We start from the raw sequence: 72,089 nt of genomic DNA on the forward strand, positions 1-72,089 counted from the left end.
AGAGGAGCAATAATATGAGCAAAGGGGTCAAGATCATGATGGCGATACCCAAACAAACAGCTGACCTGAGCTAGTGAGAGCTCACTGACTCTGGACCAATAGTAGGGAACCTGCATAGGATCAAACTAGGCCCACAGAATGTGGGGGACAGTTGTGAAGCTTGGGAAGTCTGTGGGACCACTGACAGTGAGACTAGGATTTATCCTTAGTGCTTGAACTGGCATATTGATGCAAACCGCCTCGAACCTGCAATGACGACGCGACCACGGAACTCTTCTTGTGCGCAGTTTATTCAGGACCTTTGCTTCTCTCTCGCTTCTCTCCTGTTTCTCTCTGTTTCGGGGCAGACCTCTCCCAGCCCTTATATAGGCTATGGTCGCCTATCCCGGAGTGCCACGTGGACATTGCCCATAGTCTCAAGCATACGCAAGCAACACACGATCATAGCAGGTCACGGGCCATCACCATAAAAGGAGTTGTTTATCACAGAGAGCGCTCGCTTTGGGGCTCGCGGAGGGCGGCAGCAGGTGCCATCTTAAAAGCACAGCTCCACGCAGCTCTCTACAGCATATAGGGGTGCATTCTCTTTTTTCAGACCGGACATATGGGGGAGGGTCTTGGTCTTGTCTGGAAGTGAACCTACAGCCTTTGTTGGCTCCCTATGGGAAGTCTTACTCTTTCTGAGGAATAGAAGGAGAGGTAGAGACAAGGGTGGAGTGGGAGGAGTGGGGAGTAGAAATGGAAATAGGTATGCAAAATGAGAAAAAAAATGTATTAAAAATTCTTAATAAAAACAATAGGTGAAAAAAAGATACTTAAGATTAAATTTACAACCCTGGGAAGATTGCCCACTGGGTAAACGTGCTTGCCATGCAACCAGGAAAAATGAGTCTGAAAATCCCAAAACTATATAAAAGTCAGACTTAAATATAGGTTGCCTGTACTCCCAATGCTCCTGAGGGAGATAGGTCACTCTGACAGGAGGGCTGGACAGCTTGGAATATGCAACATAGATGTAGACAGCAAAATGAATATGCCTCAACAGAGAAGGAAAAAGCCTACTGTTTTTTGAAGTTGTCTTCTGTCATTTCCATGTACATATGGTGTCTTCGCCTTTATACACACATACATACACATGCATTCACACACATACATATATGTGCATTTATATACCACACTTGTGTATGCACACATATGTGCACAAAAATTAAGGGAAGAGGTAGTTTTCACGTGATTCTATCTACTTCAGACTTATACAATTTACCTTATTGCATATAACTTGACTCTCCAAGTATCCCTGTGAGCCTCAGATAATCAAAAGGCCCTAGCCTCATTCAGTATAAACATTTCCACAAAAATAATTGAATTTTCCATTGATTCTCATAGACTGAGAAATTATGTTACATATGTACTCAGGATAACAAGCTTGCCACTTAAATATACATGTAAACATTTGATGTAGAAAAAGATGTTGAATTTGTGCTCAGCATTCACTGACAAATGAACATCTGTCTTTAATCTGCTGAGAAGAACAAGCTAAGGTTGTTGTTTATTTATGATATTACAACATTTTCCCATAGCAACTAGAGACTTATTTTTAAAAGTGTTCTCTTCTAACCTTAAGAATTATAGTGCAAAATATCATATAGGCTCAATATTTAATGAAGACACACACTTACTTTACCTTGGTTGTTATGCTGGGGTCCCATATCTTCAGCTAAATACAGAAATTGTTTCAAAATATTATTACTCCAAAGATGCACAAGTGATAATTCTCTTCCCACATCCCCCCACATGTAGATATATTAAGTCTATTCTAAAATGCTCATAGTGTGAAAGACTTTGTAAGCTGTAGTTAATTATCATTTACATGAGACTTTAGAATTTAAATTTCTTCCCTGTCTATCAAAGAGGGATGCTGGCATGTACTAATTTAATTTGGAAAGGAAGTTGTAGAGGCAATTAACTTAGTCCCATTGAGTCTGGTTTCAATGTGAGAAATGGGCTCATGGCCCTGAGAAGATGGCTTGGTCATATCAGGCGTGTTGTGATTTCTGCACACTGTATCCTCACCTTACAGATTAGTCTTTTCTTTTAGATTTTCAAGATAACTTTTTTTTTTTTAGATTTTCAAGAAAGAAGTTATTTCACAGTATTTTCTTTGATTAAATGTTCTTGGCCAAACTCCAATGGCCCATTGGATTTTGGCTCCAATGGAGTTTTTCCGTCTACAATTCCTCATAGACATCCTGTTACACTTTTGTATATATCCGTAGGTTTTGATAATAGATACAGTTACAAAATCTGATGTGAATTTTCAGTACTATGTGTGCTGTCTGAAATCAAAATTCAACTGGAATCCCTGTAAGGAAGCACTCCCTGTAGGGAGCACTCCTTCCTACTCTCCTGTTCAGTGGCTTGTCTTGTGCCAATCAGAGGTGTTAACACATTTGTATTATGTGACTCATCTACTTTATAAATGCCTGCTCTGCCAGATCACTGGAACATTCTGAAAAGGTCACTGCTAAGCAAACCTTTTGGTTTAAGATAGAATTAAGGTCAGAACCAGTGAGGTATAACAATGTGGTTGGATGAATTAACTTGGAATAAGATTATTCTATGGATCTTTATAGTTGAGAAATATTGTTTATAAATCTTATTTGCATTTTGACTAGGTCAATGTATTAATTATTAGTGTAATTATTTGGTTAAAATTTCAGACATAATGCTCAACAGAGATAATCTGTGAGAAAGTGTGTATGTGGACCAGCCAAGATCCATTGAAAATCTTGCTTCCTAAATGGTGTACATCCCATTGGGCCTTGATTGCCACTGCTGAATAATAGCAGTGGACATGGGCGTTATAACTTCATTACAGCAAAAGAATTGGCACTTCCATTCTTGAAATGATGGAGTGCTTTATTGGGAAAGGGTTAAATCACATTAAATGTTGTAAGATAGTGTAATGGTAAAAATGATCTTCAAATCCAATAAAAAATAAATTTGATGACGTGAATGATGGTTTGTGGATTCTGATGGTCTTAAGGGCAAAAGCAAGCTTGGAGGACAATAAGCTATGTAACAGAAGCCAGTTATAGGAAGGCAGATATGAATCACACAGACTCTAACATAAGGTACCTAATAGTCTTTGCCCAGACTTTGGGATGGCTAGTAAATGTAAAAATACTCATTACAGGCCATACGTTCTTTTATGCAGAGTGAGTTGGAGAAATAAACTCTAAAAAGCCAGGCTGTAGTTGACAAGGTTAAGCGTGGGAATTTTCTAAGTGAGGTAGATTTAGAGTGTTCCCAATGCATAAAGGAAAAAAGATAGTGAGGTGTGAGAGTGAATATATATCAATTCTGCACCTTACAGATATTTAATCTCTAAATGTCCACACTATTTCTGTAAAAAAAATGGCAAAAGGCAAGCATAGGAAAATAAAAAGAATAAAGGCATTGCCATTTTATTTGACTTACGAAATGTTTTTAATATGTGTAAAATTTCAACATTCCTGTGATTTGATACATTTCATGTGGGAATATTACTTTTAACACTTTCAAAGTTGCTCTATGATTAAAATGCTATTATTCACATCATTCCTCAATTAAATATCAATATATATACTGATTATTTTATTTATAACTTAATCTAAACACTTGTACTTAACTTTTATTTTCAGATACTATTTTATCTTGTAGTCAGCCATCTAAAACAAATATGTGTTCATAGACATCAATAGAAATTCTAAATCTCAACTTAAAAACTTGAAATTTTTGAAACTCAAAATTGTATTTGAAGTAGTTATAATAGCTTAATTTCACAAACAAAATAGGTTTTTAAATAATATGAATATAAATATTTGAAGCAACATCTTTAAAATATTGCACTAATATTCTTGCTTAAAGTGTCTTAATTTAGTTGGGTGGTGGTGGCACACGCCTTTAATCCCAGAACACAAGAGGCAGAGATAGGTGGATCTCTGTGAGTTCAAGGCTAGCTTGATCTACCAGAGCTAGTTCCAGGACAGGCTTCAAAGTTACAGAGAAACCCTGTCTCAAAACAAACAAACAAACAAAAAACAAAAAAAAAGGAGAGTTGTCATTTAAAATATTGCAGTAAGAGCCTGGGAAACTAAGGTTACAGAGAGATTTTCTCGAGGACAATCAGTGAACATTCCCAAAAGCACACTCTTCTTTTCAGAACCATCTTACCTTTAAGATATCTATGTTCTTGGTAGAGTACTCTAGACTTAGTAATATCAGAGGACATCTAAAATTATCTTAGAAAAGTATGACAACTTGCAAAAAACATTTAGTTATGTCAAATCATCACTTTATTACAATATCCCTTTCTCATCTGCAAAATGGCACAGAAGATAAAGATGCCTGTCACAAAGGCTGGAGACCAAAGTTAGAATCCTAGGGCACACATGACAGAAAAAGAAAATTGTTTCCTCCAAGTTGATCTCTGACCCCCTCATATCCATAGGTGGCACATGTGTACACATACACACACACACATGCATGTGCATCCAAAATTAAGATGCAATTTACAATGAAAAAAGAAACTATGCTCAACATAAACAACAATATCATTGTCATTGGAATATAAAGTAATCCAATATAGTTATATTTCAATGTTTTACAAGAAGTGAATATAATGCCTTTATGTTTATTTTTTCTTGAGACAGAATCCTACTATGAGGCTCCTGTTTGTTTGAAACTATATATATATATATATATGTGTGTGTGTGTGTGTGTGTGTGTGTGTGTGTGTGTATAGTGGCCTCAGATTCATGATCTCCTGTTGTGGGACTTCATTTGCCTCACAATTATGACAGAATGGATTTCCACACTAATCTTCTTTCGGCCTTCAAATGCTAAGAAAAATTGAATAAACCATGTTCATACTCTTTCTTACATGGACATAAAGCTATACAAATACCAAACATTAAAGCTATACAAATATTAAAAAATACTTGAATAAGTATTTATCATCTATGTTGAGCTATATAGATCTATATAATCAACAAAATAAAGTGATATATGGCATTGAGACTCTTTGATGTAAGTAGACATGACCAAAGTGACAATATATATGTATATACATATATATATATATATATATATATATATATATATATATATAAAACCACACTGTGAAATCACAGAGGAGCAGCTGACAGAGAAGCCCCCTGTGAAAGCATTGGCTAGAAAATGTCCCCTGAAAACCATCCAGTTCTCAGGTGCACAGCTGTGGGATTTCTGGCAGGATGAGCACGCTGAAACAATTTTTGTAAAGCTCACTAGCTATTTTCTGAAATTGTCTCATGTTCTAAAGCACTGGTTCTCAACCTTCTTGATGCTGTGAACCTTTAATACTGTCCTTCACGTTGTGGTGACCCCCGACCCCCAATAACACTATTTTCACTGCTGCTTCATAACTGTAATTTTGCTACTTGTATGAACTGTAATGGAAATATTAATGCTTTCTCAATGGTCCTAGGCAAGCAACCCTCGTGAAAGGGTTGTTTGAACCCCTCCTCCCAAAAAAGATGCCACCCGCAGGTTGAGAACTGCTGCTCTAAAGGGAACGGCTCAGGGATGTTTCTAACATCATTATGAACACTTCAGTGAGGTTCAGGAGAGAGAAAGGGTCTACATTTCACTCACTCTCGAACCAAATTGCAGCATCCCTATGTCCCAGCCACCTAAGACAGACTGGACCAGCTTGAGATGAACAGTCAGAGAATCAGCAGTTCATGTGTGTTTTCCATTGCTTTTTACTTAGCATATTTCTGTTGCTCTGAATTTACTGGCAGTTACTTCAAGAGGAGAGGCTGGTGTTTTTACCTAGAGAAAATAAGAGAGGACAAAAATCTTAAGAAAATTCAAGTGAGTTAGGTTTAACATCCAAAATATACCAAAATATACTCCCTGATGATTGCAGTTAAAGTAGCCAGCAGGCTGTGGATGTCAAGAACATGACTTAGATTGGTATAGAAGAATTTCACCCCAGTCCCTAAAATCACTCTTGGACTTTCATTGTTCTTAACATTTGTCCAAGGAATTTGGCTTCAATACTAATCTCTGACAACCGTTAATCTGTTCTCTACTTTCTGAATTCTTCATGCTAGGTTCTTGCTGAATGAATCATGTTCAAATAATTTCTCCCTTGTTGATTGTTCTCTCTTTAATAATGATAAAAGTCTGAAATGATAAAGTCAGACACCTTTGTGTTGGGCCTGTTGTCATGTTCTATTTTTCTGGATAATCCAAATTGTTTTATGTGTCAGCAGTTGACTTCTCATTCATGAATTCTAGTCAGTGATACATATGTATCACTGATTACCCATTTTTCATTAAAAAAAAACTATTGCTGGAATGTAAAATGAAATTTTTAAAAAATTAAAAAGAAGTAAAAAATATGTAGTTTATTTTATGTTTAGGTATTATAAATGAAATGGGACTAGTGCCAACATATGTGTTCTTAAGTAAAAACCATATTTATTACTCTAAGATAAATCTGTCATGAAAATGCTAGACCACACTGTTGTAATCTAAGTTTTAGCAAATTTTTATTCCCTTTAGTTTTCTGTTGTTTTTTACTAAATCTTGTATCCATGACTTCAATAATCAGAAAAATTTTGATTTATGTAAGAATACAATAGGACTAATAATTCCACCTTTTCTTATTACTTCTCCAAGTTTACTTATCTATATTTGGTTCTGTTTTTTCCGGACAAATTTTAGAATTGGTTTCTAACCTATAGAACAAATAAAGCTATGGAAAATAAAACATAATTCTGTGTGAATATATCATCTTTTTAAATAAACTTTTAAAGTGAATGCCTCATTTTTTTATGTGAATCCACATTTCTTTTGGAAATTTCCATCACAACGAAGATACCATCAATAGAGTTAAAAATGAATAGCAAGATAATCTTCCAAAAATAGTGTACAGAGGCTTCACTTTTTAAGAAACCATGAAATTACAGTGTTCATCTAAGGTACTAATTGACTATTGTGTTCCTGCTGCCAATTAAGTATTTAAACTTTTCAGGGAATTCTTCTGGAGGCATACCAGATTATATCAACATGAAGTATGTCAAACTGATCAGTCTTCTGGCTTCTATTCTTCATACTGACCATTCCAACTTGGTTAAGTAGGATGCTGTCAAGGTACTTACTTTGGAGTGAGAAATTATCTTGAATGCCAACTTTATGTTGTCAATTAGTTGACTGACCATGACCCACAAGCCTACCTTGTTCAAGTTATCCCCTATAATTCTCATGGAAATAGCTGTAAAGAAAGATCTTAAGCACACAAATTGAGTGTGAAGTTTGGCTAACAGAATATAGTTGTTGATATGAATCTCATGAACTTGAACAAAGTGAAGTGATTTCCGTATGATAAAACTAAGTCATAAAACCAAAAAAGAGTCTGTAACCATCATGGGTAGTCACCAGAATACTATTATTTTAATGAAATCTTCCCTTTAAGGGATCTTGTGGTAGAGTCATCTGGAGTTTTCTGAGGAAATGCCACATTGACTTCCAAAGTTGCTGTACAAGTTTGCACTCCCATCAGTAATAGAGGAGTATTCCCCTTGCTCTGCATCATCTCCAGCTCAACCATTCACTGTGTTTTTGAACTTAGCCATTCTGACAGAGTTTAAGAGAGAATCTTAGAGCAATTTTGATTTGCATTTCCCTAATGACTAAGGATGTTGACATCTCTTTAAGTGTTTCTCAACCATTTGAGATTCTTCTGTTGAGAATTCTCTGCTTTGAACTGCACCCTATTTTAACTGCATTATTTGGTTTGTTGATATCTAGTTTCTTGACTTTTTAAAATATATTTTTAAATCAGCTGTCTGTTGGATGTCAAGTTGGAGAAGATCTTTGGCCATTCTGTAGGCTGCCATTTTGCCCTCTTAACGATGCCCTTTGCTTTACAGAAGCTCTTCTATTTCGTGAGGTCCCATTTATCAGTTGTGGATCTTAGTGCCTATGCTATTGGTGTTCTGTTCAGAAAATCATCTCTGTGTCAATATTTTCAAGATTATTTACCTCTTTTTCTTATATCAGCTCCAGACTATCTAGATTTATGTTGAGGACTTTGATTTAGTTGAATTTGAGGTGGTTTTTTTTTTTGGTAGGGTGATAAGTATTCCTATAATTCAAGGAAAATGAATGTACAACATACCCCAACTAATGGGACACAGTGAAAGCAACGCTAAAAGGAAAGTTCATAGTACCATGAAGAATTTGAAGAAATACCATACTAGCAACTTAACAGAACACCTAAATGCTCTAGAACAAAAAGAATCAGACACACTTAAGAAGAGTAGATGACAGGAAAAAATCAAACTGAGGGCTGAAATCAATAAAATAGAAACAAAGAAAATAATACAAAGAATAAATGAAATAAAGAATTTCTTCCTTCAGAAAATAAATAAAAATAGATAAATATTCATCTCAACTAACTAAAAGGCAAAGAGAATATCCAATCAACAAAATAAAAAAAAATGAAAAGAAGGATATAACAGACTCTAAAGAAGTACAGAGAATCATTGCATTGTACTTTAAAAATCTGCACTATACAAAAATGAAGGAACAAAAAAAGGACGTATTTATTGATATTTACCACTTCTAAGTTAAATAAAGACCAGATCAACAATTTAAATAAACCAATAACCTCTATGGAAATAGAAGCATTTGTTAAAAGTTTTCCAACAAAAAAGTGATCAGGGCCAAATAGTTTTAATATAGAATTCTCAGGGCTAGATGGTTTTAATATGGAATTCTATAAGACTTTCAAAGAAGAACTAATAGAAAAACTCTTCAAATTATTCCTCAAAAAAAACAGAAGGAACATGGCCAAATTATTTCTAAGAGGCCACAGTCACCCTGATACCCAACCATACAATGACCAAACAAAATTACAGAGCCATTTCATTCATGAACATTGATGCAGAAGTACACAATAAAATAATGACAAACCAAATCCAAGAACACATTGAAGAGATCATCCACTATGACCAAGTAGGCTTATCCCAGAGATAAAGGGATAGTTCAATGTTCAAAAACCTGTCAATCTACTCCACCATATAAACATACTGAAAGAAAAAAATCATATACTTATCTCATTAGATGTTACAAATTCTTTGACAAAATCCAACACTCTTTTATGATAAAAGTCTTGTCGATCAGGAATTCAGGAACATACCTAAACATAATAAGTACAGCAAGTCATTTGCCACATCAAATTAAATAAAGAGAGTCTCAAAACAATTCCTCTAAAATCAGAAATAAGACCACATTGTCTACTATCTCCATACCTATCCAACAACGTAAATGAAGCTCTAGCTAGAGAAATTTGACAACTAAAGAAAATTGAGGTGATAAAAATTAAAAAGGAAGAAGTCAAAGCATAATTATTCACACATGATATAATGAAACATATAAGTTACCCAAAAAAACCTCTAACAGGGAACTTCTACAGCTGAGAACACATTTAGTCCAGTGACTGGATACAAAATTACCTCAAAAACAAATCAGTAGCCCTCCTATATTCAAATACAAAAAGATCTGAGGAAGAAATCAGAAAATCAACACCCTTTACATAGCATCAAATAACATAAAATATTTTGGTGTAACTCTAATCAAGCAAGTGACAGACATGTATGACAAGAACTTCAAATATGTAGAGAAAGAAATTGAGGAAGAGATCAGAAGATGAAAAGATCTCTCCCATGCTCATGAGGCAGCAGGATTAACATAAGAAAAAAGGCACCGTAACTAAAGCAATCTGCAGATTCAATGCAATCTCTATTAAAATCTTAGCACAATTTTTTACAGGCCTTAAAATAACAATACTCAAATTTATATGGAAAAATGAAATGCTAAGGATAGCTAAAGCAATCCTGTATAATGAAAGAACTTCCTGAATTATCACCATCTCTGATTTTAAGTTTTACCTTAGAGAACTCAAATAAAAAATGTAGTATGGTATTGGCATCAAACAGACACATTGAACATTGGAATCTAATCAAAGTCCCAGATGTAAACCCATGTATCTACGGACATACTATTTTCAACAGTGAATCCAAAATTAAACAGTGGAAGAAAGAGAACATCTTCAACAAATGGTGTTGATCTAACTGGATGTCAACATGCAAATTGATCCTATTTTATTTTTCTAAATTGATATTAATTTATAGGATATAGTGTGATTTTTTTCTATATACTATAAATTGATATAATCATTATCAAATCATATTTATTATAAATACACATGAATATGAATATACAATCCATCTATAAATGACTCTAATATATTCTGATTTAGTTGACTTGTGATATGATTTCTGTAAAACCATTTTCATTGTATTGTTTAATTCTTCCATTTTGTCCTATGAACTTTTTACCTGGAACCAGATTGATATGCTCCTGTACAGATGTCATAGGAGCTAAATTCAAGAAATAAAATATGAAATTATAATACTCTGTAGAAAGAGGTTCAAAAAGAACTGGGTTCTCATTCTAAACTGTGTGAAATCAACTTTACTTTTCTAGATTTTCTACTTTAAATTTGAAGAATAAGCATCTTAGAATTAACACCCTTTTAGTTCTCAAACAGCATAGTTCTGAATTCCAAAGCCATGTTGAATTTCTCCTCCCTTAGGCTACTTGAATCAACATTTGCACATAGACTTAACAGGACAGAATCCCCCCTGAAGGAGGATTAGATTAATGAATGGTTAGAGATAGTTTGTATATCCCACCCCCAAAGTAAAGCTTTATCAGGCATCCTGAAAGGGACCTGGGTACATGAGGGAAAAAAAACATTTCCATTCCAGATTCAATACTGATCCATCAAATCTGTTCGCCTGCTGTCAGCACAAGTCAACACCAGATGCTTGAGGAGCAGGCTGGAACATTCCCGAACGCCACCAGTTAACTGCACAAGGCTCAGCTGTAGCCAACAATTCTCTTTTCTTTTCAGACACTGAACAAACACTAGGCACTATTAGCTTTAACTACACTTTAGCGGGCATGGATAGGAAAGTGGGGATCAGCTGTTCCCACCCCCACACACCAGTAAGCTGTGAAGAAGGAGTGCACTCCTGTTTTGTCTGTTTCAGTAACAGACATGTCTTACAGAGTGTTCTAAGTAATTTTGGGTATTTATCCTAGAAACCATTTCCTGCTGCAGTGACTGTACTGCTTTGGGGGATTTGGGCTTTTCAAGAGGAAAGATTGTAATATAACTTCAGCTGCAGAGGAACAAATAGATGCAGTGTTCTTTAAAAAAAAAAATAGAAATGCTCCTTAAATTTAACAATAAAAAAAGCAGGGCTTTCGCGGAAATGATGGCAGGAGAAGCTGTGCCCCCTGCCAAGGGTACCTGTTTTGGCTTCGTTGAGGTTGAAAGGCACTCAGAGGATGAACAGACAACTTCATGGGAGACGGAGTGCCAAGTGCTGCGAGGCCTAAATCAAATGGAGATCTAGTTAAGTGCCTAATGAAGCTCTCAAGCAGATGCGAGCAGTTTCAATATGCTAACCTCAGTAGAAGATTATTAGGTGCAGAGTACAACATAAAATCTTATTAAGACGTAATACCAGAAATGGAAAATGGACAGAAGTAAAATAAAGGTTTTTACAAACGCTTTTGGACTGGAATTCAGTTCAGACGTCAGCGTATGCATATTGTGAATGGCTTCGTTCAAAAATTATTTTCAGAGGTCCTCTACACTGAAATTGAATTAAAATATCCTGCTTTGAAGTCTTATGATTAGAACTTTGGGGGGAAATGAAAGATTTCAAGTCCTTACAATGTCCATTTGTTAGACAGAGTTAAATCTGTTCCTGTAAAGGGAGAAGCAGCGATCATCTTTTCAAGGTTTCCACCTAGTGGTAAAGTTATCCTGAGCATGAGCTAAGATAATAGTACTCAAGATGCTAAGGCTGGGCAAATGTCTCAATCTTAGTCTTCTGGCAGATCAATGACTGCATTAAGTACTTGGGTAGGTTGATAGGAGTGACCCTTTAACGTCTCAGAGTAAGATCCCTGTTCTTTGGGCTAACTGATATCACTCTCTGAAGTACTGGTGGCAGAGGCTGGGATCTATGAAAACTGCAAGCAGCATGAGATTTTTAGGGTTTTGATAAAAATGCTGCATATAAAGCAATAGTCGATGTAAGACTGAAAGTAACTGATTTTCATACAGAAGCATTGGTTTATTCATAGTGAAGAATACACTCTTGCAAATGAGTGAAAGGTTATGAATTGTGGCCACTAATCATAAAAATTTGGGCAATCCCTTTTTAGACCTAAATATCATCCTCTTTTTAATAGTAAGGTTGATATTAAATCCAGGGCTATGTACCAGCTGCCACTGACCAACATGGATTTTTCTTAGATTTACTTATTTTATTTAACATATATGAATTTTTTGCCTAAATAGCTATATATTTATTCATCCTATGTATGCCTGCTGACCACAAAGAAAATAATATAGATTTATATATATATAATATATATATATATAAATAATATAGTTTTATATATCTATATTACTCATCCTATGTATGCCTGAAGACCATAAAAAGATAGCCTTGGATCTCTAAGGCTTGAATTTTCAAAAATTGGTGAGAAACCATGTAGATTCTGGGACCAAACCCAAGTCCTCTGGAAAGGCAGCCAGTGTTCATAATGACTGAGCTATCTTTTCAGCCCCTATCTAGTAGTCTTGAATCACCAAGATTATAAAGTGAAATTTATCAATTCTATTTAAATATCAAATACTTCCTATTATGTAATTTTATTCCCATGACCACATGAGGGATTTTACTTCTATTTTCTAATTTTCCAATAATAAAGATATTAGGGTTTCTATATCCAATGCACCATTTGAGCTATGTGCAGTTATAAGATTGGTACCGATTGTGAATATTACAGTTTATCAATGGGAGGAAAGTCACAGTTAATTGTGTTATGAGTTGTAAGAAACATGGGGTTTAGATATTTATATGATTCAAAGGTAAAATCTAGATGCAGATTTTAACAGTTTTTGAACAGTGTGAAGATGAAAGAAGAAAGGTTAACTCAAATTTTAACTCTCTGTGTGATCATCTGGACCAAACCACCCACATGACCAACCTCAAGGTAAACAAAGGAACTTGTGCATACCAGATATGGAGTCACTATTACTTCCCTCAGTATGCATGGCATTGAACGTTCAGCTATAAAGACATAGGAAGAGCAATGGTTATATGTCCCACGCTTCCTCTCGCCAGCAAGAACCACGCGGGACACAGGATTCTTCTGCAGAAAGGCTTTAATCCTCTTGGGAGCTAGAGCATAAGCCACATGGCGGAGACCCAGATATGAAGGAAGCCATCCCTTATATATGAAACAGACCCTGCTTCGGACGTGTCACTCTTGGATTGGTCCGCTGCTCCCAGTCCCAGGTGATGCCTCGGGAGTAGTGGAAAGTTACCAACACATGTGCGCGTTCTAGCTCACCTGGTGGTGCAGCGCCATCATATGGTGGAGAGTGTGGTTGCGGCCTTCTACAGTTATAAATTGCACATTGTTTTAACAATCATATTTGGTTATGGAGCTTTCATTTTGAAAGCTGCTAAATTTTTCCATGAACTGCTAATAAGATTCTGAGCACATTTGCCCAGAAGCACTCATCATGAATTGGAAATGGCTCTGTGCTGTTTTGAACCAGCTGGTCACTGGAGTTAGCAGTCATCAATGCAGGAGTTTCTGACCTAGTGGAAATTTGTATCTTAGCATGCTTTTTACTGTAACTATTTTGTACTGGCCTTCCCAGGATGTTCCATAAGCTGAAGAGAGCAATTACCTGATCTGGAAGAAATGGAATCAGAGAGAAAAGGACTGGCATGTTAAACCTTTCCTTTTACTTCTTTTAACCATTAGAATTTCCTTCTACAATGAGGCAATGGAATGAGTTGGAGAAAAGACTGCTGTTTGAGATTTTGAATTCATCCTTCACCTTGGATAGATGATAGACTTTCCTCTTCTTATAGAAAGTTGATATACATGTATTGCTTTGGAAATTAATTACACAGAGTAGAAATAATTGAAAAAGAACTCCACCCCAATGTGTACTTCTTAAAACCAACTGTACTGTGATTACTAAGCAGCCATCCCATGCTTAAGTTTTAGGCCAGTGAGGAGGGCAGTAGCCATTTGTAAAGGAATGATGAGGCAAAAAGAGAGTGTACTAACTTGAAATGTAATAACAGGCACAGATTTATTTAGTAATGAATTTTAGCTTCCACGAGAAAAGGAAGTCATCAATATCTTCTGTATGGACTCCAATAACATGTTTCTAGATCCTGACCGATAAACCAAATGACTTCAATGATGGTTTAACCAAGTCTGAGTTTTTCTAGTGTGGAAAGGTTTGAGGGAGGGGAGAGGGGTGTCTGCTGGACACAAAATCATGGTCTTTGCAATGATGAACCGGGGATGCCTGTTTCAAACAAATATTCCACAGAGATTCAGTCTTTTCCCTTTACATAGCTAACATTGCTGCATTCCCTTATGGGAAGGTCTCACAAGAGGAGCAAATTTACTCCTCAGCTCTAGAAAAAAAAAAAAATCAAACAGTTTCTACTTACTTTATCAGAGCAAGAAAATCCTCAAAGGTGACTATTTGTGATATACCAACTATTCTTCCCCTAATATTTATGGGAATTATAATGAGCCTTGCTTAAAAAAGAAGGTAACGATTTATTCAGCAAACTAAGCTAACCATTGGGACCGTTTAGTCTTTATTTGTATTTAAACCAGAAAGTAAGAGTAACTCTTTCTCATGTATTTTACAACATCTCATTGCACTTGACATTATTACTTCTATCTTTACTTATAATTACACCTTTTACTTATAATCACACTTTTACCTATAATCACACTTACCTTCTTAAAATCTATTGCTTGGTTGTTTATTGATAGTACTATCATTGCAATATCAGCATGCATCAGGCAAGGAATTCTGGCAAGGAATTCTGTTTGACATGTCTGTAGCATCCACTAAGCTGTAGAGAATAATTAATTGAAAGAATAAGCATACTTAGGACATACATGCTTTATTTTACATGATTATCATATTAATATTGGTACACAAACTCTGTCAATCTACAGCAATTGAGAAGTTTGTAGTATTACTTTTTACAATAGAAATAATGTTCAAAGTTATAATTGTAAATCATTTGAAAGCAAAGGAATATGTCAGACCAAACAAAGTAACTAAAGTCTCTAGAAGAATGTAGTTCTCCTGTGGCTGTTCCATACTTGTTAAGCTTTGATTGACAGCCTGCGATGGATAGTTTATTGATACTGGAAATTCAAAGTAGGTACCGATGTCTGCAGTTGTATTACTGGCAGGACTGTTTTCTCTTTCGATGCTACAGCAGAGATACTTTTTTTGCTTCTCATTAAGGGGACTGAAGCATTGTTTTGTATCTGGTCATAGTCTTGCAATCTCTGCCCAGTTCTCATCACCTTCTTATAGTCTGTCTCAAATTTCTCCATGCATCAACTTCCTATGAACAGTTGTGATGACATTTTGGGGCCACTGGATTGCCTGGAATGGTCTTCTATGGAGGTTAACACATTTGTAACACAATCACACTGGTTTTATTTTTGCTATGGAAGGTAAATTTCACAGATACTGTGGATTAGGACAGGAACAGACTTTTTATTACATTTTATCTATTTATTTGCATTCTGCCACTTACAAAACCTTTATCTTTATTCTTCAAGATATTTTACATGACAAGGTAAAAAGTATATAAAATAGATATTCAAAGCAAACATACTGACAAAAATCATTAAATAATTTTAAACAATTATGTGATCCACATGTCATTTTCCCACTTGTTGACGGAGAAAGCAGATTTACATACTTATGATATGGGTGCGTGCTTATTTTTATAAAAACAATGAAATCTTGGCTGAATATTTGAAACTGTGACAGAGATCATCTTTAGTGGTTTTTAGAATTTATCAATATTGTGATTTTGCAATTGACAATGCTGACAACACCACATCTCATAAATATCAAAACTGTAGAAACATCTTTAGGGACATTTCAGAAGTTGTTGGAAAGTTCATTCTGATCCCAAGCCAAATTCATTTAACAAATTTTTATGAAATTCAAGTTCACAACTCAAGTAGCAATTTTTAAACTCAGACATTCTAGCCAAATGCAATCCAAAAATATAGAAATGTGATATTTATATGCAAAAGAATAGTAGTAAGAAAATATTAACTTTTTCCCATTAAGACATGTATTTCCATACAAACAGATATTTTGGGCAACCATGTGCCTCAGTGGGAAAAAAAATCTTTTTGCCAAGACTGATGGCTTTAATTCCATCCCCAAAAGTTGATGTTAGAAGGAGAAATGCCATTCTTTCAAGTTGCCCTCTGAAATCAACAGAATTTATATGTACACCTCCATACATGCTAAGTAAATAAATAATTAATAAATGTAAAAAAGTTAAAAGAACAAAATCTTTATATACTCAAGTAAACAATATTGCAGTTTCTAATATTCAACAATGTCAAGTCTGAGCCAAGAACTTTCAGAAGGTTCTTTGTTTTGTGAGTAATGATTGCACTACATACATGGTGCCAAATGTGCATCCATATACACCCAGAACCAACGTTACACTGAAGTAACATACTGCAACACTGCAACACAGGAACACTGTACGAAGTATCAGTGTTTCATTAGCGCTTGCTTTTGAATCACTTTTTGGTTGTTGTGCACACAGAAACCACTGATTGCTATCAATATTTTGTCCTGAGTTATTTTTTGAAGGCTCATCACTGGAGATGCTTAAAATATTTATTTGGGAAAAGGAAATTGCTGGAACACAGACAATTAGCTTTCAATTTGGGAAATCCTAAAAGTACCATATCTAATAATATTCATTCTCTGGATAGAACTGGGGAAGGCGAGTATGCATTATGTACTTGGGGAAATAGCTACCTTGTATTTTTTTTTTACTTTGTACATATTTGTGTGAGCATGTGCATGTGTGTACGTGCATGTGAGTGTGTGCGTGCATGTATGTGTGTGTGCGTGTGAGTAGGCCAGAAAACAAATTTGAATGTCATCCTCAGAAAAGCAGTCTGCCTTCTTTGAGGAAAGGTCTCTCACTGGCCTGAAGCTTCTGCTACTAACTGATATGATTTACGCTAGACTGCCCAGAAAGTTCCAGATCCATTGTCTTTACTGTCGCAGAACTGGGAGGGAAGACAACTGTGACTCATACAGGGCTTGTTCATGTGGGTTCTGAGTGTCCAAATACAGGACTTTGAACTTGAAGGAAAGTGATTTGTCAAAGAAGCCATTCTTCCAGGCCTTGTATTGTATTATTGGGTGTCTACTTAGTACTATAAAAATATTTTGATCGGCAGCCCTTAATTATTTAAAATATATCTATCTACACATGTGTGGGAAGAATGAGAGAGGGTGTCTAGAGTTGATATTTCTGTGCTTTTATTCACACGGTGAATTGTGGGCTTGTGTGTGTGTTTGTGTAGTATTCTTTGTGTGATAGTACATCAGAATTACATTTTAACTTTAATTTTAAGATGAAAAAATATGCAAAAATGGAATCATTTTACTTACTTTTTGGCATAATTACATTTGGAAGACGGGAGATATGTTTTAAAATTTCCAGTCAGTTTTCTAAAAAGATAAGCACTATCGTGTTTGAGTATACCATAATCCCTCTTGGTAACCCATGCAAGTATCCTATGGACTCTATTGTAGCCATTTTAGTAGAAAGATTAACAATAATATAAATTCTGTAAAGTACAGGTTTTTAGAATGGGGGAAGGACAGAGAGGGAGAGCAAGGAAATTGATTTCCTGATTTAAGGAGCCATTATAGGGTTAGTAAGAAACCTAGCACTAGGGAAATCTCCAAGAATCTATAAGGGATGACACCAGCTAAGACCAAAGCAATGGTGGAGAGAGTGCTTGAACTGGCCTTCCCCTGTAATCAGATTGATGACCATCTTAATTGTCATCATAGAGCCTTCATCCAGCAACTGATGGAAGTAGATGCCGAGATCCACAGCAGAGTACTGGGCTGAGCTCCCAGAGTCCAGTTGGAGAGAGGGAGGAGCAATAACACCAAAACACTTTACCTGAACTTGTGGGAACTCACAGACACTGGACTGACAGTGGGGAAACTTTTATCTCTCTACCAAAGTCATGATAGTATATATGCCCTTAAAATAAAATCAACAAAATCTTACTCATTTTTATTTATAGATTTACTTTATTATTTTTAATATTGTTATTATGTGGATGGAGGTGTGTGTTGAATGTAAGCATTACACTTGAGCACACAAAGCCTTATTCTTTTATTTAATTTTGTCCCTAATAAAGTAAATGACATTATTAAATGTCTATTGATTATATATGTTTGTAACAACCTGCAAGTTTTTCAGTAATAGCAAATAACCTTTTCTTTTCAATTGCCATGTGCCAAGGTTAACCAACAGAATTTCTATCCATCTGCAAAGTAGTGAAGTCTGACTTAATATTACTCACGTGTGGCCAATAAATTGTACATAACATTGTATAACAATTTTTTTTTTACAAATGATTTATCGAGAGTCATCAGTTTCACAGGGAAACAACTCACTGAACACAACAAGCAAATGCTTGGAATGTCTTTAGGGAAATGATCATTTCATCACAGTTAAAATGTGTATACTTTGGAGGTGTAAATGGATATAAGATCTCCTTTTATGTTTTGGACCTTGGTACTATGTTGTGGTAGAGCACCCTCCCACTGTTAGCCTTAATAGGATTTGTTTGGGTATTATCAAAAGAACAATTAACACCTGCTGATATAATCACAGATGGTATCAAAGAGTTATAAGGAACTCAATTTGGAGGGACACTCATGTACAGATTTTATATTGAGTCTGCTGGTACATAAATGACCTCAAAATTCATAGGTAATTTTCTATGGAACTATTTGTCTATACTATAAAAAGCAATAGAAAAATTACTAGCTTGCCTGAGGGACTGGCTCCTGTTTTGTCCTCTAGTCAAACTAATTTTGTGACTCTGGGTATATTATTTAATTTCTTAAGCATTAGTTTCATTTTCTAACAAACTGAGGCAAATAATAACATCGGTCTCTGGGATAGGTACAAGGATTACATAGATGGTTTAGGTAAATGCTATAGTGCTGTTCTTACATATAAATGAAACTCTTGAGTAAATTTCTAGAGTGTTCTCCTTAATAATTATGGTTCTACAAGGACGTTTTATTAATTGACCTGAGAAATACTTTTCATCTGAAAAGAGGATAAAGTACAAATATTTAAAATAAACTCACTGGAAAGAAAAATTAACATCTATTTAAAAACATGTAAACATATTAATAAAGGTTTCCTAGAAAACAAGACAGAGATGAACAACAGATATGAAAAAATGTCCCAGTGCTAATCATTAGGAAATATCAGTCAAACCACAGTGGTGTATCACCTTATGACTGTTTGGATAAATACACTAAAAATAAAAATGGCTCGTATTGACAAGAATGTAGAGAAAAAAGAAACTCAGACATGATTAGATTGGAAATAAACTAAATAATCTAACTCTCAGGGTTGCCATGTAATTCTCAGATTCATTGTATATATAGTGAAAGACATGCTATTTGCATATGATCAATGGATGTGTTGTGGGAATCTTTCTGGAATAATCACTTTGACAAAAACGTGACCGAATGAGAAGATGCATTTACTGGCAGACCAAACAAGGGTAGTTCCTGAATGGCCTTGTATTATGTACAATTGGATTCTCATTTTATATTCTAAAACCATAAGGTTGAATTAGCAAGCAAGTGGGATTTTTCAGAAGCATCCATGGCAGTTAGTTTTTTGTGTTTTAGAGGTATATGTTATATCTGACAGCTGTAAGGTTTCATGACAAGGTTGTTCAGTGTAATGAAATATTATGTTTTAGTTAGTTCTCTAGAGTGACATCATTCTAGGAAATGAGAAGCAAAGCAAATAATTTGTCTTCTCTACCTCATTCTACTCAAATAGACAAATTCATATATATTCTAATATACACATATATGTACCTATATATGATGGGCATGTATTATACATACATACATACATATGCAATTTAATACTGCTTTGAGCAATAGAAGGCTTTATGTTGACTACAGTAATTTAAGCAGTTAAAATTTAATACTGTGTAGTTTCATTTAAGGCAATCTTATGTAACAGATAACAGGAACATAGTAACTAGTGGAAGGAAGGAAGAGAGAATGAAGTGAAAGTGAATGCAGCTCAAATGTTTCAATTAGACAGGATAACTATGGTAATCTGTTGCGTTGATTGAAGACCACAGTAGATAATTATCATCTACTTCACTTACCTATCACATTATCATATACTCATCATAAACTTCCTCTACTTAATCACCATATACTTCAAAATTGATAACACAGAATTTTAACATTCTTGCCACACACACATGCACATACCTGCACAGAGAGACACACAGATGTACAACCACACACACACACACACACACACGGACTGACTCATGCACCCAGAAACACACAAAGACACACATATGCTGAAACATACAAATAAAGATACACAAATACAGACACAAAACACACATAAAGACATACATATACACAAATTCACACACACACACACACACACACACACACACACACACACACACACACACATATAGACACACACCTGAATGCACACAGAAGCACACATACACATAATCATGTTGTGAGTTGTCAAGTTGATGGCATGGTAATTACTTTGGTAAATTTTGACAATGTATACATTGGTTAAAACTTCATTGAGCTCTCCATCAATCCATATACTTACCTGTCAATTTGATTAGATTTTCAAAAAGGATGTTTTTCTTGATGGATCAAAATGGTAAGTTTTAAATAATAATTTTAAGTTTGTATGACCGCATAATGTATTATGGCTTTCAGTTTGGAGTGAAATTTTTCTTTTTTAGGTTACACTTCATTTAAATATTAGAGTCTAAACATCTAACACTAAATTGCTGTTTTAACATATTTCTACTTGATTTTGTTAATTCACTGTTTTGCATGGTTCAGTTTCTAAGATTATAACAACAGTGTTTTGTTTTATTATATTACCTCTGTCTAATTTATGCTCAGAGTCATGTGAATCTTAAGCAGGGAATTGGTGATATTGTTTGTTTTCCTGGGTTCTGAAATATTAAATTACATAGATATTATTTGTGTCTGAATGTTTATAGAATTTAATGACACCAAAAAGGGAACAGATTAGAGATAATGAATTGATATTTTTCTAATTTTATTTTATTATATATTTCGTTGATTATTATCTTCTGGAAATGTATGCTTATCTTAGATGACCCTGAAATACCAACTATAGAAATCCTAAGTAGGCATTAAAAGAAATTAAAATTAGTGACTTGGTGTCAGTAACGTTGTACACACTCTCAGCAGCTATCAATTAGTGCATACCTAGATTAAAGTTCAAAATTGACATTTGGCAAAGGTGGCTTTAATCTATGTATATCACAATTAATATGATAACAATTTTCAAATTGACAAAATTTAAAGTAAATCAAAAAAAGAATTAAGAAATCCTATGAGGGACTCCTTTGATTAAACAACTACTATTGAAGAAGGAAAGTAGTGTATAAACTTCAAATAACCTTCAAGTTCTGAAGTGGAATTTCAGATACATTTACTGTTAGTATATTGATTTGGTTATATCAAAAGTCTATAAGGATTAAACAGTCAATAGAAGTGCAGATAAATGTAATAAGTAATATGTGAAAAATTCAAAGATCTGTAATAACTTACTCTCATTAGTAGGAATTGCATCTCCAAAGTAAAACTAACAAACAAACAAAAATAACCAAAAAAGGGCAATAAACACTGAAAATACAAAAAAAAAAAAAAGAGAGAGAGAGAATTACGAGTGAAGATGGAGAGCAAACAGAAGCTTTGTGTACTATTTTTGTAAATATTTTAAATAGAAGCTTATTTGAGGATCAATATAATTCTTCTTAAGTATTGTATAAAGTAGTTCCTTACATCTATGTATAGGTACAAGATAGCTATAAAGATGGCTCTGTAGATAGGTTGTAGAGCCATCCTTTTGGGAAAATTAGGCCTGACTCTCCAAAGGCATTGAAGGCCACACCCTCTCCCCTTTAGTACATCCACCATACTTGCTTCATATTCTTACATATTCTTAAAAAAAAATAATACATGTTTTCCTTTTCCTTAGGATAGAAATCACTGGAAGTTAGGAAGTAAGTCCTAATGCTAATGCTGATAGCATTCAGGGGAAGCCAGGAGAGAGGAGGACAATAGGTGAACGAACCTCTGTCACTCATCCCTGCCTCTTTAGCATGGCAAAGTCATGTCTAATTTGAAGAGGCAGATTTCCTAATCAGCTACGATAAAATATGTTAGAAGTTCGGCTTTCACAATTAACCATGGTGTGTGACTTTCCTTGATTTTCAATTTGAAATTTGCTCCTGCAAATTATAATCAGTATAAATGGCAAGAACCTTGCCAGAAAAGATATATTTAAATTACTATCTCTCTAAAATTCCAATAAACTAACCTTTTAGTAGTGCGACAGAGAACTGTCGTTGAATTCTGAAAAGTAATGTCAAATTTAATCAATTGTTCAGACTACTATTCAATTTATCAAGATGTGGGAGTTATATAGTTAGCATCTTATTTATATTTAGGATGGATCAGAACCAGAGGGAAATTATTCTATGTCTGCTTGAATAGAGCTAAATGGAAAAGCTGTGTGGCTGAGGCAGGAGGGATTTGAGTTTAAGCTAACTTAGGAAACAGAGTTAGGTTTTCTCAAAATAAAAAGAAGGAAGAGGAATAAGAGCAGGGAGAAAATGAAGAAGGGGCCACATGAATTAGAAAGTTCATCAGAAATTTAACAACATTTTTCAAATCTGAAAAAGTACATAAACAAAACAGTACTATATTTAGCTATTATTTAGTCCATTATCCCACAAGTTTGCATGTCATATTAATTTATAGAATTAAGAAAACAGTTGAAAAAGCAACATACAATATCTGTCAATTCAGAGATTACCAGACATAGAAAAACAAAATGAAACCTACGATGTAACAAATACACCAATAAATTTAACTCAACCCAGAACTGAAAAAGTTGTGATTAACAGGTACAAATTTTGTGACAGTCATTGTAACTGAAAGGCATCTATTAGAAATGACAAGAAGAGTATAGCACATGTAGACAATTCAACTTCTAAGAGTAAAGACTAAAGCATTTGGTTGACATGTACTAACTGGATATAACTAATGATTAGTAAAGAAAGAAGAACTAGAAGAAAATATCATTGAACTTGAAGATATCAGTAGAGTCTATGCCAAATAACCAACAAATTAGCTTTTAATTAGGTGAAAGAACATCATAGAACTATGTGATAATTGAAGTGGTATAGCTACATACAAGAAATATGAAGAAAACTCTATATCAATCCTCAATATATTATCAAACTAATTCTAAGAAGAAAATCATATTAAAATTAAAAAGGAGTGCATGTTAAAGAAACACAAATATGTGGGTGATATTGGTATCTTTAAGGCATCCAAAAGTTATTTGTGGAGGTGGGATCCTATACTTAGCAAAACAAAACTATCTTTTAAAGATGCAGGTAGTCAAGGAAAGAGATTTTAAGAAATACAAGAGCTCAAATAATTCATCATAAACATATCAATAATTTTTAAAGAGGATTATGAATGATGCTAGTCCCCACCTTCCTATCTTACCTCTTGGAAGGCTGTGTTACACAGTCTGAACTTAATACAGTGACTGATTTTACAAGGAAACTGCCCTGAGGACAATGGTTTGAATAGTTTTCTACAATGGTACTTGCATGGATATCGGATTCAATAATAATTTTGTAGAGGTTTCTATGTTCTTTATAATTAAATTGTGAAGGTTTTACTGCATATTATAGCTTAAGCTAAGTCATACAACTGAAGAGAAGGTAGGAGCGAGAACTAGCATTTATTTACCAATGATGAACTCAAGTCCGTAAAGTGTTTATGGTGCTTTTCCAAACATTATAAAGTGATCCTGCTAAAACAAAAGACGTGTGGAACCAGAGAGCATATAAAATTGTATGGCTATCATATGCTGAACATCAAATTTGATTTTATATAAAGTTGTGATGGTAGAGGAAGAAAAATGGAAAGGAACCTTATACAGAAAAAAAAATCAAAAGAAAAACTTTGAAAAATGTTCACTTTTAAATTCTCTCGACAACTTCAAAGTTACAAAGATTGTAGTGAAAATCAAACAACTAACCCCACAATTTTCCTTTAATGTTGGATTAACATTTAATATATGAAGGAAATATTTACATAATTTAAAAAATAAGGTACAGAAGAATTAATACTATACCATAATAGATAATATTAAAATATATAAAATAACTTATTTAATGAATGTGCTATGATAAAAATTCAAACCAATAAATTCTTTCTAAGCTAATTTAATTGAGTATGTTTGTGTGCCTACATCATTTGTATACCGGGGTATCATATTGCATGTTGAAGAAATTACAGAAAGTTCTGAGCCACCCAATCAGTGTGTTAGAAACTGGTCTCAGGTCCTATGTGAAACTCTCAAATAGCTCAATTCATGATGAGTAGAAGTAAAAATGAAGAAAAAAATATGTGTGGCTCTTGATCATTCAGTTTATTGAAAGGAATATCATAAAGAATCCTTCCTTAGATTGTTCTTTACATATCCTTCAGTCTAGCTATAATAACAGGAAAAATATAATGTTCACAGAAGTAAGTGTTCTTCAGTGTATTCACTGTGGAGCACACACTGCTCAAACTACTAAATCCTGACTGACTGCTCAGAGAATAACTATTTCCGTTTATGTCAGAAGCTACAACAACTGGAAAATAATTTTAAGTATATCATAAATATCACAATTTATGCTAATTTATCTTCTTCAATTTTCATACTTGGGGAGACTTACCTTCCATTTGAAAAAAGGATTAAACATGATGTCACTTGAAAACTTTACAGTGGTAGAAATAGAAATCCGAGATTTCTATTAATCTTAATGGATACCTTCTGAAACATTTATTTCAAATCCATAGACTAATCCCACTTACCAGTGTCCCTGGTGTTACGGAGGAAGGGTCAACCGAATTACAATCCTTTTGAGAAGATTAATATCCTCTCCAATGTGCTATGTAAGTACTTGGAGTGTAGTTTAGTGGTAGAGTACTTGCATAGTGCCTAGACAGTCCTGAGTTCTACTCTTGGCATCTCAAAATAAATATTCTTCTCAAAATAAATATTTAAGTTTAAATGTAATTTCCTTGAGCCTTAGCCACACTCTATGACTTTTTTATTTCTCCTTATGTTAGTAATGTCCTTTCTTAGAATACGAGCAGATATATGAAAAACACAGTATCAATTATAAAGGAAGCATAAAGTTCTTTATTCTCAACTGCCATCTCTTCCTTTAATCAATTAGAAAATTTTGGAAAGTTCTCGTAAACCTTTAAAGGAATTGCTTAAACCTAGATTCCAAGAATCCATCCGCTTTTGTGTGGAGACAGAGCAGACAGGCCTGTCTATAGCTGCAGAGAGAAGATTGCTGCAAATGCTGGTAAACAGGACCAGGAGGCAGGAAAACCAGAATACTCACAGCTTTGTAGTGTTTGTTCTCTAAATGAAAGCTGATTAGAGATGCAAATCCTGCCCCCCCCCCCACCACCAACACTTTATTTGCGCTCTGAGACATTGTCCTCATTGTTGTTTGTTCTCCAAATGAAAGCTGATTAAAGATGCAAATCCTGCCCCCCGCCCCACTCACACACTTCATTTGTGCTCTGAGACATTGTCCACATTGTCTGAAATCCTGGAACTTTTGAGAAATTAGCATTTCCACTCCAGCTATTGGCCACACCCACCCTGGATAGGATCAAGCAACTGTAGACTAACAAATCCTACAATTGATTCTAGTGCAGTCACAAATTTGAGAACTATTGCTTCAGAGCAGAGAAGAAGAAGAAACTAAAGTGAGTCAAATTACAGACCACCAACTTGGAGGGTGCTGCTCGGTGAGCAAAGCTGTTGACCTGTAAACCAGAGGACTTTAGCTCACTACCAAACGTTCCATTAGAAAACTAGCCATCATGCCAGGTGGTGGTTGGTGGTGGTGGCAGATACCTTTAATCCCAGCAGGAGGGAGGCAGAGGCAAGCATATCTATGTGAGTTAAAGGCCAGCCTGGTTTAGAGAGCAAAGTTCAGGACAGGCTCCAAAGCTACACAAGGGAAACCATGTTTCAAATAGGAAAGGAAAGGAAAGAGGAAAGGAAAGGAAAGGAAAGGAAAGGAAAGGAAAGGAAAGGAAAGGAAAGGAAAGGAAAGGAAAGGAAAGGAAAGGAAAGGAAAGGAAAGGAAAGGAAAGGAAAGGAAAGGAAAGGAAAGGAAAGGAAAGGAGAGAAAGGAAAGGAAGGAGAGAAAGGAAGGAAAGCAAGCAAGCAAGCAACCAAGCTGATCATTGAGGTGTGCTTAGATTCCCAGTACAAGTGAGGTAGGGACAGGTGAACACTTGACGCTTCCTAGACAGTCAGCTTAGCCTTCCTGGGGAGTTGAGAACAGTGAAAGACTATATTTTAAGAGTAACAACACTGGCAGCATCTCTAGAAAAAAACCCAAGTTTGACTTCTGGCTGCACAGGAAATTACCCAGACATAGGAATCTGTGTACACACCCAGACATTTTTTTCTGCCCACAAAAAGAACTCTTGAAGAAGTATGAGATTAGATATGATCTTTCTTTTCCCTTTATTATTTATAAAATATGGACATGATGTATGTATTGTTGAATTTATTTGGGGAATACAAATAATGACATTATTTTAATATCATACTCTCTAAGTACAGAACCATGGCTGTCAATCAATAGCCAGTTGTTATGAGCAGAAGTAACTGGAACCAGGAGTTGCCATACAGTTGTATAAACAGTTAATCTTCCCTAAGGATTCTGTCGAGCTCTCTTTCCTCAGTTCTTCAGTTTCTGTGTTCAAAAGCAAACATCGGGAAGATGGCTGACAAACCACCTAATATTTGACAAATAATTGAATCGCTTGCTAAATTTCTCCATATTAGAATTGTTAGCCATACCTAAGTCATCTTATCACAAATATTTCCTGTAAGAGTTCACCTGAAATGATAAAAATATTAGCAAGAAAACCTCCACAAAGTGAGTTTAGGGCCAAATAGTGAAGAGTGTATATACTGCATCTCAGAGAATGAGAAGAAAGATATTTGAAATTCTAAGCATTGAGAAGAACAGTGACAACAGAGGCATCTTATTTATTAAGGATACACATTTATGTTCAAGACTCTTCTAAAACGTGTTTCTAAATGTTTTGTGTTCCCCAGGAGCCCACACTTAAAGTGTCTGTGCACTCGTTTAGATGCTCTATTATTTGGACCTGGCTGAAACACATCCTTTTTTCCCCTTGAATTTCGTTAAATCACACTGCGGGCTGTTAAAGCCTCGGAGGAACTCCCTGGGCAGAGAGTGGCTATATGGAGCTAGAGTTTTCCAAAGAAGCTGTCATGATCTGTTGACTCAATGATCCGTTAATGACACCTGAAGGCACACAGCAGAGGCTACCCAGCTTGGAACTGCTCAGGGACAACTGCTGAGGATACAGGTGCACTGCAAGGAGCACCCAAATCATCCATTAAGGTTGCTTTTATTAGTGACTTCTGCTTACAAAACAGGGCTCTGGGGGAGCATGATTCAGTGTAGCAAAGCCCCAACAGCTCAGAAGAGTCACACTGTTAAGGACCAGCTGAAGCTTGTTATTATAAAGAAAAGAATGGGCAAAATACCACTCTTTTGGCTTTCAAAGATTCCTGTATTCTGTTAAGGGAAACTTTTAAGAACAATGGTTTTTTACCATCTAGCCTCACTCCTTTTTCTAACAATAGAACATGTTAAAAAAACCACTTCTCTGTCTCTTCTTGTAATAAACTGACATAAATTTTGGTTTGCTGAAAAGGTAATCAATGCTGAGGCATAACTCTAAAAGATTACGAATATGTCGATGCAAGCAGTGGTAATGAGAGATAAATTAAAAGAGAGATGAAATAAAAAAATTCTTTAAATTCAATTTATTTCAGAATAGAAATTTATTTCTGGATAGAGTTCTATTCAGCTCACAAGAGAAGTGGTGTTTATGTATGCTGCTGCCTGAGCTTTATACGAGGTTAAACAAAACTGAATGCCTTTGTCAGTTATGCAAGGACTTTAAAAAAAATCTTTCATCTTTATTCTAGTTGTAGAGTAGTAGTAATACATGCTCAATTGTTCTAATTCAACATAGGACTGTGTTTACGGAATTGTTCTGCCTGTAACTGTAGATTGCTCAGTTTTACTACTGGAGAGTAACTTGTGTCTCTTCTTAGAGCACACTCTGATCCAAAATTCACTGAACTAAAGCAGCATCCACTTGTTAATTCTTGTATACACCTGCTTTGCATTTTATCATTCAACATCTTCTTCCAGAGTTGCTTTTGCTTATTTAAAATTACATGTACTGTCGGTGTAATCTTATTAAGTTGTATGTGTGAGCCTCATTTCAATCTAAAATGAATTTATACCATAGATTTAATTTAGTTTATTAAAGAGAGACCAACTAAGATGGTGAGAATTATTGGACCCAGTATTTATAAAACCAAATATGTATAGGAATTGATGCAGTGATGTTAGAATGACGGATGCAATGCAAATCAGGCGCTCCTACCGAACTGAGTATTCAACAAGACAACCTGCAGCGTTTGACCTTAGTGCAAGAATAAAAGTAGATAGAATCTCAAGAGAAGTTGCATTCTCCTGGAAAAATAAATAAGGAACAATTTGGAGGGATCTACTGCTGATTTTGCAGAGTATCACTGATGGGTATATACACAGATATCATTTTGCTTATTTCTTATCCATCTGTCAAGGTCAATTTCCACGCACCCTCCACTGAAGTCTTTATATCCCCCCAGATGGAAGTCATTTCTTCAGCCAAGGAGTGCTGGTAACACATGTAATATGTTCAATACAGAGTTGGCGAGTGAATAATTGTATTCTGCCACTCTGGGGGCATATCACTCCTTGAGCAGAAATGGCTAATTAAGAACATAATTAAATTTTAAATTATAGCTGGAGAAATTACACTGCATAAGAGAGATAAATTAAGATACATAATGGTGCAGTTACCAGGTATATGTTCTTAAAATGAGTAAATGTGCTGGGAGAAATAATTGACTTACAAAGTACTCTTCCTTTTGACTTCATATTCCCCATTTCATCTTTATGATCTGTCTTTGGACTCCACGTGGTGCATCATCGCCTCTGCAATCATCTTTTCATTCTACACTTGTTCAGCAAAACTGGAAAATCATCTCTAACACTACAATTTGGTCACTATCCTGATCAGACCATTCCTGACTATCTCTGAGAAAAGCACAGATCTTATGGATCCTAAGTAACTGTTTCATGACCTTCTATACAATTATTCGTATGTATAAGTATGTAATGTTACTTTTAAATTGGTTGATAACATGGTATGTTTTATCTCATAAAACATGAGGGTTTGGACTGCATATGCATTACAGAATAGACACACATAGCTATTTATTGAACACACTATCCTACTGTCACATGTTTTATGACAAGAGGACCTATGTTCCCCCTCAATTTCCAAAAATACTCTGTGTCATCATTAGCTCTAGTCACCTTTCCACATAATAAATGTTTTGAAATCTATTCTTAACATTGAATGATGCTGAATTTTCTATAAGGCATTTTTCTGTGTTTACTGAGATGCCTTTATGATTCTTACCCTTTATCTACTGATATGATATATCTTAAAAATTGACTTGCCTGTATAGTCTGCTGTGATTCTTGACACGAATAATGGTAAATTATTTATATGATACTTGTTCATGTTTGATTTTCTTCTATCGTGTCAAGAATTTTTAAATCTGTGTTAGCCTATATGATTTATTGCTTATTTATTTGTTACATCTTTGTCTTATTTTGAAAACAGAGTGTACTGCTCCATGGAATAAGTCTTTTACACTTCTCCCACCAGAACCTGTCCCTTTGGTTTTGGAAGTTTGAGAATTGTCATTGCAAGTTGGCTAAAATCACTAGGGAGATTTCTCAGTGGTACATACCTTTGTTGCTTTTCCAGAGGATCTGGTTAGGATCCCAATGTCTAAATGTCAGATCACAAGGATTTGGTACTCCAGTCCAATGGGCACTAATGCACTCTTCTGGTCTTTTAGAGATGTAAACATATGTGGTACTCAGACATCCAAACAGCCCCAGACACCCATACGCATAAAATAAAGTGAATAAAAGTTTGCTAAAATTCAGCATACAACTACTCAGGTGGGTTTTTCTTCATTGAATGATGTTCTATTTTGTACCCAATCTAATTGTTACAGGTTTGTTCTGCGTGGTATGTATTTTCACAGTTCAATTTTGACTGCCATATTTTTTAGTATTTGAAAAGTTATCCATTTGACCTAGGACTTTTAGTTTGTTTAACTATGATAGTAACATTTTCATAATGCTAATCCATAGAATTTATTCATTTTCAGTCACAGGGATCAAACACAATACCTTGTGCATGGTACATAAATATTCTGTTGCTGAGCTGGACCACTAAACCTTCTGCTCACCATTTTCAGTTCTGTTGATTAGCTATGAGATTGTTATTTTTTTGATTTTTTTTTACTTTTTCTGTGTCCATTTGTTCTCAGTTTAATATTCAATCTTATTTTTTCAAATAACCTATACTTTATTGAACATTGAATACTGATTATTCAATATTTCGTTTAGTTTTTCTCTGATGTCTGTTATTTCTTTCAGTTTAGACATCTGGGATTGGTTTCCTTCAGTTCCTGAAGTTCCTTGACTTTCTTTCATGAACCTAAAACTATACCCATAGCTATAAATGTTCATCTTCACATTTCTGCCTTTTTTAGCTCCTAGAAATTGTGTTTGTGTTTCTATTTATAAAATTTATTAGTCCTTAAGTTCTAGTTTTACTCACTATTAATAGAAAAATGAAGTTTATGATCTCAACACTTTTGGTGAATTTATTAAGATGCTTTATACTTTGCAGCTTAATATATATGCCCTACTCTCATGATAGGTTCTTAATTTTATATATCTGTGTTCTGTGACCAGCAAGAAAATTAAGAGAATACAGCAGAAGGAGAGAACTGCTTCTCAAAAGTTTTCCTCTGATCTCCACATACTTTTATGGTACCTGTACACACACACACACACACACACACACACACACACACACACACACACTCCAACACTTCTTGAAAATTTTATTCTATTGTTATTGGATCGAACTTTCTGTGAATAACTATAGTTTATCTCCAGTTCTAACTTCTATAGTTCTATGTGATGAAACATTTCTGATTCATTTATATCCATTCTTTTAATATCCATTTTCAGCATTTTGTGTTAAGGTTTTGCATTCCTTACTAAAGAACTGAGTTTCTTGTAGGTAACTTACTGCTGAGTCATTTTTGCCATCCATTTAATCAGCCTATATCTTTCAATTACAGGTTTACATCTCTATATCTATGTTTATGTGTCTTTATTGATTTTTTAACACTGGTTTTGAATATTGCTCATATATGCCTTTTATTTTTCACCTCTCTTGATTGATTGTTTACCTATTAATGATGTATAGTTTATTTTTTCCTTTCACATATTCACTCATCTAGTGTGATTTTGGCTCTTATGATCTTCATGAGCACGGATTCTTTACCTTTGATTTCTGATTCAAGGGCTCCCTTAAGCATCTTTTTGCAAGGTTAGCCTGTTCTTAGTTTATTTACTTTTTTTGCTTGACTTTGAAAGTTTTTACATGTGGAGAATGACCTTGGTTTGTGTAGAAAATTCTGTTTACAATTATTTTCTTTCAGTATTTAGAAATGTTATCCTGTTCTTGTTTTATCCAGGTTCTGCTAAAATAAAACCCTCTAGAAATCTGTTGACAACACCCGCAATCTTATTAGAAGAGCTTCATTTTTTATTTTAGGTTCCTTAATTATAGTATGCTAGCCTAAATATCTGTTTCCATTAGAGTATTGTGCTGTTGTCATTATTATAACTGGATTTCATATTTATAATTCTCTGTACTCCTTTTCTTCTCTCTCCAAGCTTATGTACATTTTTTCCAACACTGTGACCAACTTATAGGTCTTTTCCATCTGAATTTGTCTTTATTGCATGCGTATCTGTAATTATATTTTTGACCAGGAGGGCTTTTTATTATGCTAAATGGGCATGACTAGGATTTACTCTGTAGTCCTGCCTGTTGACTCCACCCAGTCCCACATGTTGGAGCCAAGTTGCCCTTGTGTACTGCAAGCAAACAGAGCCCATTTGAAGGAGAGAAAATGCGGCTACCAAGAAACAGTGCTTAACTCTGTTTTTTTTTTTTTTTTTTTTTTTTTTTTTTTTTTTTTTTTTTTTTTTTTTGTGTGTGTGTGTGTGTGTTTAGAATTCCTTTCCAGGTTTTATGTGAATGTTGTCAGCACAGGCTGGCACTCCAGTCTGTTGCTGTAAGCCGCTCTTTCATTTCCCTGCCACCTAGATCTGAAATAACTACATAGAAAGTATATTAATTAAAACACTGCTTGGCCTATTAGCTTATACATATTTCTAACTAGCTCTTACATCTTAAATTTACCCATTCCTATTAATCTGTGCATTGCCATGTGGTTGTTGCCCATCGTTAAGGTTCCATCTGGCATCCGGTGTCTGTCTCCTGTGGTGGCTACATGGCTTCTCCTTGACTCTGCCTTCTTTTTGCCAGCATTCACTTTAATTTTCCTGCTTAGCTCTATTCTGCCCTGTCTCAGGCCTAAGCAGATTCTTTATTCATTAACCAATAAAAGCAATACATATACAGATGGTCTTCCCACATCTTCTAATCTTCAGTGTTTTCTAAAGCATTAGTCTTTCTCTTTGCTTTCTAGATCATTTTAATTAAGTGGAATTGCATGCTGTACTAGCAAGTTTAGCTTGATCCAATTGAGTTTTGCTTGTTTCCTAAACCCCTATAAAATAACAAAATTATTTCACATGATGATTTTGAACTGAATCAAACATAATCTTTGAAGATTCCTTGTCCCAATTTTCAATCTTTCATTTGGAGTTCATGTCAAAAGTTGAGAAGGTAAAAATAGTTGAACATTTATGTCCTTGACCTTGAAACCTGAGATGAAACGTAGTTGTCAAGCATCTCTCAATATTCTTTCCTAAGCATGAGGAATTCAATTGTATGTCTGTCTCTAGTCATTACTCCACAGCTATGTGTGATGATTTGTATTTCAAGAAAATTCAAAATTCAGTTCATCAATAACCTTACTGATATTGAGCTTTCAGTCCCATATGATGACCATATTGCAGGATGTAAATATGGAACACTCCTATCCTTAAGGAAAGTTCTGTTGGAGACTACTTTCCTGGAGTCCGTGGTAGCTATTCAATGCAAATATGCAAGCCCCTGACCTTACTTCCATTTGTAGATATAATGCTTCTTGCTTTTTTATGGTCTTTCACTTAGCTGAGTCCACTAGGGACTGGTACCATCTAATGGGCTTATAAATGAGTTGGCATAAGAAGAGACCCAGTAAAATCTTCAAGTGTGCAGATGAAACTAGGGTCTTCGGGGAGTGGAAATGCCAAATTGAAAAACTGTGCCCGAAGGCTTTAGGAGTGGCTTCCATTCCTCAGTTGAGCCTTCCTATGAGCAAGCATAGTGTGGCAACGCTGGGCAGAAAAATGAGCCTGTTTTTACAGCACAGTGCATTGTACTTTATTCTTTAACAACTGGTAAAAGAAATATCAGTTCATGCTTAATTGTTCTTACAAGGTAAGATTTCAAAATGGTTTCAAGATTAACCTGAGTTTTGTAGATAAATGAGAAAGGAAACATTTTCTCACTGTGTAAGATTATGGGTGTGTGTGTGTGTGTGTTACAATTTTAATATTTTGTGTAAATGTGAGAGAAGGACTTACAGAAATAGTAATTTAACATATTTTAGTAGGAGAGTTCTAATTTTCTTAGTGTAAATAGAGGAAAGGGTGATATTTATAAAGGGATTAAGATATTCAAAACATAAATCCCCAAAGAATGTTTTTTGATAGAAAATATTAGAAATATATATTTTTGATAAAAGCAAAGAGGTTTGATATGATGGTAAAACTTTAAAATGAATATCAAGACTTACTACAGAAGTCCTGCATATGAAACATGTCTAAGATGTGACTGGGACAATAAGAAGGGCAAATTTACACACACAAATAAGCCATTTAGATATTGGTCCATGGTAGAGTGCTTTCCTGGAATGTATGGGGCCCTTTGTTTTCTGTCCAGAAATGGAAAAGAAAAACTCCTCTCAAACCTTAGGAAATACATAGTCTAAGAAGGACTTAATAAAGACAGCTAACTATGAGAAAGTTTAATGGTTCTTAAAGGGAAGATGTTGGATCACTGAGGGCAATTGGCAGCATGGAGAAAGCACTTGGGATGTCATAAAGTCTTAGATGACTGTGTGTATGTAAGCTTTCCCGTACTGTAACATAATACCTGATATGTTTAATCTATGAAACTAAATATTCTTTTGGAAAAAAAAATTTGGACATTTCAGCCCATGACATATCGGCTCTGTTGCTTTCAGGCTTTGGTGAAACAGCAAATATGGTACCTAAGAACAGGGAAGTAAAACTACTCACATTACTTACCAGGAAACAGAGGAATGGGGGGGCAGGTCATCATCAACCTTAGGACATTCTACGGTGTTCCACTTGTCCAAAGTTTAAAAGTTTTTTGATAGTACCCCTGTCCCTCATGGAAAAAAAGTATTCGATTCACCATATTTTGGAAGAGCATCAGGTATGAGATATCTCATGTGACTATCTTTATCTAGTCAGTGCAAATTAGGGATGTTCTTGACCTTTTGCTCATATAATCCCTCCTCCCTCTCTGTCTGAACTCCAGGAACTCATGCCAGTGCTTAGCTGTGGGTCTCTGCATGTGCTTCCATCAGTTACTGAATAAAGGTTCTATGATGAGAATTAAGGTAGTCATCATTCTGATTTTAGGGGAAGGGCAATCAAGGCACCTTATTCCCTATTGCTTAGATTCTCAGAAGTGGAACCAGTATGTATCCCCAGTGCTTTTACTAGCTTTTTGGAGCCCATTCTTTTTGGAGGAATACCTTTTTCAGACTAGATACAAAGCGGAGAGCCTTAGTTCTGCTTCAAGTGATTGACAGACCATGTTGACTCCCAATGAGAAGTCTCACCCTCTCTGAGGAGTGGATGGAGAAGGGTGGCAGAATGGAGGGGAGAGGAGAAGGGGAGGGAGAAAGAACTGGGATTGGTATGCAAAATAAAAAGAAAGATTGTATTTTTTAAAGGAGGTTAGCGATGCTTCTCAACATCCTGTAAGACACAAGATCTCTCTCAAAGCAAAGCAATATTTAGCCCAAGGATTGGTAGTACCAATATAGAATAATAATAATAATTGGAGAAAGAATATTCTGGTAGGAGTAAAGCCATTCTGAATACTGATACAGAAGAACATTTGAGAGATAATAAAAGAAATAAAAGATATTGTAATAAAGTGTATTCTTAAAATGAGAAGGTGGACACTGACAATCTCAATGTAATTTATTCTAGTTTTTCACATAAACCTAAACTGAGTCGATAGCTCAGAATGGCTCACTCATAAATTAATTAATTTTAACTGTTAAGAAATTTCAAGAATATTTACTTATGTAAATAAAATCAATGGAAAATATTTGGAGCATAGTCCATTTACCAAAGATTACACTTCGTAGTAAACTTGTCTGTTCCTCTCCTAGCAGTCATTGCCCTTCAATAAGGCAATATTTTTGGTGAGTAATTTGGAAGAATCTCTGGATTTGGAAGAATTTCTTTTTTTCTTTCTTTTTTTTTTTAAAAAAAAACCTTTCTTATTATTTATTTTGTGTGCATTGGTGTTCTGTCTGCAATTATACCAGTGTGAGGGTGTCAAATTACCTTGGAATCTCTGAGTTTCTAAAATAATCCATGGAATACAGTGTCAGAGGTTAAAAGAGTGTTGAAAAATTTTGTAACCACTCATCTCCTTAGTAACTGTAATAATCCACAGAATGTTCAATACTCTGATGTCTTAATGATGTCACTAAGTTAATAATTTAGCTTTAATTCTAAATCATGGAACATTTTACATGTTTATCACCAAAATCTTTTAAAAGTGTTATATGAATATTCTAGGGCTTATATTTACATGGAACTAATTTTGTTGTATACTTTAATTATAATAAATCCTACAGATTAATAGTGCATTGTGAATATCAGTACATGAAGCCTTGTGGGCAGGTGCTGTGGAAATATACACTAATCCAGCATTGGGAATGAGGGTTAACTGGATGACTCCCAGCCAAAGAGGTGCTCAGGAGTCATTGAGAAAGTGGGAAGTGCCTTAACACAGACTTGTTTTGTGTTTCAGAAAAAGGTCATATAAACATGAAATTATACAATTTTAGGTCTAGAAAGCAAATGTAGTGACTTTTTAATCCAGAAACCTTTTTTAAAATTTATTTATAGTCTTTATTTATATTTTTCCTTTTTATTACCTAAAAAAATACCAATCCAAATTCCCACTCCCTTCCTTCCTCCCAGTCCTCTCGATCTCCCTTCACAGACCTTCCCCACACCCCTCCAACCCTAAGGGAATCCCATGCACCTCTCCCTGTGTAAAGTCCAAGGCCGTCCCTACTATGTCTAGGTTGAGCAAGGTTTACATCCAAAGAGAATAGGATCCCATGAAGCTGGTATATGCAAGTGGAGACACATCCCAGTGTCATTATCAGTGGCCCCTCAGTCTGCCCCTGCTGTCAACCCCCTTCAGGGGAGCTTGGTTGTTCCCATGCTCATTCACTCCCAGTCCAGCTGGAGCTGGTGAGCTACCATTAGCTCAAGCAAAGTTTCTCAGTGGATGACTCTTTCCTGTCTTGAATTCCTTGCTCATACTCTCACACCCTCTACTCTTCAACTGGATTTTTGCATACAAATGGACGGAATTAGAAAACGTCATCCTGAGTGAGGTAACCCAGACCCCAATAAACGATTATGGCATGTACTCACTCATAAGTGGACACTAGTCATAAACAAAGAGCAACGAGCCTATAGCTCAGGATCCTAGAGAAACTAAGTAATAAGGTGAACCCAAAGAAAAACAGATATAGACCCACTGGAAATTGGAATCAGACAAAAATTTGGGAGCAGGGGGGATGGGGAGTAGAGGGGGGAAAGGGGGATGAAGGAGAACTTGAGGGAATGGGATGATCAAGATGGAGGAAGGACAGATATGAGAGCAAGGAAAGAGATATTTTGATTGAGGGAGCCATTATGGAGTTAGCAAGAAACCTGGATCTAGAAAAATGCCCAAGAACCCACAGGGATGATCCCAGCTGAGACCCTAAGCAATAGAGGAGAGGGTGTCTGAACTGACATTACCCTGTGGTCAGACTGATGATTATCTTAAATATCACCATAGAACCTTCATCCAATAGTAGATGGGGAACAGAGGCAAAGACCCACATCGGAGCACTGGGCTGAACTCACAAGATCCAGAAGTCTTTTCGAAAACATTCTAACTAAGGGATGTATCTCAGTGGGGAGAAAACTGCTTTAGGATACCAGAGGCTAGAGGTTCAATTTCTCAGAAACCTATAAAAAGGAGTGGTAGAGAATCTAATAGTGTCTAATAAGGACAAGCTAGGGTCTGTTTGAAAGATTTTAGTCACTGGAAAGTAATTGAGCATGCTTGACTCTTATATTGAAATGAAATCAAGCTTCCTATAACATTCAGCTGCCCCAGTCTGCATTGAGCTTTGGACTTTATTACTTCGGGAAAACCGGAGTAATTTTCTATTGGTGATGGAATTTAAAATCAGATCTATTTAATGGAGTTTTCAGTTGCTCTGCTCATTCATTTTCATGCCAGACATTTCACTACTTCGAACATGAAATATATCTGCATGTCTTAAAGTTTTTGTAAGACTACAGTATAAATATTGAGTTTTATATAACTTTTTATTTATCAAGGGAATATTTGGAGGATTTGGTTTTGGCATCTTTTTGAAATATCTTTTGATATTAGTAACGTTCTCATAATTTTGGCGGGATCTTCAGTGTTAATAGTCCCGTACAGCAGGCTCCTTGGACCACATACTATAAACTCTTTCTCAGTGCTTGTGATTTCCATTCTGGAGCCTAAAGCTGACTGTCATTCATTTGTTTTTCTTTCCTTTTCTAAGGTGACTCACAGCAGCACTTTTTTAATTGTAATTTTATAGTCTAAACTTGAGGCAGGGTGCTGGACAAACAGTAGTGATGAAAAAAAATATGAACTGTGGTGAGAAATATTTTCTACAAGCTCATGGTTCTTTTGGAAACATTGAAATCTCTGTGGGACAAATTAGACTTTGCTTTTCTGTGCTATCCTCAGTTGCCCGTGCTAAGAATACTGAAATGTAAGGAAAATATATTCTTTTCCAGATTGAAATTAAACACTTGCAAATTGCTTAATAGTGTCAAGTTCCAATGTAGAGACAAACTACACCAGGCGGAACTTGACGTAACGTGTCTGGGTATTTAGTTGACATGGAGGAAAGAGCATAATTTATTTTTAAAGTGGCTAATTTTTCATTTTCTTTGGATTAAACAGAACAAAAATTTACTGCCTCTGAATCAATGTCTCTGATTTTATAAACGAAGAAACTGAGACTAGTCAAATTAAAGGATTTTCATTAGGATTGAAAGCTGAGCATCCCCCCCTGAGGACTTTCCCTCTGTCTAGGAGATACTCACTCCCCTGTCCCGTTGTAAATATTTGAAACAGGTCGTTTATGTTACATTATGTGTTTAGTGTTATACTATTGTGAAACCACTAATGTGATAGAATGTTCATTGCCTTTCCTTTTTTTCATATTTTCTAGGGAGATCAGCTTTGGAGATATTGTCCAAAGAAAACTTTCTTGTGGTAAGCATATTAATTATTTTAAACTTTGTTAATTAAAGAAAGTTGTATTCTTTCTGTTCATTGATGAGGAATTTGTCTTTCAACAGCACAAGTTACATAAAACAGGCTATATAGTAAACCTCTTTGTGGAAAAACTTTATTATTTCTACAGAATAAAGAAATGCTTATCCAACAATTCTCAAATGTGGTCCTCAGAGATTCTTTTAAAATTTTTTTCCATATATATGTGTATTGTCTAAAATGTGTTCTTTGTAGCATTAAAGACCTACGTGTATTGGACTTACCAGTGTCCCCAACCCGTTGTCACTACAGTCTGCTTGTCTCTGATTGTCTGTGTTTCTTGTAGCTCAAACCACTGCCATGGTCATAGTCTCTCTTCCTTCTGAAACAGCCGTGGCCATTTTGTTGTTGGACAAAGTACTGGTCTCCATAGGTGCTAAAGTGGCTTCCTTCATTCTTGTGTCCAAGACTAAAATTGTTATCTTCAAAATTTATATAACTTCTAATCACTTCTGAAGTTGCTAGCAAAATTGTCAAATTCAGTATAGCCACCCCCTAAAGATTAGATACACCACCAGCACACATGGCACCAGTCCCCTAAGACAAAGTTCTCTTTCCCATCAAACCCCCCTCCACAACCACTACTGTAGTATCCAGAACCATTTTGACATAACTAGATCAAGTACCGAACCTCTGTTTACTTTGATGCTTCATTTACAGTCTGCTGTTTCTGAATGACAATCCTTTAAACTGACTAAAGCAGGTCTCTTCACTCCACTACTTCAATCAGTAAGGATTTTAGTCACTTAAATTTGCCCTACTTCTCATAATAATCACATAGGTGATCTTCTCCAATGTTTAACTTAATGCTGAGCACACAGCTATTTCCTCACAGTTTAATTTGAACTGTAAACCTGATGTATAAGGAGAATCTTTTTCTTGGCACTTCTTTGTGTTGATGGAACTTTCTGCCCCACCTGGTCCCATAGCCATTCAATCCCAAAATAGACACACAGAGACTTGTATTAATTATAAATTGGCCTACTGCTCAGGCTTATTACTAACTGGCATAGCATGAATAATGAAAATCTTAAATGTAGCACAATTAGTAAACACCCAGAGATGATACTGGGGTTCCAGTTAAAGATGAGAACAGCAAAACATCCAAGTCACTAGAAAAGTCTTACCTCTACCAAGGCTGGGCATTTACAGACTAAACTCTTCCAGTCTTACATTCCCCTTTAGTACTAGGAGTTAAGGTGTGTGTCCCTCAAGTACAGGAACAAAATGTGTGAGCCACCATCACCTGGATCTGTTTTTGCTTTGATCTTGTGTAGCTAGGGTGTCTTTGACCTCAGGGAAATCCATCTGCCTCTGTTTCCCACATCTTGAGATGAAAGGTGTGTGACATCACTGCCTGGCCTCTAGTGGCTTATTTTAACCTCGAATCTTCAGGCAAGCTCTATTTATTAAAACATAAATAAAATATTATAAACAAGCTCTCACAACTTAACCCATAATTCTTATTTATGTTTAGTCATGTGGCTTTGCACCTTTTCTTTTTTTTAATTTTTTATTTACTTATTTAGTTATTAAAAATTTCTACCTCCTCCCCGCCTCCCTTTTCCCTCCCCCTCCCCACCTCCCCCTCCCTCTCTAGTCCTAAGAGCAGTCAGGGTTCCCTGCCCCGTGGGAAGTCCAAGGTCCTCCCCCCTCCATCCAGGTATATAAAGGTGAGCATCCAAACAAACCAGGCTCCCACAAAGTCAGTCCATGCAGTAGAATCATTTCTTAGTAAATCATTGTCATCTTTCTTTCTCTAGAGGAACATATTGCAAATACTGGGAAGGCTACATTTTAGACTTATCTCCTTATATACTTTGATGACACCAAGATTGAAGAGGGCATTAGTCCAGAAGAGAGAGGCAGCAAGACAGGGATGAACTTTAGAAGTGGTATAGGATAAATTGAGGTTGTGTACCGAATCAAGGATATCTGGAGTGTGATTCTATTAGCACTAGAATACTTAAAAAAGAAAGAAGTGCCTGGAACTTACAAGGAGTAATGAGGACACCAATTTCACCATTAGGGCTGGTAATCAGACAAAGAGAAACAAGATGCTCTGTTGAAACAAGACAATTTCTTCAAGCAATCCAGGCTACCTTTACAGCATAACAAAGAGAAAATTGGTGTGCAGATTGAGACCACCATTCTTCCTTCCACAGTGGTATGATTTCAACAACGGAAGGGTGGAAGATGGGAGTTGAATGGATGTCATTCTTATAACGCAAGGCCATGTAAATGTGGAAGGTGACAAATGAGGCCAACAACTTGTTTTAGTGATCTGAAACTAACGCGAACACATGGATCGGGATTGTGGTCTAGAGGAAGTTAGGAGGACAGGGATAGTGGTGTGTCTGTGGGTGGTTCTTCTTTACCTCTGCGGAAGGTGAAAAAGATTGACATCACTACTTTTGCACCCACATGAACATGCTCTTACTCACTCTTGCTTAAATGTTCAGCACCTGCTTTAAAAAGATGTCTTGTTTTGAAGCTTGCAATGAGCCATGGATTAGACAATGTTGAATATTTTAAATTGAAATTAAATTAAATGTCACCTATGATCAGGCCTTCCTGAGTTCTAATGACTCCCAGACTCTGCAAAGAGAGAACAGATTTTATCCCAGGATTTCCACCCAGTGTCCCACTAAATGGCAATCTTATTTAAGTGTCTTTTATAGTGTTTTTCCTTTGTTTTAAGCAAACAATAGGTGGCTGTGCTGCGAGCCCTTCTTTTGTACTTAATTTCTCTGTTGGCTTGATTAAAGCAACAGTTTTTCACTCTGAGATTCCTCTCACCGGGAGGTATTTCACAGCTCTGCTTTTTATCCTTTCTCCTGCTTATCCAGACAATAAAATCATAATCCTATCTTTTACAGCATCACAGACTGATAACAGCGTGAGCTCACTCAGAGGATTCTTGCTCTCATTAAGCTTTTAATTTCTTTATTGACTTTAATTAAATTTGAGAGGCATTTTCAATAACAAGAAAGAAACAAGTTCGTATGCTGGATTAACAGCAGCGTATTAGCCCGACTATGGATGTTGTTTGGGGGAAAGAATAAGCTTTTCTCCTATCCTAGGTTCACAAATATGAAATTCTCTGACCCAGGGTTGCTCCCTGTGGTGAGCAGTCTACAGAAACCACCATTTGAGTTGAGGTATTCCAGTGGCAATTTCTGTAAAGACAGTGATTCAAAGGTGAAAATATTTTTTTTAAAAAAAAATGGTTTAATGTATTGTTATTTTGGGTGAGTGTGTGTTGAGGATAACTTTTTAGGAGTTGGTACTCTCCATCTACCTTGTTTGTGAGCCAGACTCTCTGTCTGTCTGTCTGTCTGTCTGTCTGTCTCTCTCTCTCTCTTTCTCTCCTTGCCACTGTGTTGATTAAATTACCCTTTTCTACTGCTTAAGTAAGTTTTAGGCTCATTTTCCTTTCTCTATCTCTCAACTTTCTTCTGTAGAAGCTCTGGAATTACAAACACAATACACTATATACCACTTTTTCTTTTCATGTGGGTTTTGTGGATCTATGTCACCTTGTCTGCGTTGTTTTGCAAGCTTTGCACTTTGAACTATCTCCCTGCCCCCAAGCAAAAATTCTTGAAACAGTATTTCCCTTACTGTAAATTACACAGAAAAATACCTGTGTGTTTAAAGTTCAATCAAGATATTTATCACTTGAATGAACTAGAATTTGTTGAGCACATCTATAAGCCCTGTGTGCTTCCATGAAGTAAATGTTGATGGTGTTACATGGGTGAGGTATGCCTGTACTCAAGAAACCCAATCTATAGTAGCATAAATATATCAAAATACATGTGGACTTAGTAAATAATGCATTTTTTATATATCTACATGAAGCATGTATGCAATTAAACTGCTCTAGATGGTAAATTGCCAGAAGAGTTGAAGCATAGAGGTTATAGAAGATGTTATCAGAGGTTTCTTTAAATGATGGACACTAAAATAACCATTACAACTTAGTCCTTGTTTTGTAAATTTTTACTAAATTAAATATTGATTTTAAATAGCTGATAGACATTTGGAATTAAAGATGATGAAAAGAAAGCAAAGTTTACTTCAAATAATAAATATGTCCTTTATAAATATCACATGTGTTTAATACCCAAAGTATTTGAAATAATTAGAGAAAATAAATAAAGGATGTATAATATTTGAAATTTGACTCACAGAAGGTTGCATGCTACATGTAAAGCTGTATTATCTACCTTCAACCCAGAAACCCTCATCTCACATGGCCTTTCTGTGCTTGGAAAAAAGCTATCTCCAAATAAAATATTATATTAATATATATATATATACATGTATACACACATATGAAATAACCTTATTTGAAATAATAAGTTTCAAATGCCTATTGAAGTATTAAAGTCATGTACTCATTTATTGTGTGTGAATACAGGGTAAATATTGTGTGTGAATTAACTTAGTTGTGGCCGTGTATACATATATCAGGGTCAGAAGAGGATGTTGAGTGTACGACTTCATTGTTCTCTGAATTATCTCTTTGAGAGGATTTTTAGCTGTGTTTGCAGTTATGATGGCCGTCAGCCAGACCCAGTGATTTCTGTTCCCCACGGTATTGGGGGTTACAGGCATGCTCATAGTTATAGCCAGCATTTTGCATAGAATCTTGAGTCCAGAACTCAGGTCTTCATGTTTCAGTTGCAAGCATTCTTTCTCACTGAGCCCCCTGACTAGTCCTCCGATACTCCCATTTTATGAACTATAGATTAAAGTTATTATAACTACCATGCATTTGATTAAACTCAATACAATTTAAAATTAATTCCACTAATTTCTTTTTTAGCGTGTATCTATCAGGAATTTTACATCTTTACATGACCTTATCTGAAGCTCCGCTTTGAATATTGGTGATCAGCCCTGATCTCTGGAGTTGCCAATGTTCTTTCTAACGTGCTGCCTAGAATTTTCAACTCAGTTGTTGAAACGAATTAAATGCTTATGAAAGATGGTGTGTTTGAAATTGAGATGACAAAATCCAAATACAATTTAATCAAAATAACAGTGAAGTTACATTTTAACTATCATCTATTCATGGTGGAGAATGACATGCTAACACAAAATAATCTTTGAAATCTGGCAAATTTTGTATGCTGTCAGGGAAAAGAGCATTTTGATGTGTGGGGAGACATGAAATATCATCTGGTGTCACTCACTATTGTGAATCAGCTGAGTGAGTAATTTTTTATTCTTCCCTACCATGTTTAAACTTCGCTACAACTTAATTTTGAATTTCCAGTGAATACTTTTCACCAAAAAAAGTTTTTCTTTCAAGAACAAAGTAAATATATCCAGAAATTAGAGTAGTATTTTAATTGTGATCCCAAAGCCTTGGCACAAATAACTTGATCTATTCCATTTAACTAGCCACATATATTATCAGAGAAATAGTTTATAAGTGGAGAAAGTAAGTTAGCTTTTGCTTGCTAATTTTATTTGTTTCTTTTAAAAGTCTCTTTACCACAACTGTAGATGCTGTATTTTTTTGTGGTATATTTTATTTTGGTGCTTGAAAATGAATCCAGGACTGTGTACAGGCTATGCACATACTATGCCACATGAGCTACATCCCCACTCCTTAGCTATTAAAGACAGACATTCTGAAAAGTGAAACATGAAGTGCATGACCAGGATACCAGGTTATAATAACAGTTTTGCCAGGTAAAGAAAAATCTGATTTTATGATACAGATCACTTAGAACCATAACAAAACTTGTCTTGACACAACAATAAAACACTCACCCAGGCAAATATGACTTTGGAATTTCAAATGGGGCCTGAGTGTACAGCTCAATGGTAAAGAACTTTTCTAAAATGTATGAGGCACCGAATTCATGGAAATAATACAACTACTGAGGTTTCTTTCAGGCTTATGCATCCCAAAGACAGAGTTGTAGAACACCGTTCCCTGTGCTTGAACCCTTTCATTCCTTTCACCTCCTTTACCGCTGTTGCCTGAGCCCTGGGGGAGAAGAGTTGAGCTTGATATAGATGGATTACAAAGAACCTAAAATAATTTATTCTTGATCCTGTTTTTAAAAGCAAACTTATTTTACATGCCAATCCCAGTTTCCTCTCATTCCCCTCCTCCTGTTCTTCCAACCTTCTTCCCATGCCACACCCATCCACTTATCAGGGAGGGTGAGGCCTCTCATGAGGCAACAAAGACTGTCACATCAGTTTGGCACAATCAAGAACCACCCCAGTAACTAGACTGAGCAAGGTATTCCTCCATAGGGAATGGAGCAATAATACGATCATAGGGCCCAAGAAAGATCATGATGGGGAAAACCACATAAACAGCTAATCCAAATAAGTGGGAGCTCACTGACTCTGGACTGACAGCTGGGGAATCTGCATAAAAATGAACTAGGCCCTCTGAAATTGGATGACAGTTGTGTGGTTTAGGCAGTTTGTGGGGTCGCTAGCAGTGGAACCAGCATTCTCGGTATTTTTATCACTTTTTCCCCTCTGCATTGACTGCTGTCAGCATAAGTATGAACCTTCTCTGACCACTCTGGAAGCAATCTAGGTAGTTTGACAATATGACTCTGCAGCAAGACAGAAGTAGAAGAGTCCTTTGATATCCTGGGACATTGGCTTTTGACGTCTATAGCGCCACTCATGTATTCCTTCTGTGGAGCAGGATAATCCAATCTGCAAGTAATTGGTTGTCTTCTAACAGTCATGCCACTAGTGTACCATTAGACATACCTTGTCTGTCAGGTTAGTATTGTAGCAAACAGGGTCCAGCACTGGTGCAGACCACAGATGTCTCTTCCCTCAGTAACCTGCATCAATACTTCTGGCGCTATGAAAGCTAGGTAACCGGAAGAGAGAGTGTTGGTCAATTCAAGACTTATTTCATTATGTCCTTCAAACATAGTGTGTGCATGGTTTTCTACAAAAGGTTCTTTTGAGTTCGTGGACGACCCAGGAACAATAGCAATAGCCTTTGTCATTTTGCTGAACTCTGGTGTCTCCCTGCCCAAAAACAGGTGTTGTGGAATATGCCTAGCACTGCACTTTTTAAAATCAACACTCTTGTTTTAAAATTCACTTTGGTTCTGCTTTGATAGTTCAAATATTCTATGTTCTAATCATGCCTAACGCCTGTTGGAAGACAATAGGTTTTACACAAAGGCAAAGTTTGAATAAATCAATCAGGGATTAGGTGCTCTACTCTAAGCCTGGATTTCGTGCATAACCTGCAGACTCAAGAGTAGTTCTCTAAGAGGTTGTTAATAGCACAATGAAGATGCAAACCTGATTCTTGTTGAATTGATGACCTTCTTAATTAGGTGTTGACGCACGCTTTCAATTGAATTTAGTAATTTACTGAATTACTGATCATCAACCTTGAAACTCTTCTTTTATCTAATGAGTTTAAAGAACCATGACAGAACTAACTTGAATACCACAATTTTCATCCATTACCAAGAAGAGAATGTGTGTCTCTTCTCTTTATCTCAGACAACATAGAATCACTGACCTCATCTAATAGGGAAGATCCTGTGTGAAAGAGATGTTACGGCATTTAAATATAATAGAGCACTCCTAACTTTCACCCAGGATTAATGGCCCGGTATAATTAATATAAACAATATGAAATCCAGTTATTCTTTCAAAATTAAAATGAGGTCTGCTCTTATATAGAAGGAAAGAGCTTTACTATCTAGTGTAATGTCACACCACTGAGAGTATAAGAATAGTGACATAATTAGGAAAAATAGAAAGGGAGAGAGAGAGAGAGAGAGAAAGAGAGGGAAAGAGAGAGAGAGGGAAGGAGGGAGAGAGAGGAGAATAGCTTGTAGCAATTTAGTCATACCACAAGTAGGAGAAAAATGTAATTCCATATGAAAATAATTAACAATAATTATTTAAAAATATATTAAAATATTTGATAGACTATACTTTAAGTGCTATTCAATGACGTAAGTATAGATTGGTAAGTATAAAATTAACAACTTAGATCCTAATCATTTAAGATAGATTTCGACATAGTGTAACATAGATAATTATGGTACTCAGACATCATTGTACAACCTGAAATGAATGATAGAAAGAGAAATTATGGGCTCAGACCAATCTTTAGAAAGACTAATGTTTTTCGAATGCTTAAGGTCTTGCAAAGCTACATCAGGATCTGAGTGTTTATCATGATTTTATGAATAATTATATTTAGGCTAATTACTTTGTAAATAGCATGTCTTATAGGTCTATCATTCTGGGATAATTGTGCTCATATTATAAAATGACTCTTATAAGATATATCTTACCCATAAGGGAAAATGAAGTAAAATTTATTTATAAATAATTTATTCAATAATTAAACAAAAGAGATATATGGACATATTGAACTGTCTCCTCCTCCGCTACTGTGACAACTCATTAAGAAAAGGACGTAATAAATACCTTTAACAGAGTTTTGCTTTAGTAAGGCATCATCTTTGCTCCTATCCAGTGTATTTACCTGTGATCTTTTGAGAAATATGACAGAAGAATGGCTTTAAATAGAATAAACATTTTCCCTCGTGGAAAATTCAATATTTGTAAGCAGAAGAATTTTTCTTTAAAAGATCAACTAGTGTAAAAGCTTTCTAAAATACATACATTTATTAAAGGAATCTAAACTGAGTCCCCAAATAATAGGGGAGACAACGCCTCATCTAGATAGTTTAGGTCACAAGGTAAACCTCCATTGCCAGATATGGGTTGCATCTTGTTGGGATCTTAGCCAAAGGCATTTTGTGAAGCTCCCTATACATCACACCGCAGGCTATTGCGAAAGCCATTAGTTGCTTTATACAACCTCATAATTAGGTCTCATTTTTGTAGACAAGACTTAACATCATTCAACATGGAGAAGTTGAACTGGTGCCTAACTATAAGCTCCCTACTACTGACTAGGATTTGTACTATTGGAAGATATTCTGCACACAACTGAAGATAAAAGGTATTTTTGAATATCACCCATCTACAAATCCTGTAACCTAAAACAATGACCTGTTTTAAAGGTATACTGGTGCAATAGGGGCACAAATGTGATAGGAATAACCAACTATTGTTTTTATTGGCTATAAGGCCCGCTCCAGGAGTTTCAGTCTAGGCCCGAACCTGCTAAAGAGTTCAAGAATCAATAATTAGGCAAGTCATGTGTCATATGGAAAAACATTATATTATATTATGTTGCTATTTTTCTTTCAGACTCTAAAATGTGATGGCAACACATGAACTTCAGAGACTCTGAGTGGAATCTGGTGTATGGTACAAACACTCCACACCTGCATTTCTTTCTGGCACAATTACTTAGGCTCTGATATCTTTACTTCAGCTGTGTTAATGATGCTGTATCATCAAGTGAAAGCATGATCCACGATTTGACACTGATTTTCGTTGGGATGGGATCCGTTTCTTATAAAGTTATTACCTTCTGCATTCCTTCCATTAACTTCATTTTATTTTGACTTTGAGGTTAATTTTCATTAAGCCTGAATGAAACACTGAAGGGAATATATAGACTCTGACAACTTCAGCAAGCAATGGAAACGTGGCAGAAGATTTCACAACAAGTGTAATAGGGGAACATTGACACTGGGTAAAACTAAAATTAAAAATAGATTTGGAGATTGGATAATCAACTGGGATAAAAAAAATGGAGTGTGCCTACTTTACTCAATTATTGGAAAAAAGGAAATGCATAGTGCCGCCAATAAATTTCTTTATTTTTGTGTTTTCATATTTCATATTTTTGCATTTTATAATTTTATTGTAGATAACAAAATATATGAATGAAATGTTAAGTTGACAGCATAAGTTATTATTTATTGAGGATTGTATAATTTAATTTGTTAAACAGACTTGACTCACTTTATTTATTGATTGATTGATTATACAAAACCCTTATGTGGTAGCCACGGCTGGAACCTGAGTCCTCTGAACAGAGACTCTGCTATGGGTTTTCACAAGATGGTCAGTGAACTCCTGATAAGGAGACTTAATGAACACAGTCTCTTTCCAGAGGCCAGGGTTCAGGTAGCTGTAGGTCTTAGAAATGGCATCAAAGGTGGTCTTGGCAAAGTTGCACAGGGTGGCAGTGCAGCCCAGGCTCATGTGTGGCAGTCATCAATGCCGGCCATCAGCAGCAGCTTCTCGGACACAGGAGCAGAGACTATGCCAGTGCCTCTGGGGCAGGGATGAGACACACGAACACAGAGCTACAGCCTCCTGATTCCTTGCACAGAACAGTGCGGGACTTGCCAAACTTGCTGCCCCAATAGCCTCTCTGCAGAGAGACAATGAAAAGCTTGGCCAAGATGATGGCTCCTCAAATGGCAGTAGCTACATCCTTGGAACACTTAACACCAAGACAAACATGACCATTGTAGTCCCAATAATGAAAAAAGGCTTTATAATAATAAAAGTAAAGATTTTATAATTTGAATTTTTAAAATCAAGATTTCATTAATTGTAACTAGTCTTATTAGTCCTTAAATGAGGGTTTCTTTATTTTCTTTAGTCTATATGTATATATGGGTGTGCGTGTGTGTGTGTGTGTGTGTGTGTGTGTGTGTGTGTTATTACTTCCTTTTAAGTCAAGATATTTTATGCTGATATGATTTTGGACTGAACTGTTACTACCCTCTACAAAATTATTTGTTATAAATATACTCATTTACTGTTGATGATAGAACTTCAAAGTCAAGAAAGTTAGAAAGTTTCAGGCACTGTATACCCTCCCTGAAGACATGGTAAACAAATGAATTTGTCCTTTGTGGTGGAGCCTAGAAACAGAATCAACGTTGCTCAATTCAAGTGTATATTGGGATGTTCTGTTGTCTCATTCCTGATATATGATAAAAGTCTTTCATGTATATTTTAAACAAAAGAATGAGTCATGAATAAAAGTGTCTGAGCCCTTCAGGGTCTGTACAGAACAAATATATAATATAATTTTAATTTCTAATATTTCTTTTCCCTCTGAAAATAGACTTAACCATGTTGGGGGATTTTTTTAAGGTTGAAAGTTAGATTGTTAAAGATTATAAGATCACATCAGTGTTGTTCAGTGATATCAATGTATGAACTTACTAGTAAGCTTGGGAATTAAAATTATAAAAAAATTATAATAGAAACAATATAGAAAATACTTTAATTAACAGCAATGATGGCTTTATTATGACAATTTTTCCAACTCTCAATTTACTATAATTAAAACAAATTCATAACCTATATTTTCATGTTATTTTGGAATATTGTTTCATATATACATATATATATTTACATACACATACTCATAGATGCATAAATGTACCCTCATGAGTATGTTTAGTGTGGTTTGTGTATATATCATTTCACGACTTACACCTCGGTATTGCATAACCTGTAAAGAAATTCCCACCTGAGTAAAACCAATTCTCCCATTCTCAGCATTCCTAAGTTGCCTATAATTCTTTGTTGGAGTTTGGGACCCATGTTATTTTCTCTTCCATGCTCTCATGTTGATTGATATTATTCTCTTTTATGCAACCGTAGATGGGTAAGGCTTCCCTATCATTCCTAGGAGACAGAGTTTCATAGTGAACTTTCTGTTCCTCTGACCTACAATCATTCCTTCTCTACTTCTCTAGCCCACAATGTTCCCTGAGCTTTAGGCAAAGGAATTGTGCTAGAGATGTGTCAGCTGGAGCTGGGCATCAACGATCACTTGCTCTCTGCGTTTTGACCAGTTGCTGTTGTCTGTAATGGCCTCATCTGTCCCAAAGGAGGGGGGTTGATGAGGTATGCAGGACCCATATATCATATGCATATAGATAAATATTAAATAATGCATTTCAACATTGGTTTAGACCAGTGTCTGTAATAGGTTCTCCTCTACGTTCTCCAAACTCACTAGTCTAAGGTAGTGACCTGTTTCCAGGACCAGGTATAACTTCTCTCTTGCTTAGTGGCTCTTGTATCCAGTTAGTCAACTGCTGATTACCTCCCAGATGTGAGTACCACTACTGTACCCTATATCCAGGCTTAGGAAGGTATGCATCCAAATAGAATAGAATCCCAAAAAGCCAGTACATGCAGTAAAGACAAATTCCAGTGCCATTATCATTGGCTTCTCAGTCTGCCCCAATTGTCAGCCACATTCAGAGGGTCCAGTTTGATTCCATGATTGATTAATTCCATTCCAGCTGGATTGGGTGAGTTCCCATAGCTCAGGCACACTGTCTCAGAGGGTGGACCAACCCCTCATGGTCTTGACTTTTGTGCTCATGTTCTCCCTCCTTCTGCTCTTCAACTGGACCTTGGGAGCTCTGTCCAGTGCTCCAATGTGGGTCTCTGTCTCTATCTCCATCAGTCGCAGTATGAAGGTTCTATGGTGATATTCAAGATAGTCATCAGTCTGACTATGGGACAAGGCCATTTTAGGCACCCTCTCCTTCACTGCCCAGGATCTTAGCTGGAATCATCCACGTGGACTCCTGGGAACCCCTCCAGAGCCAAGCCTCTTGCCAACCCCAAAATGGCTCCCTCAATTAAGATATATCTTTCCCTGCTCCCATATCCGTCCTTCCTTCTTCTAAGAGAGGGGAGAAGGGGAGGATTAGGGAGAGCTTGGGGGAGTGGCATGGTTGAGATGGAGGAAGTTCCTTTATTTGTTGAAGGGCATTTAGGTTGTTTCCATTTCCTAGCTATTGTGAACAGAGCAATAGTGAGCAGTACTGAACAAGTATCTGTGAAGTAAGATATTTAGTCCTGTGTTCAGCCTACACTTAGCATATGCTAGGGGATTTTACAATTGGGTAACACAGTAGATTATTATTATTATTATTTTTGCAAGCTCTCCACACCAAATTTCCCAGTGGCTGGATTAGGTTGAAATCCCACCAAGAGTGTGTTGCAATCCCACCACAATGAGTTCTCCCTTTCCCTTACATACTTTCTATCATTCGTTGTCAGTTGCTTTGTTGATCTTAGCAATTCTTAGTAATAAGAACTCTCAAAGTTGTTTTAATATACATTTTGCAAATGCCTAGAAATGATAAACATTATTGATATTTCTTAGCCATTTTAATTTCTTCTTTTCAAAATTATTTTCAGCTATGTTTCCCATTTAGTTAGCAGGATTTTGTTATTTTGCCCTTTCTTCCTTTCTTTCTTTCTTTCTTTCTTTCTTTCTTTCTTTCTTTCTTTCTTTCTTTCTTTCTTTCTGGTGAAGAGATGGGCAAATCTCAAGCAGATTACAAATGCTTTTCATAAGCTTATCACATACAAAAGTAAGAAGAAATCTGGTTCCCCAGCATTGTAAAAGCAGAGCTTCTCAGACACTGGATAGGAATCAACACTCTTGTAACTGAACACACAATTCATAGTTCAACTCAAAACCTGAGAACTACATGACCTCTCCACACAGGCAATACTAGACTGACTTGTTTTACTACTCAAATGATTTGCCAAAGACCAGTGTTTTGCAAAAATGTGCATCTTACATCATGATGTGACTATTAGTGTGTAAATATTCCTGTGTCAGAACTTTTTCAGAATAACTACATACCCTCCTTGTTGCAAAACTCAGTGTAGCAAATGCAAGTTAATTTTTTCCTTGTATATCATTATATATGTCCCTATGGGTTAGAAAAAGAATTTTTCTGAACTATTATTTCCAGGAGTTATCTGCAACTTTCCTACTGTCTTCTTTTGGATTAAGCTAAGAAGATTTTCCTCTTAGAAAATGCACCCATTTTAACTAATCCTAGCAGATGGTTGAAGCAATAAAATACACTATCTTGTGCTTACCCTAGAGGTAGTAGAACTCATCTGAAATTTTGTCCAGATAGTTTGATTTTTTTCTCTTCTTTTGAAGTTTTATTTCTATCCAAATAAGAATGTTGTTAGTCGTCAAAGCTATATGAAATCTATCAAAACCTTTATGATGACCTCACTGGAGTTTCTTAGCTATACAATCAGCAAAAGTATATTGAGTATGCTAGTGGGTTTTCTAATTGAGTAAAGATTATTTGAAACATCTTCTCCATGACTATCCTCAGGATTGTGTTCTTTCCTTCCTTACTCAAATGAAAACATTCCCATTGTCGTCTTCCTCCTGTTTTGTCCAACCGTCAGCAGATTTTAGCAGCCTCACATCCCAAGTATTTCATAGAGCCAGTGATTTCTTTCCAATGAGCCTTCTCATTCTCAAGATGAATTTCTCTTATCTATCTTTCATGTGATGGTAAAGGTCCTAAGGAATCTCTTGATACTTGATGTGTGATCAGAGCAGTTTTTGTATTCTATATATTATTCTCGTCACATGTAGATTCACTGTATATAGATATGTCTCTTTAGTTTGAGGACTATTGTGTATATATTTAACAACTTTTAATTCTTGTTATGTCTTGGTTAAACTGATATCCAAACATGTATAACAGAAGCTGCACTTTAGTTTTAAATATAAATATTTTATGTAGAATGGTAGTAAATTTTAATTTATTATTTTGCTGCATTTAAAATTAAATTTGTAGAGTCACAGTAAGTGACATGAAACTGAGAAAAATGATGTTGTGTGGGGGTAAGTATAGAGACCTAAGGACTTTGCCTTGGAGACTTTTCCCCTTTGTAACTAACCAGCAGGAGGTACTTCATATAGTAGGATCCTAAGCAGAGCCGATTTTGTAGCAAATAATAACTAATTTGAAAAGCTTTTCAACAATTTTTTTTAAAAATAGCCAGATAAAAAAAGGAAAAAATGTGAACAAAAGAATTTGTTTGATTTACATTTTTCAGAAAAAAAAAAAGCTTGTAGGCAGGGAATGCTCTTTTGTTTCCTGGCTAATCAGACTTGAATAATCACACAGAAACTATATTATTACAATTTGGCCAAATAGTTTAAGCATATTTCTAGCTATCTTTTACATCTTAAATTAATCCATTTCTATTAATCCGTGTATCGCCATGAGGTTGTGGTCAACCGGTGAGGTTCTGGCTGGTGGTTGATGACTTTCTCTTTCGGCAGCTAAGTGGAGTCTCTCTGATTTCGCCTACTTTTTCTCTGTATCTCTGTTCGAGTTTCACCCCTCACTTTACTCTGCTAAGTCATTGGCTGAAACAGCTTCTTTAATAACCAATGCTAATAAAATATATTCCTAGCATACAGAGGGGAATCCTACATCAAAAGCCCATTTGGTTGAGTATTTATTCATAAAGAGAGCATGCCCCTAGTGTGTAACAGTCCTTGGCTTAAATTTCTAGCATAAGAAGTGAATAGATAAGGAAATCAACATATCACTGAACTGATTTCCTTTCCATAGAGTATAAAGGACGGGTTAGGGAAGTTAGTTAGAAAAATTTTGACTCCACTAGTGTGAGAAATAATAGCAATTATTTAAGAGGGTTGGAAGTATTGCTGAAGAGGTATTAGCGCCTTTATGAAATTCTGGGGAAATAAGGTTCCAAATTCATACCAGCCTTTAGAACATGAAGAAAAAGCCATTGAGAATGTTAGGAATATTTCCTAATGTGAGCTCCCTGCCAATTCAAAATTTCCAATCAAGCCAAATCAAAACAAGCCAAATTAAGAAATATCCAGGTTTAATGGGAGTTCTGTACTCTCGGGTGGCCCGAAGGGGGAAACCGGGAAGCAGAGGAAACGCGACCCCAAGGAGGAAGAAAGGGAGATCACTTAAATACCCTGGGGAGTGGTCCTGATCCCAGCCCCAGGGAGGGGTCAGGATCTGGCCTGCTGGGATTTGGAGTCTAGACCAGGCCTGGGGGCTGGGATAGATTCAAGGGGCTGGGGTCTACGCTCCCAACTTGACAGAGAATTATACTATTGCTAATATAATTGTTCAACAGGTTTGGGGATAAAGATCATTAAATTCAGCATTTACAGTGAGGAGTTAAGGTAATCTCAAGGTCATTAAGTATTTAATATGAAGTTAAATAAGTATGTGATAGTCGAGCAAAGAAGAGCAAGAAATACTGTAGTTAAAGATATTAACATGTATATATAATTTTATCTACTACACATGCTGATTGATACAAAACAGGCATTGGGACAGTATTTCAATTCACAGGAAGGTACATTATATTTATGTTTTCATAGCTCCAAAGTAAGTTAATTTTGTATAAACATGAACTACTCATATTTTTGCACCCATATGGTACTAGCAGTGCAAAATATCATCTCTTGGGAGGTGACATCATTGATTTGTATGTTAAATTGAATCTGTTTGACTAGAATAATATAGATGTAACGGCTTTTGCTTGATTTTATATCATTAATACATTATAAGAACAAATGTTCCCACTTTGATAATTATATACAATGACTGTAGGTTCTTATTTTAGAAACTTTTAAATATTATGATCATGATTAACAGAAAATAAAAGTTAGATTTAGATGTAACTAAGACATAATTGAAAAAAAATCTCAGAAACTTTAAAAATCCTAATAACTTATTTGTGGCTACCAATTTGTATTAATGTGCATTTTAAGCATCCCTGTTTAAAACAGGAGTTTGATGTTCTGTGTCCCAAGGTTGGTCGCAGTTAGAGAAATGGTAAAATCATTCCCTGCTGCACTCAGACTTTATGGAGCATTTTGTAGTATCCTTTAACCAGTTTTAGATTTTATGTCTGTCACAGTAATTGTTCTCCTGCAAAGAAATAGTGAAAGTAGAGCAGTAAGCCTAAGTGTGTACATCGTATTTTAAAAGGCTTTGTGGGAATAGCATTGCTCAACAAATATGGTCTATGACACTTCCCCTATGCATTATTCATGGCCAGAGGAGTGCTGAATCATTTGCTATACTCATGGGGAGGGGACACTGACATGGTGCTGCATAAGGGATCATTGAGAATTTCTGACTGGAAATGTAAATTTTGAGTTACACGGCTTTTTCATTTCCTCTGTGTTTTCATAACCATCTTGCTGTCTAAAGGATTACAGATTTGAAGCACATGGGTCACCACTCACAGACAACACTGAGTCACACAAACTGCTTGGGAATCAAAATGAGCAAAGTACTTCCACTCTGAAAGTTCCACACTTTAGGTCTAGTCATTCAATTCCTTGAAGCATCTTCTATTAGAAGAAAAGCAAGAAAGCAAAGCATCTTGGGAATGATGGGGCAGAGAGTGTGTTCAATACCCTTCCGTGAAGTTAATAACTTCCAACTTGCAAGGAATCAAGAATGAACAGACAGTAACCATTGAACTGTTCTAGATTCTATAATATTATAACAATGTCACCCACCAGCTATCTATCTATCTATCTATCTATCTATCTATCTATCTATCTATCTATCTATCTATCTATCTATCTATCTATTCAGTTAGAGTTGTAATACATTAATTTTATAATGTTCTTTATGTCTACCACTTTTTGGAATACATTTGATTGGAACAGAAATTTCAAACTCATAAAGTTGTATAGGCTACTAAAGTAGAGAACAAAAATGTGAATTACATATAAAAATAACAAAAAATCTATAATAAAAAATCTGAACACTGACTTTAATATCTTCTTATTTTATCAAAAATAAAATATTTATTAAAATATATTATAGAAGGTACGAAAAATATTGACAGATTTAGACAGCAGCATGTCTCATGTTTTCTACTTAAATTCAGACTAATGAGACATATGTCAAGGGCTCAATAGCATCATATCGCCAGAGTCTACCAGATTCAATGAAGAGTGAAATAAAGGTAATACTCCACACCCCCAATAATAAACACCATAGTAGATATGTACAAATCTCAAAGAAAATTGTCAAGTTTAGAACTTGCATTTTCCAATAATAAGAGAGCAATTTACTAGCCAAGGACAGTAAACACAAAAAGAAATACTTCAAGGAGAAAGGAGAGTATAAACATAGGTCCAAAAATGTCAGTCTCACAGGTGACATCAAAATTTCAATGAAAATTGTAAACAGAAGTTTCTGCCTTGACCAGTCCTGCAGTCATGTCTCAAAAAACACACAGAAACTTACATTATTTATAAACTGGTTGACCTATTAGCTCAGGTTTATTATTAACTAACTCTTACAACTTAAGTCAACCCATAAATCTTTTCTATGTCTAGCTATGTGGCTTGGTATCTTACTTAGTGAGGTATTCTCATCTTGCTTCCTTTACATCTGGCTGGTGACTGCAGACTGCGACTTTCTTGTTCTGAGAATTCTCCTAGTATCTTCAGCCCACCTACATTTCCTAGTGGTCAATCACATTTTATCAAGTAAATACAAGTGACAAATCTTTACAAGATACGAGAGCATTTTGAATTTTGCTCTGTAGCAGAGAATTTTGCTATTTGATGGTGAAAAGACATGAAAGGTTTCTGAGAACCTTTACCCCCCCACCCCTGCTTCCAAATCACACCTCTAAAGTAAAAGATTAGACAGGAAGCTACCAACCAGAACTCTAAATGTTGCCTAATCTGTTTTAAAGTTTTGAGAGGACATATGAGCAATATGTTTTACTCCTTGCAGAAACTAGTAAGAATCTCTAAATAATTTTCTTATATTTGCTACTACTTTGAACAAAATCAGCTTAGGAGGGTGCTTTTTTATAAGGTAAAATTTAGTAGAAATATATTTGGAATCACAAAAATGATCCTTAGTCCAATTTAATAATACTGTACATCTTCTGAATTGACGTATAAATCATTAAGAGGTTTTTCCTCTCCACCTTGTCCAGCACATCCTCTTCCTTTTCCTCTTTCTCCTCCTCCATTTCCTCTGAGTAACTGAGGAACTGATCCCTAGTTTCCATAAAAATTTGCATTTTCTTATCTATAAGTATTTTTTACTGTACATCACCTTTTTCTATTCATTTATTCTCTACAATAGAAAAAGTCAGATCTCCTTGCAACTTGTCTTCTGTTCTTGGTTTCCTATCACCTTGCGATCTGAATTTTAATTCTATTGTTCCTTTACCAGTTCATCCCCAAAAGGCCAAGACTGTCAACAGAGATGAGCGTTGGCTTTTGTTGAGTCATAGTTTTGTTTTGTTCTTGGTCATGAGCTGATGAGAACCACAGAATAGACTTGCTGATCAAACCCTTTTGTGATCTTAGACTATTACCTTTTGTCTTAATTTCATCTTAACAATAAGTAACAGTCTTTATTTCTTACTAGCTCTCGTTCCATTTTTTTTTTAGTCCTCCAGGCTTTCCTCACACTCTACTTTTCAACACATCTCAGACTTAAAATCAAATGCCCTCAGTCATCAGTTTTTTTAGTTGCCTCTCATTATCACCACGAACGGAACCTCTGGGTTTAATGTGAGTGGTATTTTATCTGTCTTTTGCTCCTGGTTTCAGAAAATGACATGCCTTCGCCCTTTCAGAGTTACTTCTCTACATGTAGTCATCATCTCTTTTCCCACATGTTACAAGGCTTTTTTAACAAAGTCCCTTCTTCCTTTCATCTACAAACCAGGCTTTAAAAAAGGACACGTGTCCCTTCTCTAGTCACTTTGCAATAATACCCCATGTCATTATGCAGATCTCTTTGAAATTCTAACTCTCAGACCATCTGAATCCCAGCTGTCAGGATTTTTCCAGTTCCTATGTGGCAGGACATATTTGAATGACTTACTAAAGGACCATTAAGGTTCTCTTTACATAAATAGCACTCTCTTTCTCCTTTTCCTTGATTACTCAGGAACTCACTCACTGATCAAGGGAGTCAGTCTTGCTGGCTTGTCATCTCTCTACCTAGGTCCCTCCTCTAATTCTGTCATTTCCACTTTACTTCTGCTATTAGCTCTTTCCTTTTGCCTTTGCCATTCTCTTTGCCTATAATTTCCTTTATTACTTTGCTTTCTGCTAAATACGTATGTTGAAATATCAGCATTGTATAACTCATCTAAGCAACTGATTCTCAACCCACACAATGCTGTAACCCTTTAACAAAGTTTTTCATGTTGTAACAACACCCAATTATGAAATTATTTTGTTGTTACTTCATAGCTGTAATTTTGTTCCTGTTATCAATTTAAAATTAAATATGTGATGTACACAGTGTCGGCCCTGTGACTCCCAAAGGGGATGCAACTTTTCAAGTTAAGATCTACCAATCTAAAATCTTCAGTTATAGAATACAGTGGTGATGATGATAATGTAGAAGAGGAGAATTAAATGTTGATATTGCCCTTCAGCGAAATCATAGACCATCTGGTGTACGAAACTGACAGGAGGTAATGCTTTTTGAATTCAGAGTTACATTGATAGTGGAAGGCTTTGTTGGTAGGAGTTGAGGTACATTTTAGTTTTTATGAGTGGGTCAAGCATATGGGGCCTAAATGGGTGGGAAAATATGAGAAAACTGGTGTAGACCTCTCACTCAACATCTCAAATCTTATCTAATAGGAAGAACAATTAATTTGAAACTGATGCTCTAAAGAGTAAGGGAAATACTATCTCCAATTATCAGGAAGAAAGTTGCATGTGGTATTTTGTAAAATGCATAGTGATATTATTTTTATCTGTATATAGATTCTATGTTGAATTATCAGATCTTTTATTCACTCAATGTCCTTTTCTCTTCTTGTCTGCGGCTCCTAATACCCATTGAGCATCTTGGCAGGACAAATTATTTAAAACTTCTGTAAAAGGGGCCTGGGAATGTGTGTGGATCAGTGGGTACAGCAATTTCTGAAGGAACATGAGGGCATGAATCAAGATCTCAAAAACATATGTAAATCTGGGTGCCGTTGCCCATGTCTGTAATCCCAGTTCTCCTTTGAAAGATTTGACGATGAAGACAGGAGAATATATAGCAATTCATGGATTACATAGTGAGACATGTTCCTTGGCAAACAACAAGATAACCATACTCAAAGCAAGGTGGAAGTTGAGGATAAATATTTGATGTTTGTCTTTGACCTCCACATGTGACCTCCATACATGTGTCATGAGTGCCATGCATTCATATATAGAAACATGTGCAAACTTCTCTAGGATCTCGAATAATAGGCTCAAAGACCTTTAATTATGGCTAGAATCCACTTATGAGTGAATACATACCATATTCCTCTTTTTGTGTCTGGCTTACCTCACTCAGTAAAGCGTTTTCTATGTCCATCCATTTGCATGCAAAATTCAAGATGTCATTGTTTTTTACCGCTGAGTAAAACTCTAGTGTATATATGTTCCACACCTTCTTTAACCATTCTTCTATTGAGGGGCACCTAGGTTGTTTCCAGGTTCTGGCTATTACAAATAGTGCTGCTATGAACATAGTTGAACAAATGCTTTTGTGGTATGATAGGGCATCTCTTGGGTATATTCCCAAGAGTGGAATTGCTGGGTCTTGAGGGAGATTGACTCTCTGGTATTATCTACTAGAATCATTCCAGAGATTGGCAGCATTGCCATTTGGGGGTCAGAAATTATTCACTGTGGGAATACTGCTTTTTGCATTGCAGTGTCTCTGACAACAGAGCCACTCTCTATCTACTAGAATCAAGATACAATCAGGAGTGACAAAGAAAAATATGACAGATGAAATATCACCAAAATTCTCATGAGATGAAACTCCAGCACGGAATTGTAAGATATGTGTAGAGCAGTGTGGTGTTCTGATGACATAAAATTCCCAACACTAGGCACAGTACTGGTAGAGCTATAGATCTACAATAAGCATATTTGATTTAGGAAACAAATGACATAATTTTAATTTTCATAAAGACATCGAACACTTATAAGGTCTCCTAAAGTTCTACTGCATCAGTTTGTTTACCCAGTTATATTGTTGGCTTTTCTATATCTTCCACATTTAATGAGTAAGTGGAGCATAGTAGTTGTAAATAAAATTACTGATGATAAATCAAAATAGTTAATAAATTATTTAATTTGTGTATAATTTCATGAATACATTAAATAAATCTTTGCATATTACTTTTTAAAGATATTATGCAATTATGAGTCTCTGCCATTGTAGCACACTGGACTTACCTTTTGTAGCACACTAAAGAGAAGCAGTGCATAGCTACCGTCTTTGTGTCAGGCTTGAAGGTGGTGAGCACAAAATACATAGTAAATTTTCATATCAAATGCTTCAATCGATTTTGAAATTCATGGTGTCCATTAGTAAGACAGAAACTATATACACCTAGAGAAACTGTTCCGATATTTGTTCTTATTAATGTATGTTGTAGCAGTACTTGTCTTTATGAGACTGCTATACAATTTCAGAAAGTTTCATCTTTGTCAAATTAGTAAAGATACAATTCTACCATAACTTCACAAATAAGCAAACCAGAGGCTGCCTTAAGTTAAGTTAAGTTTGCTGTTACAGACACTGAATCTTCAGAGCTCAGCATGCTCATTTTCCTAGTATTTATAGGAAATATATATTATTACCCAGTCTTGTTGTACACATTAGTTTTAAAAACTCCACAAAAGGATCTCTTCTGGCAGTTTCAGATTTATTGGCTAAATAAATTAACCACGAAACATGAGAAAACAATAATGTACATACAAATTATGACATATTTTCATCAAATAAGTAAAATAATTAATATGTCCAACATTGAACCCTGAAAACCATGTTAACTTGGACCAAGCATGCAATAGTCAGATGACATCTGAATTGACCTAACCCGTCATTTTTAATAAATCATTTAGAATAGATGTTTACTTAAAATTTCAGAGAACAAAATATTGTTTAAAACATTTGGTTCCCTTTAAGAAACATTTTCACATCAGAGGCAAACAGAGAGCAATTTCAAAGAACACTGAAACTGAGAGAGAGATATTCATATAAACATTACGGTATATTTTCTTTCCTAATGGTAGATCCCTGCTGTTCCTACCGGGGATCGTAATTTGAGACTATGAATAGACATTCACACCACAGAGGCTACAGTTCAGTGTTGTTTGGGAAGAGCTGAGATGTGGTTTTTCATTTGACAAGAAATTGGAGGTATAGAAATCACAATAAATAGCCTGCAATAAATGATCTCTAATGAAAATGGGCCATATTTTTTTATTGGCTGACTTAGACTGTTCTGATGGAAATACTATGCCAAAGTAAATTTAAAAGTGATTCTGGCCACGAGAAGTCACATTAGGCACCCGTTGACTCCATTATACCATGCATAACTTAATGAAAAAGACAATCATTTCTCACAAAAAGTGTAAGACTCTGTTCTCAATAGGGAGTAAAAATTACAAAAGTAATAAATTGTCATTTCAACTTAAAAGGTACTGTTATTTATGTGGACATTTTATTTTACCAGAGAGAGTTTTTATTATATTCTCTTTCAGTTCTTTTTAGCTTCTTGAAAATATAAAAGTATTTTGCAGGACAAAATAATATCCTGAGACATTTTTTTTATTTCTATTACTGGTTGGATTGAATACAAAATCCCTGTATATTGGTGTTTTGTGCATCTTCCTTTCTAACCTCACTCCTAGTTGTCTTTGATGCTGTTTCTTGTCTCTCACAGAACACAAAAATACCCAGAGTGCCTACTGATAAATACTTGCTTCCATTTCATTAGAAATCAGCTCAGGTATACTTACATTTCAAAAACCAGTGACGCTCAAATACCCTATAAATTGTTGTGGGAATTTCATATAACCTATACACACTCTGACATACACCCACCTCATACTCTCTTTAAATGTCTTATAGTAGCTTGTACAATGCAAACACTGTGTCAAGTGCTGATCTGCTCTGTGGGTGGATAAACTTTGTCAAAACAATGTCCATGAATATCCAACATAGACGTTTTGAATTCATGAGTGCAGAGTGTCCATAGAGAGCTGACTCTTCCATGCCTCAGGCTTCACTTTCCCCTCTATTTGAAATAATTCCAATAATACCTGTAGGTATCCATTGGAAACCTGTCTCTTCCTTTGGAACTCTCAGATTAAGTCAACATTGAGTCTTCTGTAGTGTATACTGTGAATTTTCCTGGAAAGTTTAGCAGTTTGGTCTTCTACCATTCACCAAATTCTATGACATAACTGCTCATCATCTCTGTTCCAGAGCAGACTGCCAGTTACTAAACATTACCACAGTAGAGTCATTTTCCCTGGTAAGAATAAGAACTGGGGTCAGTTATTGATACAGCCATTAAGGCTGCAGTTTAAGTGAAAGAATCTATCATGAAAACAGGGGTGAGGATTCAAGAATATATACATACAACATACAAGATAAAAAATTTATCTCTGTTTTACACACACACACAACAGCACGCACCTGAAAGCACACTTGTAAAAATCCACTAAACATGCACACACATAAATCATAATAGTAGTGTTAATGGCAATACAAATAAGTAGATAAGACAGTAATTATTCACATGCCAGCCATCATGAATTAACCCAGGGGTTTCAGGAAAGGAAGATCTTCTTTAGAAATCTCCGGATTATGCTAAAAGATTTCATTGCTGAAAATTGTGGAGCAAAAGGTGAAGCCATGAACATTATTTTTCAATAATTCTTCTCAGTGGCAGCAGCATTGCTGTGGGAGCTATAAGAAGTTGACTTTGTTCTCTTATTGTAAAATATAGGATGTAAGACAGTAATTTGCAGTGCCTAAACAAACTGCAAACAGTCTTCCATCACGTCAATACAAGGCTTTAGCTAATGCTGGCCATTTTCTCCGAGTGTCTATTCTTTCGTTCTTCCTCTCTGAGCATGCCCCGCAGAGGATGGAAAACCTTCATATATGCCTTTACTCATTGGTATTCATTGGTCCAAGGAAGCTGAGATGGGCATCTCAGTTTATTTAATCAGTGGTACTCTACAAGAAGGTTAGGGATCATCTCTGTATATCAGAACTGATATGTAGCAATGTCCATCAGAAGAGATTAGTAAGCTCCTGTCAGGGTGGACGCCACAGGGCAGAATGAAACCTGAAGCTAGGTTAAGTAATTGGGTTCTTGTTCAATAAAGGTGCTTGTTTGTGCGGCGTAATGAAAGATCTTTGGTGCAATAGATGTCTGAATCCAAATACCCTTCGGATTTTCTGATGGATAAAGAGATAGGGGTGAAACGGATTTAATTTAGAACTATTGAAAACTTTAAAGAGATTAGAAAAAAATGGCGAATGCATTTTTTCTCTTTCTTTCTTTTTTTCTTTCTTTCTTTCCTCTTTCTTTCTTTTTTTTGTACCTCAAGAATTCTTTGTTACTTATCAGGACCATTTTTTTTTTTAAATTGACGTTAAAGTTTGCCATTGTTTCTGTTTCTGTTGCTCTCTTTCTTTAGTCAGTTTGTCATCACTAATTGACTTTTAAGACTCAAACTATGAGAAAGATAACAGAAAAACTTTTATCTCTAATTCATGTATCCAACCCGAAGATAGGGAGTGATATTGCCTTTGAGTCTCTCTGGAATGTCGCTTCAGAGCTTAAGCAGAGAATTGGCTAAAAGAGGGTCTTGCTTCAATGGTTATTTGTCCATGTAATGTCAATACTCACTAGTGTATCTAAGCTTCTTTTAAAAAATCACATTTAAAGCTATTTTTTAGAAAACTTTATAAAAACATACCTCTTCAGAAAGGGGTTATAAATAATGATAATCGTATGATCATTTAACTGAAAGACAATTTGAACCAAACTAATCTCTAAAATAAAATTATTCATGTGCAGCACTGTCTCTCAGTGTGTCAGAGTTTATTTAAATCTGCTCAGTTTCGGCAATAACTAACAACAACAAACATTTTTTTCCCTTTATTCAGATTCTCTGACACATGATTCAATAAAGCATATTATTTAAGGAAAAGAAATATCACCATTCTAAAAGGGAAATAATCTAAAATCTTATCCAAACTTTTCTCATTTGACAATTTGTATATAAACCTCTGACAATTGTGTCTCACACGACACTCAACGTGTTCAGAGTTTCCCTGCAAAGGCATGCATGCCGTATTCACACTGGACATTTCTTACCTGTCCCTTGCATTCTAAGCCTCCCTTCAACGGGCAGTCTGGTTATTTACACATCTTCCTCCTCTGTTTCCTGGCCTTCCCTCCCCAGGAGTCTCTTCCTTCCTCTGATTATATAACTCGCAAAATTATCTCTAGAGTGAGAATTCTGCCCAGTCAAGATTTGTAAAAATAGACCTCTCCTTTGTGTTGTTCGGCTGCTGTGTGTACCAGCAAAGTTCATAAGAAACAACCGAGGTCTGAAGCAAAAGTTCAACTTGAAAATGACTGTTTAAGTCTTGTCAGCTCCCAAGTACTTCAGAGACACATTTTCTCGCGGCCGAGGGTCAAATGTACAACTGACAGATGATCCGAGGCAGGCTTGAGGTTGGGAGTGTCCTCTGATGAAAAACACCAGCACCCACCCCCCCACCTCCCCCCACCCCCCCCCCACCCCCCCCCCGTCTCGGGTGTCAGGTAAGGGCTGGAGCAGCTCTTCAATGAGATGAGTGCCTGATGTTGAGTGACCCTCCGTTAAAAAAAAAAAAAAAAATCTGGAGGCAGAACTCTCATTTATCTCTAAATGAGGAAGGAGACCTTCTCCATTTTCCCTGACGAACCCTCCACTTCATTTTGGAACTGACAAGTTTAAACAAGATGAGAATCAGATTGCCTCTGCCTATCTCATTCCTTCAGCACCAGCCGACAACATAATTAATGTTGCTGTGGGAGAAAGAAAGCTTTTTTGATGAGAACTTTTTCCCCCTGTCTTTTATGGGAAAAAAAAAATACTTGAAAGAGTAGGTTGCTTTTTGCATGTGGTACTAGGGAAAAGAGTTCACAAAAATTCATAGGGTGTTCTGTTTGTGTGTGCACAAGCGAGCACACTAAAGTCTAGGAGGCACAAACCAAATTTTCATAGTGTAGTATAAAGGTTAAAAATTTACATGTAATATAAAGTTCAAAATTACAAGTACCATGAAAAGTTGTACGATAAAGAGGGAGAGAACAAGGGATGGAAAGTGAGAGGGGGAAGGAGGGAGGGAGGTAGAGAGAGAAATAGAATGCACATATGCAGTCATGCACACATAATTATTCTGCTGGCCTTCCCTGTATGTTTTTCTTTAGCCTGTTTTTTTTTCTTCTGAGTGTTTCTTTAGGAAATATTAGGTATAGAAAGAACAAGATTTACAAATGTAATTTCATGACTAATATTCTAACAGGCTTCTCTCACTTCAAAATTTTGATTTCTCTTCTTTAGACTGTTACAATCACTTTTCAAGATCATTTTTACAAATTCCACCCGTATATCACTTCCTGTCAGGTTGCTGCTGAATAGCCTTTTTTTTTTCAAAGTTTATTAAATTATGAAAGTTTCCATTTCCGCCCCTCCTCCCAACACCCTCCCACTCCCCTCTCCCCCTCCCCCTCCTCCTCCCTCTCCATCCCTAAGAGCAGTCAGGGCTTCCAGCCCTGTGGGAAGTTCAAGTTCCTCCCCCCTCCTTCCAGGTCCCAGAAGGTGAGTATCCCAACAGACTGGATCCCAAAAATCCAGTATATGCAGAGGAAACAAGTCCCATTGTCATTGTCAGTGGCTTTTCAGAAAGGCTCCGGGTCAGCCACATTCAGAGAATCCGGCCACATTCAGAAAATCTGGTTGGATCACATGCTCGTTCAGTCCCAGTCCAACTGGCCTTGGTGAACTCTCATTAGATCAGTCCCCTGAATAGCCTTATCTTGCCCTTTATTACAGAATGGAGATCTTATCTTGGCACTCAAAGACACCCCTGGCTTGACCCAGTATTTGATTTTGTTCTCCGTCCTTTCTTTCTGTCAGTCTTTACAGTCCCTACATTACAGGCCTGTTGGAACTCAGGTGTCACCCTGAACATCAGCCAGTATGGATTGCTTTGGGATTCATGTAGATTTGGTATAATCCTCCCATTTATTAAGGCCCGCACTGAATACCATTTTATACATCATCATTTTCTCATGGGTGCTCCTTCCATCCTTACCTTAGTATCTCTTCTGTCACCATAGAGTTACGGTGTAAGCAACTTCTATATTTTATGGATCATAATTTTCTCATGGTGCTTCTCCCATCCTTACCTCAGTATCTCTTCTGTCACCATGGAGATACTTTGTAAACAACTTCTATTTTTCTTTCTATTGTGGTATGATGTGCTGCATTTTGTAATGATTTATCCATAAGCTGTGTAATTGAAACAAAAATATGTTTGCAGTGGTGCACTGATAGTCTCATCACTGAAGTTTTTCTAGATTAATTGAAACATTTGAATACTTATTGTAGAGTGGTTTTTTTTCTTGCATGTACTTTGAAGGAGACTGGTATATTATTTTGATATACATTTCCTAAAGATATATTCAAAACTCCTATGGGAGAATTTACAGTCTGCCAATACAGAAAGCCAACATCTGTTTTTGAAGACAGACAATTTCTTTTATTATTGATAGTAATAATGACAAACACTTTAACTTCACAATTTCCTTTCTTTCTTTCTTTCTTTCTTTCTTTCTTTTTTTCTTTCTTTCTCTCTCCATCTCCTTCTATTTTTCTTTTAGCCAGATGTAGAACAGTGTTATTTATCACGCTTTAATTTTTTGTTTCTAAACCTACAAAGGTAGTTAGTGATTTATAACCTGTAGATGTTATATATGGTCAGTGTTGCAGATGAAGCCCCAAAAGTAAGTCCAAAAGAAACATGAAATATGAGGCAGAGACTGTATTTCCTAGTGGTAATGGTGAATTCAAAAAGAAGACAATAAGTATAATAGAAAGTTATTAGAAAAGCTCTTTATGACAAATCATGCCATTCTTTGCAGATAAGTAAATGTGCTCAAATTCCACAGCTATCACAATTATGCTTCAACACAGCTTCGATTGTTATAAGACTCTAACAAAATCTGCGCCCACTAACATTTAGTGATTCCTTTGTATGATATTGGAACTATTTAAATTTTTGTAAATTCAAAAATGAAGAAAAATGACAAATATGTAACTCAACTCTGTCAAGTTTATTTCGTATGTAATATTTCTTGTGAATTATAAGCTTGTAATAAATAGCTAATTTTTCTTAAGAAATATGCAATTGTATTTTAGAGCACATAGACAAATTAGCTAACATTATTTTAATGCTTACATTCCATATACAATTCAAAGACAGCGTCAACTCATTTGAGTGGAATCATAATTATCCATGCTTTATATTATATTCCTGAATAGTAATAATTGTTACATAATACATGGCAACAAATTAATTTTATTTAATTTTTCCTCAAACGAATAATACTTATTTTAATATATTTTATTTTACATAATTATATAATTAAAATATTAATTAATCACTTTGAGATAAAGTACTTTGAAAAAGCATTCCACTTAAATATTTTTTCAATTACAATAGCTTTTTATATATGCCAATAAGAAACATACCTAGAAAGAAACAAAGAAACCAACCCCAGTCACGATAGCCTTTTTTTCAGATTATTTTTTATTCCTTTATAAATAATAAAATTTTTATTTATAAAATAAATTTCTACTTTCCTCCTCCCACTTCCCTCCCGCTCCCCCACTCACCCTCCCTCACCCTCCAATTCTAAGAGAGGGTAGGGTAACTCGCCCTGTGGGAAATCCAAGCCCCCCCCACATCCAGGCTTAGAAATGTATGCATCCAAATAGAATAGGATCCCAAAAAAGCAGTACATGCAGTAGAGACAATCCCAGTGCCATTATCATTGGTTTCTCAGTCAGTCCCAATTATCAGCCATATTCAGAGGGTTCAGTTTGATCCCATGCTTGATCAGTCCCAATCCAGCTAGATTTGGTTAGCTCCCATTTGCTCAGGTACACTATCTCAGTGGGTAGACCTACCCCTCATGGTCTTGACATCCTTGCTCATATTTTCCCTCCTTCTGCTCTTCAATTGGACCTTGGGAGCTCTGTCCTGTGCTCCAATGTGGGTCTCTGACTCTATCTCCATCTGTCGCCGGATAGAAGTTTTAATGGTGATATCCAAGATACTCATCAGTCTGACTAGGGGACAAGGCCATTTTAGGCACCCTCTCCTCCACTGCCCAGGGTTCTAGCTGTGTTCATCCCTGTGGACTCCTGGGAACCCCTTCAGAGCCAAGTCTCTTGCTAACCCCAAAATGGCTCCCTCAATTAAGATATCTTTTTCCCTGCTCCCATATCCATCCTTCCTACATTTCAACCATCCCACTCCCCTAAGCTCTCCCCAACCCTCTCTTTCTCCCTTCTTTCTCCCCCTCTTGCCTTCCTTCCATCTCATCTCAACCCCATGCTCCCAACTTTTGCCTGACGATCTTATCTGCTTCCAATTTCCAGGAGGATCTATATATATCTATATATGTTTTTCTTTGGGTTCACCTTATTACTTAGATTCTTTAGGATCATGAACTATAGGTTCAATGTCCTTTGTTTATGGCTATAATTCTCTAATGAGTGAGTACATATCATATCCATATTTTTGGGTCTGGGTTATCTCACTCATGATAGTGTTTTCTATTTCCATCCATTTGCCTGCAAAATTCAAAATGTCATTGTTTTTTGCCACCAAGTAGTACTCTAATGTATAGATGTGCAACACTTTCTTTATCCATTTTTTCCATTGAAGGGCTTCTAGGTTGTTTCCAGGTTCTGGCTTTTACAAATAATGCTGCTATGAATATAGTTGAACAAATGCTTTTGTAGTATGATTGGGCATCTCTTGGACACAGTCATTAAGACAAAAAGACAACCTACTGAATGGGAGAAGATCTTCACCAACCCCACATCAGACAAAGGTACAAAATATACAAAGAACTCAAGAAGCTAGACATTAAAATTCTAAATAACCCAATTAAAAAAAGGGGTACTGAACTGAAGAGAGAATTTTCAACAGACGAATTTCAAATGGCCAAAAGATACTTAAAAACATGCTCAACTTTCTTAGCTATCAGGGAAATGCAAATCAAAACAACTTTGAGATACCATCTTACACCTGTCAGAATGGCTAAAATCAAAAACACCAATGATAACTTATGCTGGAGAGGATGTAGAGTAAGGGGAACACTCATCCATTGTTGGTCGGAATGCAAACTTGTGCAACCACTTTCGAAATCAGTGTGGCAGTTTCTCAGAAAATTAGGAATCGACTTACCTCAGGATCCAACAACACCAACCTTGGGAATATTTTTTGTTTTCAATACATCTTGACCAGTGTTTCTCCTTTCTCCCATTCCTCCCAATCTTTTCACCACTTCTCCTTTCCCCAAGAACTACTTCCTTTTTTCCCTTTGGAGAAGAGCAGGCCACCCAGGGATATCCACTGAACAAGGCATAACAAGATACAGTAAAACTAGGCACAAATCCTCACATGAAGTCTGGGCAGGCAACTCAGGAGGAGGAAAAGGGTTGTAGGAGAAGACAAAAGAATCAGAGATATACCTGCTTTCACTGTTAATGGTTGCATAACAAACAAACAAACATAAAAGCATAAAACAAGCTAGCAACCACCATACCCTGTTTGCAGAGTAACTACTTTGTGCCAATGCAGTCTAGGCTATTGCTGCTTCAGTCTTTGTGAGCCCCTTTCAGCCTTGATTAGTTGGTGGTCCAGGTTCTACATGTGTCCTTGACCCCTCTCGTCCCTACAGTTCTTCATTGCCCTCTAGTTTTCCTCTTTAGTCAATGAAATTGTCATCAAGAAAAGAACAGGCTTTATCCAAAACTCAAACAATAGTCATGATAAGACATGACATTAATAACCACAAACATTCCCATTCTTATTGTGTCTTCATTGAGAATCAGTTACTAAACAACTCATTTAAACTTGGTCTTATAGAATATTCTCTGTTCACCAAAACTTTCATTATTATTAATGAATGGATAAGTCAAATTCTTCTACCTGTACTTCAGAGCATCTGCCAGATTCTCATTCATATCCTTCGGAATCATTACCCCAAAATCTAAATGACTCTTGTGTCCTTTGAGTACAATTTCCAATTGCTCTTCACTTCCATCTTGGACTCTAAAGATACTGTTACTCTGTGTATCAAAGCTTAAGAACTATAATTTTGAGATCCCTTTCCAGCATAGTTTCTCCCAATGAGAATTATTTATCTAAAATGTGGAAAATCACTTGCTCTGAGGTAAGAACCATGGGTAGAAAAAGATTTTTATTTAATTTAGAATCACCAGGACTATTTTGTTAACTTCTGTTCTACTACAATGAATTCACTGGAGAAAAATGTTGGCTAATGAAAGTGGGTTTTCATAAGCTTCCCCTAGTCTTGTGATAAAATTTACCACTACCTCATTGAATATTATGCATCTGTTCTCACTCTTGGTGTTTTTAAAAATGCTAGCAACACCTGTATTAGCTATGTTATCAGGTCACATCTTATGTCCAAATCACTGCAAGACTGATTATCCAACTTCATGGTCAACTTTAGTAGACAATAGGATACTCCAAGACAGCAGAAATTAAAGAATGAATATTAAAGCTGCATTTTAACAGTTTTTCTTCTAATGTACATATAATTTAATAAAATACAAAGAGAATTAGTTTTGTCTCTTTATTAGAATAATAATAACTTGTTTAATAATTTAATTGCAAGTTAATGAATTCTAAATTATTTCACTCCATTTAGTATATTATCAAAAATATGTAATTACTGATAGACTAGTCTCAATTTATTTATTTTAATATTATCAATGTACTTCATTATATATTAATACATCAGTCTGCTTCTCTGAGAAATAAAATATGAGTAAGTGTATGTGGTAATGTTTTCATACTTT

Source organism: Myodes glareolus, chromosome 9 (genome assembly GCF_982192425.1).
Source record: "Myodes glareolus chromosome 9, mMyoGla1.1, whole genome shotgun sequence".
Classification (NCBI taxonomy): domain Eukaryota; kingdom Metazoa; phylum Chordata; class Mammalia; order Rodentia; family Cricetidae; genus Myodes; species Myodes glareolus.